Source organism: Saccostrea cucullata, unplaced genomic scaffold (genome assembly GCF_032062105.1).
Source record: "Saccostrea cucullata isolate Sc308-1 unplaced genomic scaffold, CSIRO_AGI_Scuc_v1 ctg1832, whole genome shotgun sequence".
Lineage (NCBI taxonomy): Eukaryota > Metazoa > Mollusca > Bivalvia > Ostreida > Ostreidae > Saccostrea > Saccostrea cuccullata.
Window position 1 is genome coordinate 8,769 of NW_026937652.1, and position 70,180 is coordinate 78,948.

The following is a 70,180-nucleotide window of genomic DNA, read 5'->3' on the forward strand; positions in this document are numbered from 1 at the left end:
CTAAGCTGACCTTAATATTTTTAAAGTAAAATTCAGACAAAGTTTGGTGGTACATTTCTTTATATAGATGAATGAGATTTATCTTATGTCATTTTATAATTTATCTTTTACAAGTACTGAATATTTTGTGTTATGAACTTTGTTAAAAAGAAATAGAAAAAGAAAGAATTAGTTATTATTACATAATACTTACTTGTAATCAGAAAAATGGGTGATTACTGATTCCTTCTGATTACTTGGCAAACTGTAATCGATTACAGCTGATTACGGTTACTGATTATGATAACCCCATCCCTGTTTATAACCGAGGAGCAGAGAGATGATTTTCAAAAAATACATGTTCAGTATATAATCTTTATACTCCCGCCCTGACCATGCGGTCTTGAATTACATAATTCTGTTAGAGGACTCAATGCTTATTACATTCATGCTAACAGTGCAACTTTTGAAATCTAGGAGTAAAAAATCTTTTTAAAGATTTGGAGTAAAAAAGATTTTAAAAAAGATCCTTCATTTTCGTGGTTTTTGCCCCACCCCTAGGGCTCCACGGGAACAGGGACCATGAAATTAACATATTTCTTCACAATCACACATATATACTTTGTGCCAAAATCGGTTTAAATTGGTTGGACGGCTGCAGAGAAGAAGCTGAAAGTGTTCAAATGATTTCACACGTTGCACACCGCATCAAGGATGAAAACAGTTAGCAATTAGTAAACTCACTAGTTTTAAAAATCCAGTATTCTTTAATTACAAAGAAATGATTCTGAGAAGAATCGATTCTCAATTAATAAATGTTCTTTATTGTTACGTATTGTTACAAAAAATTGATTAATCTAGCACATATTAACTTTACCCCCTCCCTTAATACACAAGGGTATCTTAAAAATATTTTTCTTAATTCACACCTGGAAACCTCGGATATTATTTCAAGTGTCCAATGAAATTTTCTTGCAATTTTGTATCCATTGATGATACATCCAAGAGGATATGATAAATCTGCCTTTAAAAGTAAAACAAGAGGACTCTGGTCCACATTGCACACCTATGTAACTTTTTAATGCCTTTCTTGTCCAGATCCCCCCTTGTAATACATATTGTGGACTCATTTTACCCCCGCACCCCACCAACCTCATGTCACAATTTAGGATCTACACTATCCCAGATGCTTCCAGATAAGTATCAATTTTCCTGGCTCATTGGTTTTTGAGGAGAAGATTTTGAAAGATTTCTCCAAAATAATTCTATGTAAAACTTTAATTTCCTATTGTGGCCCCGCCAAACCCGAGGATCATGATTTGAACACTTTAGAATCTAAACTACCCCAAGATGCTCCCATGTTCAGCTTTTCTGGCCCAGTGGTTATTGAGAAGAAGATTTCTCCTATATATATCTATGTAAATATTTTGTTCCCTATTGTGGCCCGCCTAAACTTTGATTCTAATTAGTGGTCCTGCCCTAGGGGGTGGGGTGATTTAAACAATTTAGAATCTACACCTTCCAAAATGCTTCCACATAAGTTTAAGCTTTTCTGGCAGAGTGGTTCTTGAGAAATCGATCTTTAATTTTTTTTCCTATATATTTTTATGCAAAACTTTGATTTCCTATTGTGACCCCACCCAACCTTTGGGGGTCAAGATTCGAACAATTTAGAATATATGCAGGATGCTTCCACATTCAGCTTTTTTGCCCCCTCAGTTCTTGAGAAGAAGATTTTCATTTTTCCTTTAAATATATTTCTATGTTAAACTTATATTCCCTATTGACGACATTTCGGAAGTTATTCCCCTTTTTCGGGGTCAACTGGCGTAAGACGCCATTTTCCCTCTTCATTTTAGAGGTTCCCGGAGACAGATGCCTATTGTCAGAAAACAAATCTGACATGCTACCTCAAAATTTTAACCAAGAAATGACAACTTAATGTGCTTTGATTTTAGGGGTCCCTCACAGCTGACCGAAAGTTAGGGACCTTGCTATGAGAAGAAACGTTAACATTGTCGCCTATGGGAAAGCAATTATTGGAATGTACCCATATGGGATACACCAAATTTTCATGCACTCATTAAGTTCTTCTGTCTGCATGAAAAACATTATTGCCCAACATCACGGCGTCAAGCTGTATAAGGATTGATATTGTAAAATCCGTAACTAATAGATCATACCCAGACAGCTAGATTTTGTGCAAGCTGATTTACATTGGAATTTTTTACCAGCATTTAAAAAGAAAAAAAATTTAAGAAAAAAAAAATATAAATGATGCAAAATACTGTAGTCTTTACTTTCTTGAATCATGTAAATGTACTGCATCGATCAATTATTCCATCTGATTAACCGTTTTAATATATCCATGTATCTTTTTTCTGCATTTCTATCCTACTGGATAGATCAGATCATTTATATTGTACAAAACGGGTGAATCGTTCTCTTCTCTCCAAATGTCACAGTAAGCTATCTTGAAGTTCTTTCCTTGGATTGTTCTATTGTGTGAATGGGTGTGCTAACGTCTATGTAATACAAGCTAATTCAGAAAATTAGCTTACGGAAAATGGTAAAATATGCTCAGTTCGGGGGTCGGGGTTTCGGATCCCTCTGACTGAATTGTAGAATTATTAGATGTAGACAGGTATACTGAAGCAAATAAAATATGCCAATATGGATATAAAGATTTGATTGTTTATTCTTTATTGTGTGTATAGAAGCTTTTTTTATATGTAATATTTATCACACTGTCATGATGATTTTAAGATTTTGTACAAGTCAGACCTCATTAATTTTTCATTTCACAAAAATTATTCCCCCCCCCCACCAAAAAAAAAAGAAAATAGAACTTTCGGGATTCGTGAAGCTAGAGACATACCACTACACCACGGAACCGCTTTAAACTTGCGATAAATCATATGCAAAGATAGACACATGCCAGTACAAGTATAGATTCACGTTCGACATTGTCAAAATTTTACACAAGGCTTGGTGTCAAAGAATGAGTGCACTTAAGCTATGAGAGTTGGATCCCGATGTTTTGCGCAAAATAAAATTACAAAATTCATTAAATTTATGTTTCATAGGTATTAAACAATGTCTTAAGAGCAGGTTTTGGTGTATTATATTACATGAAAGTATTAAATAATGCCGAACGACACTAGCTTTTGAGACGGGGGTCTTACAGTTTTGTATCATTTCTATTGTTATTCATATGCATACCAGTTTTCAACGACTTTGTTTACATCGAGCCGCAACTTGGCCATTTTTCTTGCAAACTTGATTGCATATTTGCACAGAATATGTATTTTAACTTAAACTTATACATATCCAAAGGACAATGTTGGCCAATTAAGTTAATTTCAGCTCATATCTAATTTAAAAAAAAAATGTCCCCAAACTAAGGTCGAAATAGCTACTAAATCAACCGGTCACTGAACAACAACGATTGATATTATAATCACCTTTCTCACGTGACTTTCTGCTGTTCGATACGCTAACGCTTTGATTGAAAATTTCGTTGTGTTTAAGTCTCTATTGTGACATTATCTATCGTACTTCCAACTTAAAACTATGGGAGATTTTTGCGCAAATTTTAATAGGGTTTGAAGATAATATGTCTCTTATTTATCTTTATGCTTTTCATTAGGGGTGTTTTGAAAGAATTCTGGTATTGACTGTGTCATTAGTAAGTACACTGTGTAGGCTTATGTCGCCTCTTTATTATGGTCTGCACAGCGAGACATTTACCCCATCCCCTAACATTAGAATAATTTAAATAATAATTGTGCTCCATGAAATCAACACGATCTCTCTCTCTCTTTTCCATTTCATTCGCAATGCGAAAAAATCATATGTTCCAAAACCATGCGGTTTAAATGTCTCCGCCTACTTGCGGATACCTTAGATTCGAAAGTGGTCCCGTTCAAATTTCCGGAATTTAAGGCTTTAACATGTTCTTTTCAATTACATTTTCTGTAATTATAGAAATATGTATGACAAAAATTTTTAGAAATAAATATCAATAGCATATGCTTGCACATTAATCATAGATTAATTTTGCGATATATTGTAATGTTAAGCTTAAAATGGGTAGCCGAAAAGGTTCCAAATGACGTACTTAAGTGCACTCATTCTTTTATCTTTATTAAACAGTTCTACATGTAATAGATGTAATAAGAATATAAAGTCCACCGAGAACCTGTTTAATACGTAATAACTCTCCTCATGGCCTTGAGCTAATTATAGCGACATGTTATACAATAGGCCCATGGGCCACTTCGCTCAAGTGATAAGCTTTGACCCTGCGATTCTTAACCAGAGTTCCTCCTTGTTATACCTATTATGACACCATCGTACCCCTATGGTCTTAATTTGGAGAATACGTTGTATTTCAATTAGTGTACTCTTCAGAATTAGAGGCGTGTTTGGTCGTCTGACTGGGACAGCATTGCGTTGCGTATAATACAAATAATGCCAGTCTCAATCTACTTTTAAATGTTAAGTCCATTTGTCATTATAACTGAAGAATAGAAGAAAGAAAGGACATATGTAAGAAAGCGAAAAATCTAACATTATCGTCAGTTAATAAAAAACACGACATTTTCGAGGTATGTGTATTGTCTTAAAATGTACCATTACGGTAAATAGATACATACGATCACCAATAGATGTAAATTCATATCCTTGTCATTTTTGCTCTTCATTTAATAAAGTTCACAACAATTAAATACTTCATATGCATTTTGTTAGGATTTGTTCATCGACGTTCAACATGTTGTTTAGATGTTTATGTTACGTATGTCCCAGAAATCCCGCGAGATTTGTACATTCCCTGACTTTTTCACAAAAGAGCGCACTAAGAACAATAACTCTTCACTAGTGGAAATAGAACGTATTCAAATTCCCTATTGTGGCCCCGGGGGTTATGATTTGAACAATTTAGAATCTACACTACCCAAGTATATTTCCATTTAAGTTTCAGCTTTCCTGGTCCAGTGGTTTTTTGAGAAGATTTTTTCTATATATTTCTATGTTAAACTTTGATTTCCCATTCTGGTCCTACCCAATTCCCGGGGGTCATGATTTGAACAATTTAAACTACCCCAGGATGCTTCAATATCAGTTTCAGCTTTTCTGGCCCAGTGGTTCTTGAGAAGATTTTTAAAGATTTTTCATACTTATATTTCTATGTAAAACTTTGATTCCCTATTGTGGCCCCGCCCAATCCCCGGGAGTCATGATATGAACAATTCAGAATCAACACTACCTAAGGATGCTTCCACATAAGTATCGGCTTTCCTGGCCCAGTGGTTCTTAAGAAGAAGGTTTTTAAAGATTTTTCCTTAATATTTCTATGTAAAAGTATGATATCCTTTTTGAAGACTTTAGAATCTACACTGCCCCAGGATGCTTTCACATTAGTTTAAGTTTTCCTGAACCAGTAGTTTTTGAGAAGAAGATTTTGAAAGATTTTTCCTATATATTTCTATGTAAAACTGTGATTCCCTATTGTGCCCCGGCCACCCCCCTGGGTTTATTAGGTACAAGAGGCAAATGGGTCACAACGCTCACCTTACTTACTTGGGTGATGTAGTTCTTTAGCAGATTTCTCCTCTTGCTAGACATATCGTACCCCTACCTCTTAATTATTTGTAAACTTTAGAATCTACAATACACCAGGATGCTTCCACATATGTTTCAGCTTTCCTGGTCCAGAAGTTTTTGAGAAGAGGATTCTAAAAAGATTTTTCCTAAATATATCTTTGTTAAATTGGATTCCCTAATGGGGCCCTGACTACCCCAGGGGTCACGATTTTAACAAAATAATATCTACACTACACAAGGATGCTTCAACATAAGTTTCAGCGTTCCTGGCCCAGTGGTTTTTGAAATGAAGATTTTTAAAGATTTTTTTTCTATACATTTCTAGGTAAAACTTGGAATTCCCTATTGTGGCCCTGTCCTCCCCAAGGGGTTATGAGTTTAACAATTTAATATCTACAATACATCACGATGCTTCCACATATATTTTAGCTTTCCTGGCCCAGTGGTTTTGGAAAAGAAGATTCTTTAAAGATTTTTCCTACAGACCCTGAGACGTGCTACTACCCGAAAAAAGCGTGTGGCTTTCGTGCGCTTTCCGTTTCGTGCAAACCGTGTAGCGTTTCGTGTAAACCGTGCAGCGTTTCGTGCAAACCGTGTAGCGTTTCGTGTAAACCGTGCAGCGTTTCGTGTAAGCTCCAAAGCGTTTCGTGCAAACCGTGTAGCGAGCGTGCGAAAAGCGTGTGAGAAACGTGCGACTTTCGTGTAAGAACCGTGTGAGAAACGTGCGACTTTCGTGCAAGAATCGTGTAAGATTCATTCGGAAGTCATTTCATTTTAAATATGGCTATCCATGGGTCAGGATGTAAAATTCTGTTAGTATTTTATAATTGAATTAGTAATGCTTGTGATATTATAGGAGTAAAAAAAATGGAGCAACAAAATGAAATTAAACGGTAATGTATTATTTATATACGTATTTGTTTGATTTCGTTTCCTTCCATAGAAAATGTGTTCAAATAAATTAGCTATGTACAACAATTTTAAGGGCATTGTATTCAATATACTACATGTATCAACGCGATCGATGCTTCTTAAATATTTTTTCTCAAAGAAAGAAAGAAATACCGGTACATGTAATATTTTTTTTTTTATTTAAATCAAAAATATATCAGGACTACGCTCTTTTCTTTACATTTGAAACGATGTGTCATTTCATATCTTTTAATACATAAAACTTGTTGCTCCTTATTGTAAAAAAAAATGGATTTTATAATTTTAATTCACATGCACTGACGATCATATCTTTATAAACGAAGGGGGGGGGGGGTAAATTAAATTACTAGTACAGTCTTTCATTTTTGTTGTAGCGTTCAATCTAATGTAAGTTTAATTAAATGCTTAGTTCAATCTGATGTTAGTTTAATTAAATGCTTAATTTTCTATTCTTGTTTGAATTCGTTGTTAAATGTATGCGCAGATACACCCCTTAAAAATGTATTGGAATCTTCTTTCCGCCTTTCAACTGTGATCAAGGTCATTTACAACAGCGATCACGGGCTCCGAGTGCATTGCAACTGAAAACCTGTTTTGCTATTTGTACATGTACATGTTGAGTTCACGGCTTAATGACATTTTATTTTTTTTTTTAAATAAAATAGTTCTATAAATATTTGATGGGTACAACTTATAAATCAGCGGATTTCATCTTTTATTTGTAAATCAGAATTTCTAACCGTAAACAGTAAAAAATAAACAGAACTGATTTGGTAGTCTTTTTATGAATATCATGTAAGAAAAGCTTAGGAGTTAATCATGAATAATTGTATATTATTTGTTTTATAATTCACCTACTTTTAATTTCATCTAAGATATTTCAATTTTCTTGTAATATACCTGAATGCCGGTTTTAAGATCGATCTACATTGTATGTACAATGTATAGTCAAATGCTGCGACTACTAGTATTAATAAATGTACACATATAAACATAATACGTTTAGTCCTGTTTTGAAATGAAGGATTTTACAGAATGAGGGTATACTGATTTTATTTGATAAGCTTCATGTAAAAAGAGAAAGAGAATAGAACACATTAATAGATCACATTACCCCCCCCCCCCCTTTACCTGTTTCCCTCCTATTGATAATGCTTGCGTAAAAAAAATCTTTAAAAATGTATCAATAATCGTTAGTAGAGTATATAGCCAAATTTAATCTATAATTTAAAATCAAAATCACAAAAAATAATCTGCCTACGGAAATCAAACACAATGTAAATGTAATCAATATTATTAAAAATCAATGGGTTGATATTCCTGCGGTGAGAAATCGAATTTGTGTTCAATTTATTAAATCGATTTATCAAATTATACTCGTAAAAATATTACATTGAAATGAATAACTAATACCTGTATATAAAAATTGTATTTTATTAAACAGTGCATTCATACGGAAGCCCATTTAGGACCTATCAAAAATATTTTTGAATTCGTTATAACGATTTTTAGAATTCGTTATAACGAATTTAATTTGTTATAACAAATTTTTAGAATTTGTTATAACTAATTTAATTTGTTATTACAGTCTTTTAAAATACGTTATAACGTATTAAATTTGTTATTACAGATTCATTGAATTCGTTTAAACGAATTTAATTTGTTATTACAGATTTATTGAATTCGTTATAACGAATTTAATCTGATATTACAGATTTGTAGAATTCGTTATAACCAATTCAACGAATTTGGTTATAACGATTTCAACAAATCTGTAATAACAAATTAAATTCGTTATAACGAATTCGACAAATCTGTAATAACAGATTAAATTCGTTATAACGAATTCAACAAATCTGTAATAACAGATTAAATTCGTAATAACGAATTCAATGAATCTGTTAAAATAAATTAAATTCGTTATAACGAATTCAATAAATCTGTTATAACAAATTTAATTCGTTATAACGAATTCTAAAAAATTGTTATAACGAATTCAGAAATATTTTTGATAGGTCCTAAATGGGCTTCCGTACATTCACGATATCGGCATTTCGTTTTATAACAGTTGGATAAATAAATAAATAAATTCGAACTAACAATAATTATTTATCAATTAATTACAACTGTCAGAGTATTAAATATTTCTTTCGGTTTCTAAATGTGTACTAAATTTAATTTAAACAGCTGCTTAATGTGGCTTTTTGAGCGATTTTCATTGAATTAATGATAAAGCTGTAAAAATGCCCGAGATATTCCGAGTAGAAAAATCCAAACAGAGGCCAAACCGTGCGAGAATCGTGCACAAAGCGTGTGAGAAACGTGTACAAAGCGTTTCGTGCAGCCTTTCGTGTAAAACGTGCAGCCTTTCGTGCAAAGAGTTTCGTGTAAACCGTGTAGCGTTTCGAGCAAACCGTGTAGCGTTTCGTGTAAACCGTGCAGCGTTTCGTGCAAACCGTGTAGCGTTCGTGTACCGTTCGTGCAGCGAGCGTGTGGGGTAGTAGCACGTCTCAAGGTCTGTATATATGTCTATGTTAACTTGGATTCCCTATTGTGGCCCACCTTACCCCTAGGGGTCATGAATTTTACAAATGAATATCTACACTATCCAAGGATGCTTCCACATAAGTTTTAGTTTTCCTGGCCCAGTGGTTCTTGAGAAGATTTTTTGATGGCCCCTACTTTTTTTGTCTTTTTTTATTTTCTCCCCTCACAAGTGGCCCTTTATTTTAACATTTCAATCTCCTTTTCAGCTGAGGATGCATTTTACCTAGTCTGTTTAAAATTGGCCCAATGGTTCTTGAGAAGAAGTTGAAAATGTGAAACTTTGACAGACGGAGGAACGACGGACAAAATATTATCCGAAAAGCTCATTGAGCCTTTGGCTTAGTTGAGCTTGAAATTGATGCATGGATTGATATTTTTTTTTTACTGATTCTGGTTTGAAATGACATAAATCATAAATCTTTAAAATGTAAAGAAATCGTAGGTTTTCCTCGGTACTTAGATATGAGACTTTATTTTGCTTTCTATATAATTTTATAGAAAGTTTTGCAAAAATGTTTAATCTTATGACAAAATCTTATAAAATTTTTCCACCATACTTGGTACACATTATTCAGGTTTCCAAATGAAATTTAAATTCATGAGAAAATATTGCTGATTTCTGAAAAAAGTTTGTGTTATTTATCCTTAATTGATATACAAATTTATCAACACAACGATCCTGTTCATCATTCACAATCGATTTCAAAAATACAATTTTCAGTGAGTTCTTCACAAATTTTAAATCCCATGATGCTCAATACAAGAGTGTAACAAGAAGCTCCAATCAGTTCCAATCGTTGACTGTTCGTCTAACAGAGGTAGAAAAACATTTAATATGAATTTGAATGTTAATTGATATACAAATTTATCAACAAGGTGACCCTGTTCTTCATTCACGATCGATTTCAAAAATACAATTTTCAGTGAGTTCACCAATTTTAAGTCCCACGCTGCTCGGTAGAAGCATGTAAAAAGTGTATAGTTATATTGTCAAAAATTTTAAATATATTGATTATCATAAAACATTCCTTAAACTAATGATGCATGTTGACTAAAGAGTACACAGTACATTACAGGTAAAATAAACATATCACAAGCAACAGAGAAGGATTGCAAATATCTGTACTCATAAGCAAATATTTACATTTGCAAATGTCTTTCCTTATATGACAATACTAAAAAATTGAAATTCAATTTTCAATGATATGCAGTCGGTCACATGATCAAACTTCCTTGTATATGGAAAGCAAACTGCACGAGACATTTGGAAAGTCTTGACTGTCAGATCATATGACGTCGTTTTCAAACAAAATGTTGCATTCAATAACAAAGTCAAAATAGAGCATTGAATGTCTTTGCAATGTGAATAGAAATAAAAATATAAATATAAGAAATAAAATATCATTTTTAGATTGTCATTGGGATATGACATGAAGTCAGTACGTGATCAAATTTATTATAACGCCCTTCGGGAGTTATAGAATTTGATCCTGTGACCAACTTCATGTCATTTTCCAATGACACTCGAAAATTGATACTTTATTTCTTAAATAAAATATGCGACGTATATTTATATAAACAAGTGACATTTTGTAAATATTTTGATCCCACTGGATATTAAGTTTATAATACACAAGCAAAATGAAATGAACATATCAATACAACCAACAAAGTTACATCGCAAATCTGTGTTTTTAAAAATTTGCAATCATGAATGAAAAATTATAAAAAAAAAAATTCCCTTCTCGTCCAACACTTCCATACAAACGTGAACTCTGTGCAGCTACTCTAAAATAGGTACAAACAGTATAGGATGCACATTTACAACAAAATGAACTCTCCAGCATTTTCCATTCTCATAAAACTATGTAAAACATGCAATTCTTTAATTCTACACAATATTAACGAGCTCCTAATCTGTACCTCCTTCCTAACGGTTGATTATGTTTCTATTTCTTGGACTCTATATTTGATTGACTCTTAACAGTCTTGAATTTGAAAAGTTCTATAATATTATACTTTCATCTTAATTAGTTGATTCTGATTTAAGGATGACGTTGACTCAGGTTTCAGAAATCAGAAAGGAAATTTTATGATGTATGATTATGAAGTATGATGTGTCAAATCGAAAATTGTAGTAAATAGATGCAATTACAAAGTTTTAACTCAATTTCAATTTTAAAATTTCATATTTTATTTTTCGACAGAGGAAATTCGGACTGTAATAATTATCTTCTTTTTGTCCCAAACTCAAATCCTTTCTTTATATGAAGCAACACTGTACAATTTCTATAATATTTCATTTTTCAAAGAGTTTTGTTGCTTGTAATATTTTGTGAGTGAAGAAAATATTTGTCGTAGCTAGAGTGAAAAATTGAGGTATTTCCTGAATATACTCAGAGGCCACTAGCATGAGAACGACGTCATTGACCTAGTTATTTGAAATTGAAATTTAACACAAGAAATATGTGTACAATGTGAAATAGGTGGTTTTTCATTCTTATCAGTGGAATTTTTAGTCATCTGAGTTAAGTTATACCTTAATGCTATACATTTTTTAAAGCTCTATTATCCAATTAATGAAGTCATTATCTCCAATGTAGCACAGTAACATTGCTTGACTACGGGCGTTATTCCATAAAAATAGCGACTGCACAAAAGTAATATACACACGGCCCACTGTCATTGAATTTTGTCCGTGAGTTGGACGCTGAACTCATATTTTCGTTAAAAATATAAAAATTTGTTAAATAGATCTGTTCTTTACTTTGGTAGGCCTACTTCCACATTTTCTGGGTATATTTGCAAAGCTTCCATTCTATTTCTTTAATATCTAGTAATAGCTGAATAAGAAAGACATAAGATGTCTAGCTCCTTACATATTTGTAATTTTTTAAGCACCATGTTCTATGATTATTGTAATCCCAGTGGATTTCTTTTTTTGGTAAGTCAATCCTTGTACATCCTTATCAAGCATATCATATAGGTTATCCAGGTACTTCTTTCCAGTGAAGGTTTCTAATCTTGGCAGATATCAAACATCATTGACCAAATGTCATTGAATATTGTCTGAGAAATGGAGGCCAAATTCATGTTTAGTTAAACTGCAATAATTCTGTTCTTCATTCTGGTTATCTTTCTCTTCATGTTCTGGGTATATCCACATAGCTTCCATTCAGTGTATTTCATTTCTTGTAATAACTGGATAAGAAGCACGTTAAAAAACGTTAAGCTTTTCACATATTTTAAAAATTTTTTGAGCACCATATTCTATGATTATTGAAATCCAAGAAGAATTTTTTTGGTAAGTCAGTCCTTGTCCATCATTATCAAACAGTTCCACATCCGGAACAAATTTAACCATCAATTTTAGAAATTGGTGCCATCCAACTTCGTCATTTGAAGTCAGAAGGCAAGTAAATCCTGTTTAATTCTTAAAATACCTTAGTGTGCGATTCTGAAGGCTGTTAAGTAGGAGTATTTTTTAAATGATTGCATGTACTGCTCGCCCATCTCCTCTCACGTGGTCTCTGACACTTTATAAAGTTGTGATTTTTCATGGATAAAAATCATGATTGCTGTATTGCTTCACAATTAAGGCTGGTTTCCAACTGTTTAAAGTTGAAGTCACTCTGCATATGTTGGATTCATAAAAAAATTAACTTGGGCAGCACTGTCTGTCAGCATCAATTTTGCTTTAAATTGTTCACGTCTGGTAACTTCTTGCCTATCTGGCATTTATTTTTGTATATTTGACATAACTTTCTTCAACATCTCATGTTGTTCCTTCTTAACTTTTCTCTAATAGCTGAAATAGCATTTTCGTCTTTTGAATTCTGTTTATAAATGCTTTTAAGGTTATCCAAGTTTTTTTTTTCCAAGTGAAAGTTTCCAATCTTTTGCAGATATCCAACATTGTTGACCACGTTGTTATTGAATTCTGTCTGAGAAGTTGAGGCTGAGCTCACGTATATATGCAGTCAACTTTTTTCGTATTAACTCTTTCGATACCATCACCCACTATCATCTCTCTCCTGCTGCCTGCTCCTCTTCCCCACCTTTCTTTTCTTGGCTAAGGGATCTTTGAACAAATGTTTCTTAACAACTTGTAAGTAATTGAAATATTGAATTCCTCATTTTCAGTTTTTGATATAATATAAATCTTATCAAGAGGCTTTTCACCAATGAAACTTGCGAATGCATTGCCGATTTCCGATACCTTCAACCAAGTGTTACGGAATTCATTATTCAGTAGTCCTGCAAATATTCTACGAGTAAATATTATTACATTGTATTTCTAAAAGGCTGCCTTTAGTCTTCAATTTCGTTTTAATGTCATTATTTGAGACTTTAATTCTTGAACATCTGACACGACTGTCTTCAACAGTTCATGTTGTTCGTGTTGATCCTTGGCAAACTTTTCTATGATAGCTTTTATTGTATCTTCCCCCTCCTCTTTTAGAGCCAGTTTATGAATGTCTTTGAGGCTATCCAAGTACTTTTTTCCAGTTAAGGTTTCCAGTCTTTGGCAGATATCCGACATCATCGTCCAAGTGTAAGTGAATTCTGTCTGAGGTGTGGAGGCTGAACTCACATGTGCAGTCAAACTGTTTCGGATGGACCTTATTCTTTCGATATCATCACCCACTGTAAACTCTCCTGCTGCAGGCTCTTCTCCCCATTTTCCTTTTGTTGGTTTAGGGATCGTTGAACAAATGTTTCGGATTAACGTGTATGTTAATGAAATGTCAAAGTTTTTATATCCTGAATGCTTAGCATCTAGCAAGAGATGTTCTTGCTCTGTGCGCAATCTTTTGTAAATTGCTGATGCTTTAGCTTTCTTTTCAATATCGGATGGAGATACTTCCATCTCCAGTATATCTCTGTATGCCTGATTTAACACATCATTTGTTGCCATTCCAAGTTTTGCGAATCTCGATCGTCCCTCATGGTCATGTCCACCGGAGGCCACTGGAGTTTTAGGAACGCTCATTTTTGCCTGAAGTAGAATGAACCCTTATTTATGAAATTGGATAAATTTACTTACTAGAGACAAACAGAAGTTTTCAAAATTATGTACATACTTTGTTTATGTTAAATCAGAGTTTGTCCAAAATATGATACTGTTAACGTATTACATTTGGCTGTGTTTTCTTTTTAGCACTTTTGGCGGAAAGAAACTTTCGCTAATTCAAGTACAATGCTGTTATTTAAGTTAGGGATACATTGCAGTTAAAAAACAATGTTTACCTTTTCCCAAAAACTCAATGTCGTCTGTACATCTATCATATGTTTCTCCTGAAGTTGACACTTACACTGCGTTTTCTCAGTCTTAATTTTGGAAAGCTCACTTGCAAGTGTAAAAGAACGATCTTTCTCATTACAGATAATGCTCTGACATTTGTATCCTCTATGGAATATTTTTGTGTCAATAAATGTTTCAGTCAGTTTTTTTATTGCCTTTTCAATGGAATCTCCAATTTCATTTGATACTTCCTTGTCTACAGGCAAGTCTTTGATTCTAAGCACTTGCAACTGAATATCATCACTGCATATGCCAACAACAACAGTGTGTTCCTTGTGATCAAACACTGCTGCTGTTTGATAAAGACATAGACTTCTTTCATTGTCTTCATCTTTTGCAACAGTCCATTTTAGAAGACTTATGCAGTATGCTACCAGTCTGTAGAACACAAACATGGCAAAGGAAGTAAAGCGATAGCACAAAATGGATGAGCATTCCCATTTATTATGAAACAAGTCAGCTTTAAACTGCTTTTTGTTCATACATGGGACATACCATGACATGCCACCTTCTGATACAGCCTCAAGTACATTCAAAGGGACCAGCATTTGAAGTTTCTCCATGTATGGCATAATTTCATTTTTATGTTTCGAGAAAGAGGGTTCATCTTTCCACAGTGCATTTATCAGTTTATCTTTAAGTTCCCCTGTTTTGTTGAAGGATTTCCAATCTTTAATTAATTTCCTTTTACAATCTTTATTGATATGGTTTTCATCAGCAATTACTTTGCTGAAAGCATTAGCAAGCCACTGAATATCTAGTATAACATGTTCCCTTAATTCTGCTTCTCCAAAATTCAAAAGAAGACCATTATCATGGAAACATTTTAAAAATTTGGTCTTTTCTTCATCATTTTTGATTTGGTATTCATAAGGAAGAGATGAGTTGAGCTTCGAGATTTCACTCAGAGACAAATCCTTCCAGCCTCCTTCATACAATAACTGCTCCATTAGAGCCCACGAAGAAGGCAATTTAATTTTTGTAGCATTCTCATCCGTAAATAATTCCACTATGGAGTTTTTCATTGACTCTAGCATTGCTTTAGTGTTATCATTAAGTTCCTTTAGACCCACAGCATATTCCCGATCATTCAGAGACTCACTTAACCAATCTCTGTCCTCGTCTGGAACAGCATTCCAGAACTCCCCAAAGAATGTTTCTATTTCCTGAAGAAGTAAATAAAGCATGTATAAAATATTAATTTATATATGTAAACTAAACCACTTAATTAAAAATGTGCAGTAACAGGTATTTCAGTATTAAATGTGGTGCACAGTTCAAACTGACTTCAACTGCACTGTAGATCTATTTATATGAAACTTGGGATGCAATACAAATTACTGTAAACGTATTACATTTGGCTGTGTATTCTTTTAAGCACTTTTGGCAGAAAGCAATCTCCCCTAATTCAAGAACAACACTATATGCCTCGCACATATAAGAAAAGCATTATGATATGCGCCAAATAAAATCCACGCTAATTTGTTCAAAATCCAATTTCCGCCATATATTGTACTTCTAAATATAATACATTTACAGTATATAATATGTGATACAATTCACTGTCAGTTAAATTTTGGTTCTTTTGTATTTTTGAAGTTAAACTGTAATAGTGCATTCTCAAAATATGTTGGTTTCAGTTATTTTTTGTAATTCACATTTCTGTTAGCCTGGTTACTTACATCTGTAGATTTTGTTTCTGTGTGTGTGGCAACAAGAAACAGTGGTGCCTTTTTGCCTCCAAATGTCTTGATTGAGGTAATCCAAAACTTCAAGTAATCTAAAAAAAACAAAATTTGGTAAACTAAAAGAACAACTTAGCACCCTAATAAAAACAAACAGGTCTGTGTCTCTGGTAAGTGTGTATCTCTACTGCTTTATATTAAAAACATGGAAAGTAAAAGACCTTCAATCAATACCTTTATTTTTAGTTTTACAATAGTCTAGCAGAATTACATGAATATGACCTCATATTTTGTAAACACATCATTAATTATTAAATAGAATATAAATTATGAAATGTGCAATATTTAAATTTTTGAAAAATAAATATTTACATATCTTCTTCCTTCCGTTTTGAATGACAAATTTTGTGTTGAAAACAAGAGGCCCAAGAATCGCTCTTCTGATAAATTGTACAATCTATCACTTCTATTAGAAGCCTAAAACTCTATTAGTATCATAAGACCCAAAATGCATCAACTTACAAAGTTTGATAATATTTAGCCATTTTTTAATATAATTATAAAATACCATAAGTAGGTCACAGTGATCTACCTTTTGATTGAAATTTTCTGAGTACTCAAGATACATTAATTGACAAATACTGATGATTCTAATTAAATAAGTACCTGAGATTTTCAAAAGTAGGTCACCATGACCTTCTTTTTGGTCAACATTCTCTGAAAACTCAAGATGCATCATCTGATAAAGATTGACAATTCTAAGCCAATTAGTTCCAGAGATAATTAAATAAAGCCATCATATGTCAAAAGTAGGTCACAGTGACCTACTTTTTGGTCGACGTAATCCAAACACCCAAGAAGACTAAATTGAGAAAATTTACTTATTCTAAGCCAATAAGTACCTGAGATATTCAAAAGTAGGTCACTGTGACCTTCTTCTTGTTGGACATTCAATGAAACCAAAAGATGCCTCAACTGACAAAGTTTGAGGATTCCGAGCCAATAAACACCAGACAATTAAATATAGCCATATAATGTCAAAAGTAGGTCACAGTGACCTACTTTTTGGTCGACGTACTCCGAAAATCCAAAGTGCCTAAACTGACAAAGTTTGATGATTCTAAACTAATACGTACCTGAGATATTCAAAAAGTAGGTCATTGTGACCTACTTTTTGGTCGACATTCTCCAAAAAACCAAGATGCATCAACTGACAAAGTTTGATGATTTCAGGTCAATAAGCACCAGAGTCTGAGATACTTTATTATAGCCACAAAATGTCAAAAGAAGGTCACCGTGACTTACTTTTTGATCGTCACTCTCCGAAAACCCAAGATGCATAAACTCACAAAGTTTGATGATTCTAAGCCAATAAATACCTAAGATACTTAAATATAGACACAAAATGTCGAAAGTAGGTCATCGTGACCTACATTTTGGTTGACATTTTTCAAAGACCCAAGATGCATCTACTGACCAAGTTTGATGATCGTAGGTCTAATGGTAATCAAAATATGCATTTTAAACAATTTGAAAACAAATGTTAGCATTCAAAAAGTAGGTCACAGTGACCTACTTTTTCATAATTATGTTTTAAGGTCTCAAAGTACAAGATTTGATGATTCTAAACCTCTCAGTGTCTGAAATAATGGGATTTAATGTTTTTAAAAAGATAAGTCATAAAGTTCAAAAAGTAGGTCACGATGACCTAATTTTAAGTTGGCATTGTTTGAGGAACCAAGATGCATCAACTGACAAAGTTTGATGATCATAGGCCTTAAAGTGTCCAAAATATGCCTTCAAATCAATTTGAAAACAAATCCCCGCAAAATTTAAAAAGTAGGTCACGGTGACCTACTTTTGAGTTAAAATGATGTGAAATTGTAAGATGCATCAACTTACAAGATTTGATGATCCTAGTCCTTATAGTAAGAAAAATATACACGTTTTTATTAAATGTACATTTAGGTCAACTTTGAAGTGACCTTGAGACCACGCCCTTTGCCCTAGGGTCATGCCTTGAAGAAAGAATATTTAATCTTCAACATATCCTGATCCTTGTATGTAAGTTTGGTGAAAATCTGCCTGGTGGTTCTGTATCAAAGTGCAGTGTACTTCTAAAGGCAAATACACTGTAGCAAATGAAGACAAGTTAAGTCCATTTCAATGGTTATACCCTCTGAAAACAGATTCATCAATCGCAGCTAGGTTAAGGCCGCTCATAGGAAATATGCCTTAAAATATTCCAAGAAAATCAATATAATATTGATATCTTTTCTCTAAGCATGAGCTTCCATTTAATGGGAATTGTACTAAAACATATGCATATATGGGGTCTCAATCTAGTTCGGCAAAAGTGATTTTTCACTATGAAATTGATAGCATTTCCTTTAAGACAAATTCCTTAACCTGAAAAGTGCTGGGAGCAACTTCCCCATGCCCGGGAATTATTTTAAATGAAGCTGTCTTTTGAAAAACTGCGTAAATTTACATTATACGCATTAAAATAATGTAAAATTACGAAAAAACCAACAGTGCACAACTTACTCCAAGCACTTTTGAAAATGGTAGGGTTAATAATAAATTATGATATTTTATACACATGTAGCTACTTAAGAAATAAACAACGTTATTTAGTGAACATGGCGTGATGAATAGCAATTGCTCTGCTGGCATATTCCATGATGCGCGCTAGCGCATCATGGAAAATATGCCAGCACAGCTATTGCTATTCATCACGCCATGTTCACTAAATAATCGTTGTTTATTACTTATATTTGCATTCTTTGATGTTGTCAAGAATATCAGAGGAAATCCTGACTTACATAAGGACGTAGCTTCTTCTGTCTTCAGTAAAGAAAACACATACGGCTTTAAAATCAGTACACCTGATCAATACTCCTTTTCTCTAATAAATCACAATTTAAAAAGTATTTCCAACTCTAACACAGTGATCCGGATACAAGCAGCGCCGTCATTACATTCTCTTAATTTTTGTTTTGATGCAGTCGTGACGTCATCGATCAACGTTATTGAAATCCTCTGACAAAAATCAATTATTTAACAGTATTGTGGTGATAACCGATGTATTTATCATCGGGATCGGAATACTTTTAATGTCTATTAATAGCATATAAACAGTTTTTATTAGTTACCCTCCAGACCTTACAGCAGATAGACGTTCGTCGGCTTGTAAGATCCGGTAACTCATTTATGGTGAGTTATTCATAACTCACTATTGTTTATTTATTATTCCTTCACTGCATTATTTATATTTCTACCAATTAACACAACATTGGTGTCAGAAGTGGTAGTTATACGAAAAACCCCGCACAGAAGATCGTGCATTTTTTGGCGCCGTTTTTTAAAATTCTCTTTGTCTCAAAAAGACAATATTTTTTTTTGAGAAACCCTTTTTATTTATTTTGTAGAATTTTGTTTAACTTTCTCTTTGTCTCTTAAAGACAATATTTATTTTGAGAAACATTTTTTTGTTTATTTTGTCAAGTTGTAGTATTCTCTTTGTCTCTTACAGACAATATTTATTTTGAGAAACTCTGTTTATTTCACAAGACATTTTTTCAGATTTCTCTTTATCTCTTATAGATAATATTTTTTTTTAGAAAAAGTATTTATTTATTTTGTGCTAGTCTATTTGAAATTTCTCTTTGTCTCTTCTAGACAATATTTTGTTTGAGAAAAGTATTTGTTTATCTTTTGTAGATTTTTTGGTGGGAAAGCAACTTATTTCTCTTTGTCTTCTAGCTTTGAAGACAATATTTTTTTTGGAGAAATAGTTTATTAATTTTTTTTCTTTCCCTTATATTTGTTTATTTTTCATTTTTTTTTTTTCAGATTTATTTATTTATTTTTTTTATTCATTTTTCCTAGAATACACCTACATGTTTTTCAAAGCAAAACAAGACAACTAATTCGTCGGATTGTCTGATGACTTAGTTAAAACATCATGTAGGATCAAACAAAAAAGGTGTATTTAGGTATAGGAGCATTTAGACCATGACTACTCCTATAAATATTAACATGGCCTTACTCGAAACCTTGAAAACAATCCGAAATATTGGCGATAAAAGGGCAAAAGCAATATTAGAGGTCAGAGATCAAAAGGGAGAGGTCACATTAGAAGATCTAAAATTAATCCCCAATGTCCCAAGTACAATCTGGGATCCTTTGGTAGAAGAAGGATTAATCACTGTACCATCCATTCTTAGACATTCTGACACTACAGAACAAACTTCAGATCAAAATATACCACACGTTCAAACAACCAAGCCCTCAGAAGACCCCCAAAAGAAATTAATAGAGAAAATTCAGGCGTTAGAGAGAGAAATATGGGAAAAAGATGTAAAGATCAGGGAAAGTGAGATTCTGATAAGAGAGAAAGAGGATGAAATTAAAGAGAAAGAAGAAGAACTAACTTTGTTACATAAGAGCTCCATTTCTAGTCAAGAGAAAGCAGATCAAATATTTGAAGAGATGCAGAATAAGTTTGAAATGAAAGAGAAAGAAATGTATGAAAGATTTGCTATGAGAGAAAGTGAGTTAGATTACCGAATGCAAAGATTTGTAGATCAGAAAGAGAAAGTAAAAAGATTGGACGAAAAAGAAAGAGCAGAAAGAGAGGAACATTTCAGGATAAGAATGAGAGAATTAGATCAGAGAGAAAAAGATATTGTAAAGAGAGAAAGAGATTTGAGACAAATAAAATCAGAGAGAGAGCAGGAAGATTACATTCCACACATAAATAGGTTGGCTCCCCAAAATGTTTACCATAGCAGGGAGAAAACAGAAGACAACAGAAGTTACACAAAAACACCATGCAGTCCAGCTACTCCAAAATTATCAAACTATGATGGAAAATCAGAGTGGAAACCCTATTTTATACAGTTTAATCACATTGCAAAGAAATATATGTGGAATGAAAAAGAAAAGTTAGACAAATTGATAGAATGTTTAAGAGAGAAAGCTTTAAAATTCTTCAGTTCTAGACCAGGAAATGTACAGAAAGATTATAAGATCTTATGCCAGAAAATGAAAGAGAGGTTCGACAAGAAAGATCAGCCTCACATCATCAGAAGACAATTACAGGAAATAAAACAGAACACAGATGAGACCTTAGAGGAATTCGCTGAGAGAATTGAAGACCTTACAAATGATGGTTACCCAGACAGCCCGGAATACTACAGGAGCATCATTACCATCGATGCTTTCCTAAGGGACTGTAGAGAGAAAAGAGCCACACTGGTCACATTAGACAAAGATGCAAAAACATTGGATGAGGCAGTCCAACATATGAAAAGTGTCATTACCAACCAGAAGTTAATAATGGGGCCTAAAAGAGAAGTCAGAAAGGTTATCTTTGAAGAGAGGTCAGATGAAATTGGATCTATAACTGTACACGAAGAAGATGCGAGCATCAGGGTTATCAACAGAACCACACCTACAACTGTACCTTCATTAGAAACAAGAATGACAGCTCTAGAAAATGACAATAGAGAGTCCAAGAGATTGCTAAAGGAAATTTTACAAAGATTGAAGGAGACACAGAGAGAATCAAGACCAAGATACGAATCACCATCACAATCTCCTACAAGAGATGATCAATCAAGATCATATAGTCCTGAAAGAGCCAGACCGGTGGAATGTTTCCAGTGTGGTGAGATGGGTCACTACGCAAGAGACTGTTTACATCAGGCGTATTCAAAATCAAGATCACCTTCACAAAACAGATCATCCTCACAATCTTTAAACTTTCAAGAGCTGAGGAAGTAGGCCATTCTTCAGCTCACATCAATACACCAAGGCCACAGCCCCATACTAGATTTAAACTATAACCCCATATTCTATTTCAGTCAAGCCTATCAAACCCGCAGATTCAAACAATTGGAAATTTTATTTCTTGAAATTTTTAATTAATAAATGCATTTTTTATTTACGTCAAGAATTATTAGAGAATTTTCCATCACTGATGTCGGATAGTCTGATGTTTTTGTTGGAGGAGTTTCTAATAATTCATTAATAAATAAACACGATAAAACCTTTCAAAATATACTTTTAAAATCTAAAAAATATTTTATCAAGATATTTTACTCTAAAATCTGTTTATTTTATTTTAAGGAATGTTTTAAGTGTAGATTAGGGAACATTGATACAGATGATGTACTGTCAGATTGTCTGATTGTTCTCATTTAGCATCATGCTAGTTTAAGTCAGTATTTTTTTTTTAATTAAAAGACTATAAGTAAATAGAATTTTAACAATTTTAATAATGTAGTAAAATAATGTTGGATTCAAGATCCCCAAAACTCTAACTTTTACTGTAAACAGTTCTCAATATAAACAACAATATTTAGTAATTTTTCAGAACTATTAACAAGACTTACTTGGAGGGGTTTAATTTGGAAAGAGGGAGGAAAGGAAAGGTCTATGATTAACAAAGTATTTAGTGATTTTATTGGAAAAGAAAATATTATTACACTTGGTAAAATTGAACCAAGAAAAAGATATCTATTTAGAAGAGATGGCGTCCATCTCTCAGATTTGGGAAATGATTTCTTACTGGACAATTTCAAGATTAAAATTCAACAAAGTATTATTTATAAAGTTTAACAGTATCTTTTATCATTATTTATTGCATATGGACAGTGCTGATAAATAGTCGGATCGTCTGATTGTTGTCAATTTCATTGTCCGTGTGTAATAAATATTCAGAAGTTTTTATTTTGACACGTCCATGTTCCTTTTAAGTTTTTATTGGCCTTATATGTATTGATATATTAAAAGATGTAAATATTCTTATGATCATATGTATAAGACCTTTCAAATATGATGGGGAGGAATGTGGTGATAACCGATGTATTTATCATCGGGATCGGAATACTTTTAATGTCTATTAATAGCATATAAACAGTTTTTATTAGTTACCCTCCAGACCTTACAGCAGATAGACGTTCGTCGGCTTGTGAGATCCGGTAACTCATTTATGGTGAGTTATTCATAACTCACTATTGTTTATTTATTATTCCTTCACTGCATTATTTATATTTCTACCAACTAACACAACAGTATGATAAAAATTAGAATGATTTTATAATGATTATTACTCCAGTATGCTTTACTGTGATTTTTTTTGGTACTTTTTCTATTTATTTTTTCTTGAAATAGATATAGATCTGTATGTTATTACCCAGGTGTGAAGAGTTATCGTTCTTTGTACAAGTATGCTTGATACGAAAAAATAAAAATATGGAGTTCTATTCAATTTTTAAAAAGTTTTAAATTACAATTAAATACATTGACCAAAATTAAATTTTTAAAGATATCAAACAGCAATTTTAAATTGTTCTGAATTCCTTTTTTGCAAAAAATATTATTAAAAACTTATTTTTAGTCCTTTTACGAAACATTTCATATATATACTTCTCAACACGGTTTTATAAGTGTAGTAGAGCTTGTTCTACAAGATTGAGATAGAGCAATTGCACTCATGGCAGAAGCAATTGCGTTCATAGTCCTATGAACGCAGATAATGGCTACATGTTCATAGTGAGAGAGAGCAGTTGAAATGCAAATATATGTGTATAAAATATCATAATTAATAGTTAAGCGGATATGGTTGAACTCTTGAGATTTTCGAGGGGTTGTGCCTGTGATTGTAGTATGTTGAATTGCATGACTGCGGCTTTATAAGAGACCTATTCATTATAAATTCAATAACTGTTAAAAATTGAGTAATGTATTCAAAATATGACTCAATTTAGTCAGATCACGCTTAATTTGTTTTTTCATTTTTACAAATTGCAATAATAGCCGGATCTGCGTCTCAAGTAAAGAGAAACTGCATGTCAAACTAGTCTATGATGTCATCACTGTCAGTATAGCGAGATCAAGTTGGCTTTGATTTTACATTTTAATAGAGTTATAATGACAAGATAAGTTAAACAGCAATTTATGTTTTCAATAATTATGAGAAATCACAGTATACAAGAGTGTAAGAAAAAGAATATTATTTGTACGGTTTCACCATGATGTCATTATCGTTTGCCGGAAGATCTGCATAGACTGATATACATTTGCATTTGGGAGTCCTTAACCTAGCCGCGTTCTTGGCTACTGACGGACAGTTTATGGGTCACATCCAAAGAAATGAACCTATACCCACCACAACTGACATGAAATGATACCCATCACAAATGATAACCCAATGGGAACATCATCTCATACAAAATAACCCCATTTGATTGTTGAACCCCATTTAGCATTAACTGATTAATTTTAATATCAGAAAGAAAAAATTCATTGGTTGTTATTTTTTAAATAAAACATAACATTACATGAAACTCGCCACCATTTATGATTTCGCTTAGGAGTACGTTCTGAGATTCAAATTATGTAAATAATGGCCCAGGTAATGCGACCACAGAAAGAGGTCAAAGGTTTACATAGATATAAAAATCAATTTTGAACTTAAGGTGATGTTTGAAAGTTCACAAAAAATTATCCCCATACAATCTTTTTAAAAGTTTCTATTTAAATTTTGAATAATTGACCTTGAAATTAAAAAAAAACCTTTGCTAAAACAAACACAGTCTGGTACTCTGTAGGTAAAATACAGAAATGAAAAATTTATCCTTTAGAAAATCATAGACCTTTTGTGAATCTTAAATTTTTTTTACCAGTGATCTTGAATTTGTTTTATTAACCTTGGGTCAAGCACATGAACATCCATGGATAGTTAATAGTCTGTGTATCAAAAATGATCTTCCAATGAAATTTCATTACAAAGTTTTAACCTGGACAAGCTTGATAAACCGTTTTTTGCCGGTGAAATTAAACTCGCTGAAAAAGACCAAGTTCAAGGTCAGAACACACCCGCAGATCATGACAAACAAATTAAAGTTTGTATCAAGTATGAGCTCCCAGTTATTCTCCATTACAAAGATATGGCCTGGACAAGGATTTAAACATTTTCTGCTAGTGACCTTGAACTTGTGAGAATCATCTAGGGTCATGGTCAGTTTTTCTGATAAAAAAATTGTCCGTTGTTTGTCATTGTTGTTGTTGTAATAGCTTTCACAATTTCATCTTCTACTCAAGAACCACTAGACCAATTTCAATGAAACATGCTACTAAACAAAATGATAAATGAATGTGTATTTTCGATGAACAAAAGTACAAATGGATGCGTAAACTTAATACCGGTAACTACCTTAAAACATCTGACATTTTATAAGTGTCTTACCTCTGTAAGTCCAAACGGAAAAGATTGATCCTTCTTGGTTATCTTTCTCTTTATCCACAACATCTTCAAACCTCTTAGTCATGTCCAGCACAAGAATAAAGAAGGCCTTTGGTGTTACGTAAATTTGGTGACAAGCATAATAAGCTAACTGCCCAGCAAAATCCAGCAAGCTTACAGTTGGAAATTTTTCTTTTTCAGACAAGATTTTTTGGAAAATTTCATCCTTCAACATTACTTGTGCTTCTGAGGAGAGAACACTGGCCATTGTCTCAACTGTATCCTGTACTTCTTTGCCTTCAGTTGGAGAAATTGACCTCTCAACCTTCTCTTCTTTCTTTTCTTCTCGGCTATATAAAACTACTTCAGAGTTTTTATCAGTACTTCCTTGCTCCAAATTGTCTTCTTGTTCATTTGTGTCGGAGATGTCAGTTGCACTGCCCGGGTCTGGTTTCAAATCTGCAGCATTTATCCTGATAAATGACTTCAATGGTGAGTCATCATCAGCCACTGTAAAAAAAGAAATTATTATTAAGTAAAAATTCCTTTGCATTATACTGGTTTTTCCGAAATCTTACAGGAATGGAAACGAATGCACAATATAAAATTGACACTTGTCTATTGTGTGTAAGGTTTTCAATTTTTACAAATACGTTTTGTCATTTGCCCGGTGCTGCAATTCAGATCACGCAGACTTTGGTATACAACGTGGCTTTTGGCCACTTGTCACTTATGACAACTAGAAAACTGACCAGTCAGAAAGGGCCCCGCCATGGGGTAGAATTAAAAGGGTGCAGCTTACGGAATGATTAAAAAATGTACAAAGAATAAGCAACAGCAACTGTATTCTTAAAATTTCAAAATAATTCCTGAATATTCGAAAATCTGAAAATAATATCCATGTATTTACATTAGACAGTGAATAACAGCTTAACATTGAATGTATTAAACAATTATATGAAGCTTGTGTTATATAGAATGCCAGCCTTCAATGAATGCAAATATCATGAAGGCTTGACCTTAACTTCAAACAAACAGCAGTTGCAGACAAAGGTTTTCATTAATCTTAAAGATAAAGAAAAGCCTATTAAATTTTCTGCAGCAGGCTAGATAATTGATCCCAAAGGATTAATTGTACCTCTCTCATCATTTTCTTCCAAAGATACAATATCTAAGGAATTTTTTCAGTATTAATGATAGAATGGGGTTTTTATAAAACTACCTTAAAAATTAATTAACATTAAGTTAAAAGAAGTAAATAAAAAAATCTTCTTTTAATCTATTTCTTGTTTTTAGAATTCAATGAGATCATAACTATTTAACAAAAATAAATTATAAAAATTTATATCTAAATCCACATTTCACAGTGTTCATAGCATTGCAAATTGACTTAAGGAATTTCCACCCTCACAATATTATAGGTTCAAAGTACAAAAACTGCATTTTTTTTCATTCAATGTACTTTAAACTTTCCATTTATTGCAAAAATGTATAGGTCACCTTATTATTTAAGATGCTGAACATAAATAAATAGAAGTGTATGTCAACATAAAAAAATTGTACATTTTTTATAAACAGTATTGAGAAAAATATGTAAAAACTGGTTAAAATGCATAATTCTGATGCTGAGTGTTCCTAAATACTTCCTACTTTAAAGATACTTTTGAATTGTGAATATCAGGTAAACTATTTTACAGAAAAGCAAATGCCTGAATGAAGAGACTTTAGAAGGAGTTATTGCCCTTGTAATTATTTTTTATAGATTGAAAAATTGATTAAATATAGAACTTTTTAAACACTAATTTAATAAAACTGAGGTCAAGGTCCATCCCTAGATGCATCATTCTTGCAAGTTTGGTTCGGGTAGGACTTATAGTTACTTGGGAATGAAAATATAGGTCAAATCCAGCATCCAAAGCAAGACTTGTAGTGTCCATCCCTAGATGCAACATCCATGCAAGTTTGGTTCAGGCAGGGCTTATAGTTACTTGGGAATGAAAATATACGTCAGATCCAGCATCCGAAACAAGTCTGGTAGTGTCCATCCCTAGATGCATCATTCATGCAAGTTTGGTCCAAGTACGGCTAATAATTCCTTAGGAATGGACCTGCTCCAAAAACTTAAATATGGTCACTCATTTGGAAAATGTAGATCAGATCCAGCATCCGAAGCAAGTCTGGTAGTGTTCATCCTGAGATGCATCATCCATGCAAGTTTGTATTGATCAACATGTGAAGTTTGATAAATCCATCTTGAATGATATGTTTAAAACTGAGCTAAACATTAATTTAACAAAAGTGAGGTCAAGGTCCTTCCCAAGATGCATCATCTATGCAAATTTGGTAGGGTAGGACTTATAGTAACTTGGGAATGAAAATATAGGTAAAATCCAGCATCCAAAGCAAGTCTTGTAGTGTCCATCTCTAGATGCATCATCCATGCAAGGTTGGTTTAGGCAGGGCTTATAGTTACTTGGGAATGAAAATATACGTCAGATCCAGCATCCGAAGCAAGTCTGGTAGTGTCCATCCCTAGATTCATCATCATCCATGTAAGTTTGGTCCAGGTAGGGCTTATAATTCCTTTGGAATGGACCTGCTCCAAAAACTTAAATATGGTCACTCATTTGGAAAATGTAGATCAGATCCAGCATCCGAAGCAAGGCTGGTAGTGTTCATCCTGAGATACATCATCCATGCAAGTTTATATTGATCAACATGTGAAGTTTGATAAATCCATCTTGAATGATATGTTTAAAACTGAGCTAAACACTAATTTAACAAAAGTGAGGTCAAGGTCAAAGGAAAGGTCAAGGTCAAAAAATGTTGATGCAGTTGCATAGCTCTCATCAATACCTATCGGGTGGTTTCTTTGAAACTTAGCTTTGAGCAGAGCTTAATGCAAAGTGTGACGGAAGGACAGAAGGACGGAAAGACAAAAGGATGGAAGACGGACATGACAAACACTATATGCCCTGGCCATATTCATAGCAGAGTATAACAAATATTTAGTGACCAAACATACCAAGAGGCTCAGGGGCCATAACGCTCAACTGAGCACATCAACTAGGAAAAAGTACATGCTAATTTACATCAACACTACTGAGGATGATTCCACATGGATTTCATCTTTCCTGACATTAGTGGTTCTTGAGAAGAAGATTTTTAAAGATTTGTCCTATATATTTCTATGGAAAACTTTGTTCAGCCATTTTGGCCCCGCCTGACCCCCGGGGGGGGGGGGGGTCATGATTTGAACAAATTTGAATCTACACTACCTGAGGATGTTTTCCCATAACTTTCATCTTTCCTGGCACAGTGGTTCTTGAGTAGAAGATTTTTAAAGCATGTCATCAAATTTTCATCAATTCCTAGTAATCTCCCTTTGAATGAGGGTGTGGCCCTTCCTTTGAACAAACTTGAACCCCCTTCACCCAATGATACTTTGTGGCAAGTTTGGTTAAAATTGGCCTAGCGGTTCTTGAGAAGAAGTCGAAAATGTGAAAAGTTTAAAGACAGACAGACAGATGGACAGACGGACGGACAGACAGACAGACGCCGAAAAAAATGTCACTTAATGCTTGAGCTTTAGGCTAAGGTGAGCTAATTAAAATCAAGAAATATGTGGGGCTCCTCACTCTTTCTTAGAGGATGTTAACCCCCCCCCCCCTCTCCCCAATAAGAAACCTCCCTATAGATCCATCATTACATTTCTTCTCTTTCAGTCATTAAGATATGGCGAGAAAGTGCTAGGCAGATTGTAAAACTTGGTAGTTTCCTAATTTTTTTGACCAAAACCTCATATTCACTATGATTCTGTGCTTTTAAAATCAGAAGCAGAAATCAATATTTCATTCTATTTTTGAAATTTTTCCATAGGCAATGTTTAAATATACAGGTCATTTTAAAATAAATACAACAAAGAAAAAGTAAAATTGTTGACTACAATGTATATATAATGCAGTTTTTGTTTTAGATTTTGCCTATCACTCATGCTAATTTTCTCTGCACTTAGTCTTTTCAGAGTGTGTCAATCTGGATTGGATGAATATTAACCCCATCATTGATAAAATTTGAATTTCATGATAATTGTGTTTTTTTGGTTAAGCATTTAGATGAACTTTGTTTTACATTCTATTTCTTTCGGGCCAATTTGGGTCCGAAATTCGGCCCCATTCCCAATTGAAACTAGAACTGTCCAAACAGGACAAAATACCCCCTGCTTGATTTTTCAGAAGTAAGTTTTTCCATAATAAAGATATGTAACAAATACAAATTATGAAATTTTTATTCAAGTGACCTTGAACTTCTGAAATAACCTTGGGTCAAAGTCATGACACATCCTTGGGTCATGGGCAATCTTTCAGTGAAATGAGAACCTACCAAGTTTATCCATAAGAAAGATATAGATTGGACACGAATTACGAAATTTTTCTTCCAGTGACCTTGAATTTCTCCAAATGACATCAAGTCAAGGTCATGACACACCATTGGGTCATGGGTAATCTTTGTGTGAAATAAAAACCTACCAAGTTTACCCATAAGAAAGATATGGCTGGACACGAATTATGAAATTTTTCTACCAGTGACCTTTAACTTCCCAAAATGACCTTGGGTTAAGGTCATGTCACATTCTTAGGACATGGAAAATTGTTGTGTGAAATGAGAACCTACCAAGTTTATGCATAAGAAAGATATGGACTTAACACAAATTATGAAATTTTTCTACCAGTGACATTGAACTTCCCAAAATGACTTTGGGTCAGGGTCATTACACACTCTTGGGTCATGGGTAATCTTTGTGTGATATGAGAACCTACCAAATTTATCCATAAGTAAGATATGGACCGGACACAAATTATCAAATTTTTCTTCCAGTGACCTTGAACTTCTTCAAATAACCTTGGGTTAAGGTCATGACACACTCTTAGGTCATGAGCAATCTCAGTGTGAAGTAGTAGATTCTAATGTCCCTCTGTAAGAAAGATATGGACCGGACACGAATGCACAGACAGACAGACGGACAGACAGACAGACGTACAAGATGATTCTTATATACTCCCCAAACTTCGTTTGCGGGGGTATAAATATGCCTGTATTTTCCCAAATTGTAGTGGAAGTTTTCCAAAGAAAAATCTACAAAATATGTGATTAAATTCAGTTTATTACATGTTTTTCAGTGGAGTTGAAGCAGATTTGGTTGTTCAGCCATGTTGTATTCTCTTCATTACTAGATAATTCATACCAGTATTGTTCTTGATGCAAGTAATAAGATAATTTATACCAAGAATAGTCTTGATTTGTTATAAGAATTATTTGTTAAAGTAATACAAAGACAAAAATTAAGCTTTTTGGCAATGCATTTTAATTGGTTTTCTTGGAAATTCCCAATTTAGCCTAACGGACACTGAAATTCACAATTCAAAGGGCCCAAGCCCCCAGTCCCAAAGTACTGAAAAAAAAAAACACTGCGACCACCTCCTGGCGGCCAGTAAAAATAAAGCACCTTGGATTTTCATGCTGGCAACCCGAGTTCAATCCCCTTTTTATCCCAAAGTTTTTATCACTTTTTCAGCTGGATTTTATCTGTGTTTTTTCGCAGAATCTTGCAACGGGTTCTAGTACAGTTTTAAGGTAATGTTTATTATGTTATCATTTCCTCCTTAAATTCAGTTAATATTACCTATGTTTACATGCAATTTATCGTTCTTTTACCAACAACAAATGGGGCCAGCTCACTATATTGGATTACTTTATATTGCGCTCATTACTAAACTTAGGGAAATTGTTTCACAATGGAGATAGGAAACCTCTGTTGGATGGGGCAAATATGTTATTGAATACAATGCAAGATCGTTCATTGTAGAATTCATAAGGACAGACAAGTAAAAAATCATAGTGGAATACCTTGCTAAACAATCGCTGAACCAGCTTATTTAATTTTTGACTGCATCAGCTCATCCTAAAAACGTTACATTTTTTATGGATATTTTCTTCTCAATAAATATTTATTAAAAATCATCACATTGTAAAGCTGATTTTTTTTTTCTAAATTTTCGTTATTTGACAATCCACTGGGGTTCATTGGAGTTCATTCTTGGCAATACATTGTACTTTAGACGCAAAATTGTTTGAATCATTCGATTGTCACTCCTGTAAACAATGCCATGTGCCCCAGTAATCTTACGAGATGTAGAGCTTTCTCGACTCCCCTGCAAAACAGTGGCAGTATGTTAGATAAGGAGGTACTAGCAATACTACAATCTTACTGCTTTTAACTTTTTGTAGCCAGTAATATTAGTTGATTTGAGAAAGGTTTATCAAATATCTAAATTTTCATTCATAGAAAAATTTTACATGTCCGGCCAGGCGTCTATACATGGAAATCTGTTTGCACGTGACAAAATGTATGTGTCTAGGGCCATCGGGCGCACGGTTATTCAAACACTGCTAGAAAAAAAAGCAAAAATCAGTTTAGTACTAAAAAATTTTAAAGGCACAAGTGGTTCCGACCTACCCCTAAAAGGCAGAAGGAGTAAAAGGGGGGAGGTATGATTTGAACAAACTTTAATCCACATGATCTGAGGATGCTTCCAAATAAATTTAACAAACCATGGCTTTGTAGTTCTTGAGAAGAAGATTCTTCCTATACGCTATGTTAAAATTTGATCCTCCATTTGGCTTTGTATCTCTGGGGGTCCTGATTTGTACAAATTTGAATCAACACTACCTGCAGATGCTTCCATATAACAAGAGGCCCAACGGCCTTGAATCGCTCTATTGATAAATTGTACAATCTATCACTTCTATTTGAAACCTCTAACCCTAAGTATCTTAAGACCCAAGTTGAATCAACTGACAAAGTTGAATGATTCTTGGTTAATTAGGACTGAAAATCTTTCTAACTAAGCTATAAAAGACCATATTAAGTACATCACAGTGACCTATATTAAGATTGAAGTTTTCTGAGGACTTAAGATACAATTATAAACAAAGATTGAAGATTTTAAGCCAATTAGTATTTGAGATATTTAAAAGTAGATCATCCTGACCTACTTTTCTGTCTATATTCTTTGAAAACCCAAAATACATCAACTGACAAAATTTAATGATTCTAAGCCAATAAGTCCTTGAGATATTCAAAAGTAGGTCATTATGTCCTATTTTGGTCAACATTCGCTAACAAGAGGCTCATGGGCCTTATCGGTCACCTGAGCATTATGTAAAAACTTTCCAGTGGTTGAATTTGACTCATGTTTTAATCCAAATGCTATGGCATACATAATTCTGAAAGAGGCACATTGATCATCATAACAATACACTTAGCAGTTGCTAAGTTTGTTTACTTAATACCCATATGCAGGGTAGGGGAACAAAAAATACATTTCAAGTTATCAGTAATATTCAGCATGATCAGTAATGCCCCAATCAAACATGAACCCTGACCCTTAGGCCCAGATCCACACATTGCACAATTTTTAATAAAGGCACCCTTGCTTTTCAAAAATATTTGATTAATACCAAGGAGCAGATTTCAAACAATTCATCCAGTTTCAGTATATAAGTACAGCCGCCCCTCCTTTATGGTATCTCTGGCCCTGAGGCCTTGAAATTCACAATTCTGAAAGATTAAGGCCCTTGCTCATCATAACTATATAGGTAGTTCATCTGCTTAATACGGAGCAGAGAAAAAAACTTTCAAAAATTTAATGTATTTTCACTATATAATATTTACATTTCCAATGTCTTTGTCCAAGATAAAATTACCAATTGTAAATGTTGTTTATTTCCTCATGAATGTTTTGGCGCGGTTAAAAAAAAAAAACACGTGCAGGGCGGAACAACACCTAGAGAGAAGCACGCTTGGAGCACGTGTATTGGCGGAAACAAAGCATGTAAATATAAGGAATAACTGTCTTATTTTTCGAATTCATGAACATGATCAATGGATCAGCTTGTGTGATAATTTTATGCATAAATGCCTTCGGCGTTTATGCAAATTATCAAACAAGCCAATCCATTGATCACTTCATGAATTGGAAAAATAAGACAGTTATTCCTTGAATCAATTTAGCCCCACCCTATCTCTAGAACCACTGACCCTAGGGCCATAAAATTCACAAATTTGGAATGGTATTCTTGCATATCATAACTGTGTAATTAGTTTACTTCATTCCTTGAAGAAGAAAAGCATTTTTTCAAAGAATTCATGTATTTTCAATATATAATCAATACAGCCCTGCCCTAACACTAGAACCCCAGACCCTGGGGCTATAAAATTCATAATTTTGGTAGAGGCACTCTTGCTCATCATAACTATGCACTTATTTAGTTTATTTAATACCCAGGAGCAGAGAAGAAGATTTTCAAAGAATTTATGTACTTCACTACTGTACAGAGGATTAATTTCACGGGTTGTAATTTTCACGTTTTTCTCTCATCAGACACGATCGTGGTTTCTTAAATTTGTGGAATTTGGTATGTTATAAAAGTTACTTCCCTTGTCTCCATTTAATTCATACCATAGCTACAAGAAAACAACATTTATCAGCGTTATGTCTTTATTTCACGAACAACAGCGTGAGTTAATTAATTAACACAAGTGCAGTTATTAATAGTCCCTAAACGTTAAATAACCTTCCTATGCTATTAATACGGAAATAAAACTTTGATGTAGTTCTACAAAATAATATCCTTCCATACTTCCTTTGTCAATAAGTTTGATATATATTTGATTGATTTTTGAAATCCAAAATGTCGATAGAAACTACATGAACAAATATGCATAAGAATGCAAGTAACAAATACACTTGGTAACATTTAAGTTACGCACGGCTAATCACGGCCCACGTGTTTTGATTGATGAAACATGTAGCGTGGCTATTAAAGCAGCTTTTGAGCAAACACAAATTATTATCTGCGGATTTGAATTAAAGTATAGCGTGATAATTAAAATTAATTGAATGACAGTACTACTTGCAATTACAGAAATGACCATGGACTGCACAAACACCTATATAAATTTATGGTAGTCTATTCTCAATTTTCTAGATAAAACATGGAGATTATTGAAAATTTATTCAATGTTTCTTGAATTCACGGATTTATTAACACTGTGAATATAGCGAATATTAACACTGCAAGTTAATTTCCCCTATACATTATATAATCTAGAGCCTCCCCTTACACCAGAACCCTTGACCCTGGGGCCATTTAATTCACAATTTTGGTAGAGGCACTCTTGCTCATCATAACTACTGTATACAGGGTTATTTTCGCCCCGTGTTATTGTCGCCCTTTCCAACTTGCAAACAATTTTGTCTCGTTTTAAATTCGTCCAGTTACAATTTTCTCTTAGAAATCATACTGTTTTATGTGAATTCGCCCCGTTTTAAATTCGCCCAAATGACGGTAGGGCGAAAGGGGTGAAAATAAAATGGGGGCGAAAATTTCCCTGTATACAGTATGCACTTATTTAGTTTATTAAATACCCAGGAGCAGAGGAGAAGAATTTCAAAGAATTCATTTATTTTCACTATATAATCTATAGAGCCCCACCCTAACAACAGAACTCCTGACCCTGGGGCCATAACATTCACAATTTTGGTAGAGGCACTCTTGCTCATCATAACTATGCACTTAGTTAGTTTATCTATTTTACCCAGGAGCAGAGAAGAAGATTTTCATAGAATTCATGTATTTTCACGATATAATTTATAACCCCCCTTACACCAGAACCCCTGACCCTGGGGCCATAAAATTCACAATGTTGATAGAGGCACTCTTGTTTATCATAACTATGCACTTATTTAGTTTATTTAATACCCAGGAGCAGAGAAGAAGATTTTCAAAGATTTCATGTTACATGTATGTCACTATTATAATCTATAGAGCCCCACCCTTAAACACCAGAACCCCTAACCTTGGGGTAATGAATTTCACAGTTCTGGTAGAGGACTCAATGCTGATTACAATCATGCACACAGTTTGACTGCTTGATGTCCAGGAGTAAGGAAGGATATGGAAATAATGAACAGTATTCAATCTCAACGTCAATAAAACAAATATACAAAACAAGAGCAGAGCAAACAGGGACCTCCGAAACATCAGAGGTGGGATCAGGTGCGATGGAGGAGTGAGCATCCCCTGCCGACCGGTAACATCCGCCGTGTGCTGGTTGTCATGATCAGGAAATAACGGAAAAAATCCGTGGTCGATTCAATGTATAAATAATGGACTAACAATTGGTATGAAAAACGTCAGTCAGCATTTCATTCAATGATAAATTGTATTTGCTGACAAGGACATTGTATCGACCATAGATTTAGGAAATGATGACTTTAAACAAGACTGTTGATATTCTTGTTTCATCAACTTGCTTGTCAAAAATTTACCTCGTTTAAGAAATTGTTCATACGTAGAGCATGCTCTTGCGTATCGAATCAACTCAGATATAAATACTCCATATGCAGTTGATGAAGGTATATTGCTGCATAAGTAAGGGAAGTTGACGATAGAAAAGTTAAAGTCATCACGTTTATCATATAGCTTGGTTGTTAGATTACCATTAGTGTCTTTTTCAAGTAAAATATCCAAGTATGAAGCAGAAGTTGCGGACTATGTGGTATCTTTTATCTCAAGCTCACCAGGATATATCGTGTCGACGTAGGAATGGAAATTATCATTATTTATTGACAATACGTCGATCTGATAGTTTGAAATAGACCTACATAAAAAATTTAAACTAGTTCTTCATGAAAATGTAATCAAAATCCGGCATCTGAAGCAAATTTGAGAATTTTCATCTCTTGATGAAAACTTTAACCTGTTCACTCAGCCGGAAAAAGTAGGTCAGATTCAGCATCCGAAGCAAGCCAGGAAGTGTGCATCCTCAAATGTATCATCTATGCAAGTTTGGTCAACATAAGCCTTATAGTTACTTGCAAATGAAACCTGCACCAAAAACTTTAACCTGTTCACTCAACCGGAAAATGTAGGTCAGATTCAGCATCCAAAGCAAGCCCAGTAGTATACATGCATCCTTAGATGTATCATCAATGCAAGTTTGGTCAACATAATCCTTTTAGTTACTTCGAAATGAAACCTGCATCAAAAACTTTATCCTGTTCACTCAACCAGAAAATGTACGTCAGATTCAGCATCCGAAGCAAGCCTGGTAGAATGCATCATTTGATGTATCATCCATGCAAGTTTGGTCGACATAGGGATTATAGTTACTTGGAAATGAAACCTATACCAAAAACTTTAGCCTGTTCAATCAACCGGAAAATGTAGGTCAGATTCAGCATCCAAAGCAAGCCCAGTATTATCCATCCTTAGATGTATCATCCATGCAAGTTTGGTCAACATAGGGATTATAGTTACTTGGAAATGAAATCTACACCAAAACATAGGTAATCAAAGATTACGAAGCTCACCTCGACGAATGTTATCAGTTTAAGTAATGAAAATCCTACATCATATTTTCTTAATATTAAGTATTCATCCCAACAACAATATTCTTGCAAGTTGTGTTTAACCCTCTACATGGCATATATACATTTCTATGCGTTTTGTGTGAAAAAACATGTATTGTGTAAACAAATATTCATAACTGTTTAAACTGCAGATATAAAAAAATTCAAGTTCATTCGGATTGATCTGTTCCCAAAACTTTAACCTGGTCTCTTGTATGGAAAATGTAGGTCAGATCCAGCATCCGAAGAACGTCTAATTATGTCCATCCTAAGATGCATCATCCATGCAAGTTTGGTTTAGCTAGGGCTTATAGTTACTTGGGAATGAAAATGTAGGTCAGATCCAGCATCCGAAGCAAGTCTGGTAGTGTCCATCCCTAGATGCATCATCCATGCAAGTTTGGTTTAGCTTGGGCTTATAGTTACTTGGGAATGAAAATAAAGGTCAGATCCAGCATCCGAAGCAAGTCTAATAGTGTCCATCCCTAGATGCATCATCTATGCAAGTTTGGTCCAAATAGGGCTCATAGTTACTTGGGAATGAAAATGTAGGTCAGATCCAGCATCTGAAGCAAGTCTGGTAGTGTCCATCCCTAGATACATCATCCATGCAAGTTTGGTTCAGGTAGGGCTTATAGTTACTTGGGAATGAAAATGTAGGTCAGATCCAGCATCCGAAACAAGTCTGGTAGTGTCCATCCCTAGATGCATCATTCATGCTAGTTTGCTTCAGGTAGGGCTTATAGTAACTTGGGAATGAAAATGTAGGTCAGATCCAGCATCCAAAGCAAGTCTGGTAGTGTCCATCCCTAGATGCATCATTTATGCAAGTTTGCTTCAAGTAGGGCTTATAGTTACTTTGGAATGAAATGTAGGTCAGATCCAGCATCCGAAGCAAGTCTGGTAGTGTCCATCCCTAGATGCATCATCCATGCAAGTTTGGTCCAAATAGGGCTTATAGTTCCTGTGGAATGGACCTGCTCCAAAAACTTTAACCTGCTCACTCATCTGGAAAATGTAGGTCAGATCCAGCATCCGAAGCAAGTCTGGTAGTGTACATCCCTAGATGCATCATCCATGCAAGTTTGGTTCAGGAAGGGCTAATAGTTCCTTGGGAATAGACCTGCTCCAAAAACTTTAACCTGGTCACTCATCTGGAAAATGTAGGTCAGATCCAGCATCCGAAGCAAGTCTGGTAGTGTACATTTCTAGATGCATCATCCATGCAAGTTTGGTCTGGGTAGGGCTTATAATTCCTTGGGAATGGACCTGCTCCAAAAACTTTAACCTGCTCCAAAAACATTAACCTGGTCACTCATCTAGAAAATGCAGGTCAGATCCAGCATCCGAAGCAAGTCTGGTAGTGTACATCCCTAGATGCATCATCCATGCAAGTTTGGTTCAGATAGGGCTTATAGTTGGGAATGGACTTGCTCCTAAAACTTTAACCTGGGACGCCGACGCCAACACCAACACTTCGTCGAGGTGAGCTAAAAATGCACCAAAAATGTTAACCTGCTCCAAAAACATTAACCTGGTCGTTCCTTTGCTGAAATTGCAGCATCTGAAACTTTGACTGGTACAATGAGTCAATGAAACACACTAGAACCATCTTCAATGCATGTCTAATCAATATAGGACATAAAAGTACTTAAAAAGACAAGAGGCCCATGGGCCACATCGCTCACCTGAGAAGCTTTGGCCATTCTGTTCTTTACCAGATTTCCACCTTGTAATACATATTTTGACCCAACCCTACCCCAATGATCATAATTTAAACAATTTGAATTCGACACTACCCCAGTATGCTTCCACATAAGTTTCAGCTTTTCTGGCCCTGTGGTTCTTAGGAAAAAGAATTTCAAAGATTTTTCCTATATATTTCTATGTAAAACTTTGATTCCCCATTGTGGCCCCGCCCAACCCCAGGGGTAATAATTTGAACAATTCAGAATCACTTACCCATAATGCTTCCTCATAAGTTTCAGCTTTTCTAACCCAGTAGTTCTTTAGAAGGAGATTTTTAAAGATTCATTCTGTATATATTCAATGTAAAACTTGGATTCCCTATTGTGGCCCCTCCCAACCCCTGGGGGTCATGATTTGAACAAATTAGAATTTACACTAAAACAGCATGCTTCCACATAAGTTACAGCTTTTCTGGCTCAGAAGTTCTTGAGAAGAAGATTTTCAAAGATTTTTCCTATATATTTCTATGTAAAATATTGATTCTCCATTGTGGCCCCGCCCTACCCCAGGAGGTCATGATTTGCACAAATTAGAATCTACACTACCCAAGGATGCTTCAACATAAGTGTCAGCTTTTCTGGCCCAGTGGTTATTGAGAAGAAGATTTTTAAAGATTTTTTCCTATATATATTTCTATGTAAACTTTGATTCCTGAATGTGGCCCCGCCCAACCCCGGGGGGTCATGATTTGCACAATTTAGAATCTACACTATCTTAGATTGCTTCAAAATAAGTTTCAGCTTTTCTGGCCCAGTGGTTCTTGAGAGGAAGATTTTCAAAGATTTTTCCTTTTTATTTCTATGTAAAAGTTTGATTCCCCATTGTGGCCCCGCCAAACCCCCGGGGGTCATGATTTGAAAAATTTAGAATCTACACTATCTTAGGTTGCTTCAAAATAAGTTTCTTTTTTTTTATAATTTATTGTATTTTTGAAAACATTTTTTACAAAAAGACAAACATTGAAAGAGAGAGAGAGGGGATAGAGAGAGAGAGAGGGGGATAGAGAGAGAGAGAGGAAACACACAAACAGAGAGAGAGAGAGAGATTATTAAGAAAATAAATCAGTTAATGGTCTCCAGCTTTCATCAAAAGATTCTTTTTCATTATTTTTATAAGATATATATTTTTGTAAATCATACATTGTCTTAATAGAGGATATCAAACCGCTTAAGGAAATGTTTCTGTTTGTACATTTGTACAGATAGATATAATGTTTTATTTGTAAGGCAATAATATTTTTAAGCTTATCAGTTTTCTTCACAGAGCCCAATAAAAAATCTTTTTTTGAAAAAGATATAGAGGTGTGGATTTTATTAAAGCAGTAGTTTGCAAAATTTTCTAAAAGAGACTGAACATGTTCACATTCCCACAACAGATGTTCTATGGTTTCAGTTTCTTTTTTACAGAAGGTACATTTTTTATCATCAGTTTTATTTATTTTGTGTAGGAAGGAGTTTGTCGCTAGTATTTTATGGTTTATTCTAAATTGAAACCACTGAAGTTTGGTGTTTTTTGTACATTTGAATGGAAGTAAATAGATTATCTCCCATTCATCATTGTTCAAATCAAATATTCTATTCCAAGAGATTTTTCCCAATGGTTCAATTTTTTGTCGAATAAGTATTTCATATAAATCATGTGATTTCTTTGCATTTAGGAGCAAATAAACATTATCTGGAATATATGGGTGAGGTTTCTTTGATAAGTTATTTTGATCTTTGTTAATCTTTCTTAGCCATTCTAATATAGATGCCTTAATGCCCCTATATTCTAGAAAATGTGTTTTTATCCCATAATTCATATGTAGATCATTCAAACTCATAAATGTTCCATCTTCATTGAGTAAGTCATTTATACATAAAATGTTACAAGAGACCCATTTTTTATAGAAGAAAGGCTTTTTATTAATGATTAATTTTTTATTATGGAATAATGGTTCTAAGGAAGTCAGTGTATCATTTTGTAATGATTTGTCACAAAAGCTTAGCCAAGCATGTAACACGTCCTTCCAAAACTTATTTTTTAAATTATTGATTTTTTTGACAACATACTCTTGCCCACAACATACAATTTTTTTAATGTCAATATCTAAAAAGGAGTCTAATCCATTGTCCTGCAGTAATAATTTTTTCATCCAAACTAGTTTTAAGGACATAATGAACTCTCTTACACTAATCATCTTAAAGCCCCCTTCTTTGTAATTCATTACACAAATTTTTCTTTTTAGTCTTGAAATATTAGTTCCCATTACAAAAGTATAAAATAGATTTTCTAATTCTTTCATTTGAATTTCAGAGGGACTTGGGAGAGATGCAAAAACATGATTTAAGGTTGGCAATAAAAGAGTTTTTAGAACTGTTAGACGACCCAGAGGAGTTAAAATTCTCTTGTTCCAGTGTTGCATTAATTTTTTTATATTACTTATTTTTGATGCATAATTAAGCAAAAATATATTTTTCATATCTGTGTCAAAATCAATGCCTAATAGTTTAAAAGTTACTTTTCCCCACTCTAACATATGATCTGTACTTAAGGTATCCATGCTGCCTTTTTTGGACCCAATCCAGACTACTTGAGTTTTACTGTAATTTATATGCAGGCCTGACATATTCGCAAATCTTTTAAGAGTAGTGAGACTTGTTTGGAGTGATCTTTCACTTCCATCTAATATTAAAGATGTATCATCTGCCAACATGCTTAACTTTTTTTCAGTATTCATAAACTTTATCCCCTTTATATTCTTATTGTTACGAATGCTAATTGCAAGGATCTCTGCACAAATGAGAAATAGATATGGAGACAATGGGTCTCCTTGACGACAGCCTCTGTGAAGGTTAAAAGATTGTGATAAATTTCCTCCTTGATTAATAGAAGCTGTAATATTTGTGTAAAAAAAACATCAACCCATTTTCTAATAGAATTGCTAAAATTAAAGAATTTAAGAGATTTCTGTATAAAAGACCAAGACAAGGAATCAAAAGCTTTTTCAAAGTCCACCAGAAGCAAAAGTCCTGGTATACTTTCTTCTTCTGTATATTGCATGATATCATATATAAGTCTTATATTTTCAGAAATATTTCTTCCTTGTATAAAGCCAGTTTGATCTGGATGGATAATTTTATCAAGATATTTTTTCATTCTATTAGCAATTGAGCCTGATGCAATTTTATAAACAGTATTAAGCAGCGAAATAGGTCTCCAGTTTTTTAGATATTGTCTGGGTTTGTCACCTTTTGGTATACAGGTTATTATACCATGTCTTTGTGTAATACTTAGCGTCTTATTTTCATAGGCATAATTAATGGATCTTACTACAAAAATACCAATGGACTTCCAAAACACCTTAAAAACTCTGATGTAAATCCATCTGAACCTGGGGATTTATTTGATTTCATATTGCGGAGCGTTTCTGAAGCTTCATTTGATGTTATTTTACCTTCTGTCTCCAAGGACTCTAATTTTGAAAGTTTAGCAATGTTTGGAAAATTTAATTCAACATCAAGATCATAGATATCATTTATAGAATTGTCTATGTCTCTGTATAAGTATTCATAGTATTTTTTAGCTTCATTCAAAATCTCGGCCTGCTTATAAATTATGTTACCATTTTCTAATTCTATTTTTGGAATGATCTTGCTTGTGAAATTTCTATTCTCTAAATTACAAAAATATTGTGACGGTTTTTCCCCTTCTTCTACCCATCTTGCCCTAGATCTTATTAAAACACCCCTCATCTTTTGTTTTCTTATATCTTCTAATTCCTTATTTTTTTCATCTAAGAGTTCAACATTGTCAGCAATAGTATGTATTGTTTCTTCAAGATATTTTATTTCTTCTACAAGTTTTTCTTCTTTTTGTTTTGTTAGTTTCTTTTTGTATGAGGAATAGGAAATACATTTTCCTCTTATTTCCATGAGAAGGGTTTCTAAAAACAATTGATCATTTATCGTAAAGACTAATTCTTCATCATTAACTTGTTGTAAGTTTTCCATTAATTATATAGGTACAGCATACTGTTTCTTAACATTATTAATGACTTCATTTATAGTATTAAGAAATATCTCATCACTAAGAAGGGAATTATTAAATTTCCAAAGACCTTTACCTTTTTTAAAATCATTAAAAGCTAAAGATAAACTAATCATGGAATGATCAGACCTATAACATGTTTCAATTGTACATCCTACTGCACTTGGCAATAAATTTTCTGAGATCAGAAAGAAATCAAGCCTGCTTTGTTTTAATGGGTTTTTTTTCCTCCATGTGTATCTTGGAGTGTCTGGATGAAATTGTCTATATATATCGATATAACCCCCATCTTCCATAAAGTCAAGGACCTTTTGCCTTGCGTTTGGATTATTTATATGTTTGTAATTATAATAATCAATATCTGGGTTCAATACAAGGTTAAAATCACCACATACAATGACATCATCACAGTTAAAATCATCTATACAAGTTTGTATGTTTTCATAGAAGTCTGGATTATCATTATTTGGGCCATAAATATTACAAAGAAGCAGCTTTTTTTCCTCTGTTTTAAATTCTAGAAAAAGATAATTTCCGTCAGCATCCCCTTTTTGTTTTAAAGTCTGTATATCAAAGTTATTATTAATAAGAATAGATACTCCCCTCGAATTTGAGGAAAATGAGCTGAAATAGCAATCAAAACCCCATAAATTTTTAACATCATTCTCAGAGTTGGGAGTAAAATGAGTGTCTTGTAAACAGTACATATTATAATTCAATCCTTTTAAAAAATTAAAAACATCTCTACGTTTGTTGATATCCCCTAAACCCTGACAATTAACCGATAGAATTTTTAAGTTCATCATTAAGTTTAACTGTTATCAAGTTAACATTACCTTTGAGAGAGTGGAGCCATTGTACTTCGAAAGAAGGTGATAGAGAAAGGAGAGAAAGAGAGAGGAAAGCATAGGAAAGTAGAAAGAGAAAAGAAACGTATAAAAAACACATTTTCAGTTCAAAAATGGTTGGTTAAGTCCCTAAAGCCTTTCACATTATCCATGTTCTGCGTTGTAATTTGTAGTCAAACGATACCGGAACAGTGTCTACGAATACTAGTATGGAGAGTTCTGAACGTGGCAAAGAGAAATCCGGAATAGTTTTCTGTTCATTTTTCACTTTCTGCTATCCTTTCATCGATATCGTCTAGGATGTCAAATCTAACCCTCTGTTTATTGTTCGTTAATTCACCATAGACGCTGCCGTTGAAATACCATGCGTTATTAATCCTGCGATGTTTTTTCAGGCGTTCGATTAGAATAGCATTCTGCCTGGTAACGTCGTCTGAGAGCCAGAGTTCTCCGTTAGTCTTGGTCTTAATGACAGATCTTTTACACATTACTGCACTCTTCGCGCCGTTGTTTTTCAGTTTAACTAGAATCGGTTTAGGTGTATTTGGCTTACCCGGGATTCTATGGATTGCAATGACATCGCTTTCTAGGATCCGCACCCCACATTCTCTTTGAATCACCTGATTAACAACTTCAATTACATTTTCCCCCTGTGTCTGAGGAACACCATTGAGCTTGAAGGAGTTTTTCCTAGAATACTGTTCGTTGCGATTTGCAGTAACATAGGCATCACGGGCAAAGTAATTTGTATCTTCCGATTCTAATTCAAGCTGTGTTATCCTTTGATTCAATTTTTCGATCGTATCATTTTGTTTATCGATAACCTTCTGCATTGTCTCTTTGTTTAATTTAATTACTTCGTTGATTTCTTCCATTTTCTTTTCAATGATGTCAGTAACAACATTTTTAACAGTATTTTCGACAATTAATGCTAGGTCTTTTCTTGTCACAAGGTCACTCTTCAGTCGACGAATTTCGTCCATAATTGACTGTAACTCATAACTTAGGGTCTCTGATGAATTGATACTGCTTTCAGATACACTACCCTCAGATTTATTATTTGCTTTTCTAGGTGGCATTTTCAGTCTCTGGATATGAACATAAACATAAAATAGCACAGTCACTACCCGACGTTTAAATGGCACAAGAATAGAAGTTAAACACTACTCACGAACACCTCACGAAACACACGTGTATACGGTACAGGATACTGTTGGATCTTGATAGAATCCAAGTTTTCTGCATGAATTTGATCACAAAAAGGCAGAAAAATAACACCAAGGTGGTTATACAGCAGTCATACAATAATCACATATTAAATAATCCACTATGGACTGACTTATAGGCCTTAGAACACGGACCCCCTGTTCAAGCGGCCACCTCCACTGACGCCATTTTTAAAAAGCCAAAATAAGTTTCAGCTTTTCTGGCCCAGTGGTTCTTGAGAAGAAGATTTTCAAAGATTTTTCCTATATATTTCTATGTTAAACTTTGATTCCCCATTGTGGCCCCGCCCTACCCCTGGGGGTCATGATTTTAACAATTTAAAATCTACACTACCCCAGGATGCGCTCCGTTATTAGCAGACTTATTTTTATATTCATATGAAGCAGAATTTATGCAAAATCTTTTGCGTGAAAAGAAAAAAACACTTGCTGTGGCCTTCAACTCGACATTTAGATATATCGACGACGTATTGTCAATTAATAATGATAACTTCCATTCCTACGTCGACACGATATATCCTGGTGAGCTTGAGATAAAAGATACCACAGAGTCCAACACATCTGCTTCATACTTGGATATTTTACTTGAAAAAGACACAAATGGTAATCTAACAACCAAGCTATATGATAAACGTGATGACTTTAACTTTTCTATCGTCAACTTCCCTTACTTATGCAGCAATATACCTTCATCACCTGCATACGGAGTATTTATATCTCAGTTGATTCGATACGCAAGAACATGCTCTACGTATGAACAATTTCTTAAACGAGGTAAATTATTGACAAGCAAGTTGATGAAACAAGAATATCAACAGTCTCGTTTAAAGTCATCATTTCGTAAATTCTATGGTCGATACAATGACCTTGTCAGCAAATACAATTTATCATTGAATGAAATGCTGACTGACGTTTTTCATACCAATTGTTAGTCCATTATTTATACACTGAATTGACTACGGATTTTTTCCGTAATTTCCTGATTATGACAATGAGCACACGGCGGGTGTGACCGGTCAAGCAGGGGATGCTCACTCCTCCATGGCACCTGATCCCACCTCTGATGTTTCGGAGGTCCGTGTTTGCTCTGCTCTTGTTTTGTATATTTGTTTAATGGACGTTGAGATTGAATACTGTTCGTTATTTCCATATCCTTATTTCACATAAGTTTCAGCTTTACTGGCCCAGTGGTTCTTGAGAAGAAGTTTTTTTAATGACCCAACCCTATTTTTGTCTTTTCTTGATTATCTCCCCTTGCGAGGGGATATGTCCCTTAATTTTAGCAATTTAAAATTCCCTTAACCCAAGGATGCTTTGTACCAAGTTTGGTTAAAATTGACCCGGTGGTTCTTGAGAAGAAGTCGAAAATGTGAAAAGTTTACAGACGGACGGACAGACAGACAGACAGACAGACGGACAGACAGACAGACGACGGACAAAATGGGATCAGAAAGCTCACTTGAGCCTTCGGCTCAGGTGAGCTAAAAACTGCTCCAAAAAACTTAACCTTAACCTGGGACGCCGACGTCGACGCCAAGGGTATTACATAAGCTACCCAAACTGCTTTGAGGTGAGCTAAAAATGACGAATACTGTAGATTCCTAAATATATGCGAGGAATTAATTATCGCGTAATTTCGCGATAAGAATCAATAACAAAATAAATTACTTGCTTTTATTCATATGGTGATGAAATACCTGTAAATTCTCTTGATCAACCCTCCAACCGCGAATTATAATTCTCGCGATTTGTAGTCCAATAGCCATTCCTCTATAAAAAGTACTCGCGAAAAATAAGGAATCTACAGAAATGGCTTCACTGTTCTTGAGAAGAAGACTTTTCAAGATTTTACTTGTAAATTCCAATGTTAAGTTTTTATTTACCATTGTGGTCCCACCCTACCCCCAGGAGGCATGTTTTGAACAAACTTGAATCTACACCACCTGCAAATGCCTCCATATAAATATTACCAATCGTGGCTTCATTGTTCTTGAGATACAGATTTTTTCTAAATTCCTATGCTAAACTTTGATTATCAATCATGACCCCATCCCATCCCGGGGGGTCATGTTTTGAACAAAATTGAATCTACACTACCTGCATGTGCAGATGCTTCCATATAAATATGACTAAAAATGGCTTCACTGTTCTTGAGAAGAAGATTTTTCATTTTACCTGTAAATTCCAAAGTAAAATTTTCATCAACCATTTTTGCCCCACCCTACCACAAGGGGTCATGATTTGAACAAACTTAAATCTTCACTGCCTGGGGATGCTTCCATTTTAATAAAACCAACAATGGCTTCACTTTTTTTGAGAAAAAGATTTTTCAAGATTTTTCCATTATATTTCTTTGTCATGATTTGAGCAAAATTTTAACTAAATCTACACTACCAGCATGTGCAGATGCTTCCACATAAATATGACTAAAAATGGCTTCACTGTTCTTGAGAAGAGGATTGTACCTGTAAATTCCAAAGTAAAATTTTCATCAAACATTTTTGTCCCGCCCTACCCCAAGGGGTCATGATTTGAACAAACTTGAATCTACACTGCTTAGGGATGCTTCCATATAAATATGACCAATGATGGCTTCACTCTTCTTGAGAAAAAGATTTTTCAAGATTTTTCCTATATATTTCTTTGTAAAATTTTGATCAGTCACTGTGGCCCCGCCCTACCCAAAGGGTCATGATTTGAAGAAAATGTAATCTGCAATACCTGAGAAATGAGAATGCTTCCACATGAGTTTCATCTTCCCTGGCCCAGTTGTTCTTTGGAAGATTTGTAAAAGATGAAAATAATATTTCGCTAATTCATTATTATTTCCCCCTGGAAGAGGGTGTGGACCTTCAATTGTACAAAAAAAAAAACTTGAATCCCCTTCACCTAAGGATACTTTGTGGCAATGGTTGAATTCGGCCAAGTGGCTCTTGAGAAGAAGATGAAAATGTGAAAAGTTTATGACAACAACGATAGACAATGAAGAAATTTTGATCAGAAAAGCTCAAGTGAGCTAAAAAAAAATTAGTATGCTGAAAATTGTTACGGATCTCTTAAAATCATACATAGAGGTTTTGATTCTATGAAAAATACGGTTGAGTATTGCAGAAATGTAATAGGGTGACATGTAAATGTCTATAGATGTAAAACCATTCAAGAAATGAGATTTTGACAACAGAAATCCTGTGCATTCTTAATGGCTAAATGTAGAAATTATTTACCTTCTAACTTTCTGTCTTTAACAATGAAAAGATGTTGATGGACTTCCAGTCCCCTGGTGGACTCTGTAACTTCACCGACATTCTGACTTTGCCCTCTTAATCTTTTCAGTAGCGTTGTTTTTCCAGCCTCAGCACATCCAACAAGTATTCCTCTGGCATGGGAAACACGTGTCTTCTCCTTTCTCAAGAACGTCTTTAACTCATCCACTTTATCTAAAACATAAAAGAATAATTAGAATTATTCTCAGAACACACAGATGATATTTTTTCTTTCATTTGATGAACACAGAAAAAAATCCAAAAGGTCCGAGGGCCTTAACAGTTACCTGAGTATAGTATAGCACTGTAAAGATAAAAAAAAATATAATCAATCAAAATAAAAAAATCAAACAAACATGAATCCATGTTGCTAAATGAATAGCAACGGGAAATAACTCACATATTAATTCAGCCCTAGAACCAAATTTTTTTTAAACAAAATGGGTCAAGAATTTCACAGGTCTGTAAAATATAGCCCTGCTTTATTACACTGTACTTTTTAGCAGAGTAAAATATTTTCAAGGAAATAAAACATAATAAAACATTTTCACTGTAGATTCGAAACATCTTAACCCTCAACACTAGAATTCCATTTACAGAGGTCTTGAAATACACAATTTCGAAAGAAGAACTCCACCCTTTATCATTACTAAACTCTTAATTTATTTCCTTACTATCTAAGAGCAGAGAAGAGATTTATTTTTTTCTAAGAAATAATGTTTTCTGTATTTAAACATGTTAAAATGTTTAATCCATAGAGCCCCTCCCCCTATTTCATCAAAAGAACACTAAACTCACTATTTTTATGTAGTTCATCAGTTAAATTTCTAAAAGGAGATTGGAAAATTTTCAATTCGTTTTCGAATTTATGTATTCTTACAATATGACCTTTAGAGAAGTGCCCTTAGACACGAGAGAAGGCCACGTGGAGGATGAAAATTAACAATTTTTCGGTTTCCCTTTACTAGTAACTGCTATATGTCAGAGTCGGTTGAAACTGGTCCTTTAGTTCCAAAGAAGAAGCTTAAAATATAAGATGTTACCCTCTGCTCATGTAAGGGAGAGGTCCACTGGTAATAAGTATTGTCTCCTTAGTTACACATTCATACACACCTGGTCTCAACACAGTTACCTTTTGACCTTGTTAATTTCATCAGAAAGAACCTTTTAATTTACAACTAAGGTTTTGTTTTAAGAAGATCAACTACAAAAACTTATTTTCAAATCCCTATAGCCCACACTCACCCACTCTACACACATTTTACATATAGATTTTAATTAGCCTGGTCCCCTGTTTCACCCTACATGATTTTCTACATTAAAATTTAAATACAAAAACAATTCATAACCATACTTTTTTCATAACCCCTATATTTTATATGATGAATAAATTATATTATATGTACACATTTTTCTTATTTTTTTTAAATCCATTAGCATTTTAAACAATATGCATTGTCAATTTATGTCAAAAAACACGGTGTTGTTTATTTAGAGTTATCTCTCTTTGTCCAGTCTTCTTATTATTCAACAAAGAGTAAACAGTAAAACTACAGAGACATTTAGTCAATTGTTTATATGTTTCAGTAATATCTATACACTTGATTAAGTTCTACACACGTGAGAAATTAATTAATTCCAGAGAATGTTTTACAAGTTGATAAACATTTACATGTATTAACATGATTCAAACATTTTTGTCTTTCTAGAAATAACTGCTTTGCCAAACTCTTTAAAAACATGTAAAAGTATTCTATCATAAAGATCTCGAGGTGACCAGATATGTTTTACAATGCTCCTCCTTATCAGTAATTACCTGTGCTTCTGAATATGATTAGTAATGGAGTCAATCAATTTGAACGAAAATACAAGTTTATTTAAATCTATTCTGGATACCCTTGGACTTTCATTTTCACAAGGAAATTCAAATTCTATACCTGATGATGAAGACCCATTCCTTGATGTTCATGTGCCAGATTTCATACAAGTAAGATTCAACAAACAGAGTGTAACACTGAACTATGAGGAAGATAAATTCGACAACATTGTTACCATTCTTAACAATGATCTACTGTTTGCCAAAACTGGATTTAAAAATGGAAACATCTACAAATCATGTAATGGTAATGCTACAGCTACGCTGTATAAATCTACCCAAACAATCCACATTCAAGGGAGTGAAAGACTCAGTTGGCTTACAGATTTCCTAAATCAAATTAGTTATCTACCAATAACTGAAGTCAGTAAAATCGAAGGAATAGGAATGCCAGAGCCACAAAATATGTCTACACCTAAACATTGCAAATCGCAAGAAATGGAAGCTCGGCCATGTCTCAACTGCAATAGTTTTGATGTAATTCAAAAACTTACAAAGACTGTGTCTGATCTTTCCGAAGAAGTTGCTAGACTTAAGCTAGAGCTGCAATCTCTACAGGCTAAAAATACAAATTCTGTGGACGCAACCACCCAAACAAGGGAGCCATTTACAAAAACTAAGGCGATCGACACAAGGGACCTAAAGGATTCCAAATCACAAGGTGTAACCAGACACACACAGTGTTCTAGAGTGGAGACAACAGATTCGTCAACATCCCCAGAAACTGATCAGAAAAGCCAAAAAAATCACAATAAACCCAGTAAGAACCAGCAACTGGAGTCAGACGTTCCATCTGGAAAGTCAGTACTGATAATTGGTGATTCTATCCTCCAACGAATAAGTACCCGTGGATTATTGAGGCATGTTGCTGTCCGAACAAACAGAGGGGCTCGGCTGTCAGACATCAGGAGAATTCTCCAGAAAACCGACCTATCGTCCTTTCGGTCAATAATCGTACTTGCCGGGGGAAATAATGCTGCCAACGACAGGGAATTGGAGACCAGTGAATGTCATCTCACTGAAATTGTGCTCGAAATCCAGAGGAGGTCCCCAAATACCGAAATATTCATATCGGAAATACCACCACGACGAGATGCTGATGTTACCCACATGAATGAAATGATAAGATTTGTATGTGAGGAATATAGTGTCAACATGATCTCTCTACAAGATAAGTTCAAGTCATCAGGTATGTTCTGGAAGGATGGGATTCACTTATCCGACAAGGGAACATCTACACTATTGAATTCCTATAATGCGCACATTCCAGTCATCAAGGCCCGCCATCAGAATAGTACACAAAATGGAAATGTGAATGTGTGTTATTATTGCAGTGAAAATGGTCATTCCTCACGTAATTGTAGGCATGGATGTAAAATTGTTTGCTGGATCTGCAACTCTTCAGGACATAAGGCAAAACACTGTTCCTATTAGGAATTCGGCAAAGAGGAAATTGCCGAAAAACCATTTCTCTTGAACCCCTTTAGTGTTTTAGATAATCTTTGTGGTGAATGTGGTGAAATATCATGTAAATGCTCATATCTCTGTAATTCACACAATACTAATATATTACTTACAAGTCAAGATTCTAAATCCTATACACGTTATAATAATGAAAATGATGTAAATTGTTCTATAAAAAATGTATCTCCTAGGAAAATTCATAAATGTACATCCCAAACTACCAGTTCATCAAAGGAAAATTCAAACTTACTAAATCCTGAAATCAATGAGAAACCACAGAAGAAAAATTCAAGTTCATTTAATTTTGGACTCGTCAAAAAAGGTCTTAGATTTGGGAATCTAAATATATGTCACATCTTGCCTAAAATTGACCAGCTTAAGCTTCTTTTATCAGGCTATCATTCCATTGATGTATTTGGTATCTGTGAAACTTTTCTTAATGAACAGACAGATAATTGTGAGTTGGATATCGATGGATTTAATTTTGAGAGAAGAGATAGATTAGGGAAATCAGGAGGAGGAATAATTGTATATATCTCAAATAATTTGCATTACAAACGTCGCAATGATTTTGAAATAGGTGACATAGAAACAATATGGCTTGAAATTAACATCCCAAATTCAAAACCAATTTTTTATTGTACCGTATATAGGCCCCCATCTGCCACCACCTGCTGGGTAGAAAGTCTGACACGGGAGATAAATTGTGCATCCCGCTGTGACGATGCTGAAATTATTTTAACAGGTGATTTTAATATTGATCTGATGAAAGACCCCCCAAGATACTGGACCTCTGCTTTTGAAGAATATGACTTTTCACAGATAATTAATGTACCCACGAGAATAACAAATGTCTCCTCAACTCTAATTGATCATGTATATACTAACCTACCTGAGAACATATGTGAATCTATAGTACCACCAATTGCAATTTCTGACCACTATCCTATTTGTTTTACAAGAAAACTACATGATTATGTTAAGAAGTATAAGCACACGGAGATAACATACAGAGACTTCAAAAAGTTTAATGAAATAAACTTTCTCTCAGACCTGGAAAAAGTTAATTTTCAATCCTTAGATTCACTCTCTAATCCTAATGATGCCTTAAATAAATTTTATTCACTTTTTAATGCTGTACTAGACAAACATGCAAAAATAAAATCTAAAAGAGTGAAGTATGATGCAAGACCAAAATGGTTAACCCAAGAAATTCTTGAAGCACAGCACAAACGCAATAACTTTCATAAAAGTAAGGAATTTGAAAACTACAGATTATGGCGAAATAAAGTAACATCACTGATTGAAAATGCAAAAATTAATTATTATAAATCAACTGTAGAGCAAAACAAAAATCCACGTCAGATGTGGGATGCATTAAACAAATTAGCTTCTACTCCCAAAAATTATAGTCCGACAGCACTTGAACAAAATAATAATGTAACAGAGGATACACAAGAAATTGCAGAGATATTTAATTCTCATTTCTCAAATGTTTCTGCTAAACTCCTTGAAGGAGTAAATAAAGAAGAGTGTGATTTCGATGGCCTTTTAAATTTTGTACAGTCTAAATTGGGATCAGAAATGTTTTTTATCCCGCTTATAAGCCCTGACGAAGTGCTTTCCTTACTAAACAAACTAGATGTTAATAAATCATCAGGTGTAGATACCATCGGTCCACGTTTATTAAAACTTACTGCACAAATAATACATAAACCTGTAACCCATAAAATAAATACTAGTATTACTACAGGTATTTTCCCGAAATGCTTTAAACTTGCCAAAGTTACACCTATTCATAAAAAGGGAAACAAGCTAGATCCAAATAACTACAGGCCCATTTCTATTTTACCCACATTATCAAAAATTATAGAAAAACATGTGGCAAAATATGTACGCTTACTATTGTCAGACTTTGATCTTTTAATAGAATCTCAATCAGGTTTCAGAGAATTGCATTCATGTCAAACAGCCCTTACAAAAATTACAGATAAATGGTTATATGAAATGGACCAAGGCAAACTTGTTGGTACTGTCTTTCTTGACTTCAGTAAGGCATTTGACTTAGTAAATCATGAAATTCTTCTTAAAAAGCTACAATGTTATAATTTCGATGAAATTACTTTACATTGGTTTCGATCGTATTTAAGTGACAGACTTCAAAGTGTCCATCTGTCTAACAAAGAATCATCTTATCAGCAAGTCACAGCGGGAGTTCCACAGGGGTCTATACTAGGTCCTCTTCTGTTTTTAATGTACATTAATGATCTTCCACTTTATATCAAAAATTCAAACATAGATTTGTTTGCCGATGATGCCACTTTACATGCTTCCGGCAAAGATTCCCAATCTATAGTAAATTCATAATCAATGGATATATTTTTTGTATAGAAAAATGGTGCACTCAAAATCAAATGATACTTAATGCCTCAAAAACTAAATGCATGTTAATAGGGACACATCAAAAGAGATCAAAATTCTTAGACCATGATTTTCCTTTATACGTTTCGAACCAGAAATTAGACAATGTAACATATGAAAAAATTCTTGGAGTATATCTAGATAATTCTCTACAATACAATGTACATATCGACCATGTGTGTAAAACTCTGTCACGTAAAATTTCTGTACTCCGTAGAATTAAAAAATATCTGCCTCTCGAAACACGTAAATTGTTTTATAATGCATATATTATGCCTACCATTGATTACTGCCTAACAATTTGGGGAAATACGTCCAGATCAAATCTTGACCGAGTTCATAAACTTCAAAAACGTGCTGCAAGGTATATTTTAGATGCTCCCCCTGATGCACCCTCTAGACCCCTTTTTGATAAACTTGATTGGCTTACTGTATATGAACAGCTTACTATAAATAAATATGTATTGTTATATAAATCCGTCTTTAATTATTGTCCTACTTATTTACATAAAATGATTAAATTTCAAAGTAATAACCAATATACTCTTCGATCTGAATCCAATGTTGATTTGTGTGTGCCAATTCATAAATGTAAACTTTTTGAAAATTCATTCCAGTACTCTGGCGCCATATTATGGAATGCTTTACCAGTGCACATAAAAATGTCACCAACTCTTAATGCTTTCAAGAGACAAGTTAAACAATATGTTAAACAATGTCAGAATAATTTGTGATTCCTGTTTAATTGTATTTGTATATTCATGTATATATTTATAATATGTCTGTATGTGTATAACTATGTATCTTTAAATTGTTAATTGTCAGAAGGCCCTGGGGAAGAATAGTGCTTGCACTAATCAGGTTACCTTCTTTAAATAAAGTATTATTATTATTATTATTATTATTATTAGTTAAACTACAATTTATAATTTATATTATCCTCATCTTAAAAAATATTTCTTGCTATCTATTGTGACAAATTATAATTCAATGAAAGATGTAATGTAACTAGACTTATCATTTTAAATGTTTTGTTTAATCATGTTAATATATAACACATACAAGTTGATACAACATTGAATGTGTCTTCCTATATAATTAAATTATTGTAGATAATGGTAGATGTAGCATTGTACACAAAACATGTTACCTAATACCTATACATGTAAAAAAAACGCACAATATGATACAATAATGCATGTTACTCACCAGTCAGATGGTCCCCTTCATTGATAAGTCTGTAAATGTTTACTGTGTTGTTGTTGTATGATCCAACCCAGAGAAGCTGTGTATCCCAATCATAACTCAGGCCGTACGGTGTGTCTATCCCGTGTTGTTTGGTCTCTATCTGTGTCAGAAAGAAACCATCCTGGTCAATGATATGTACTGTGTAGGTGTTATCATCACACACAAGGATGTGTGACAACGCGTCAGTACAGATTCCATATGGTGATAGCACTGATCCTGATGGAGGACCTGTGTAGGAGAAGCGATGTCTACCTCCTCTGTCTGTCACCACTACAGCCTCACGGCCTAAGTCAGACACAATTACATCTCCATTACGGTTCTCCGTGATGTAGATAGGTACACGATACAGTTCCTGACCTGTGTTGTCGTGCTGTATGGTCTGTTTGTGACGTCCTGTGTCAGTGTAACAGTTTACCTTGCCTGTCCATGTATAATTCCTCATCGCGACCAGCAGGTCTCCAGTGGAGGGGGAGCTGTAGACACTCTCTGGTCTCCATGGTGGTGTGTATGATATCACCGTGGTCTTTACTTTATCTGTAGACAGTTTAATGATGTTACGGTGACTGTCTATATAAATCACAGCACTATCCCGAGTCACTGTATGTAATCCACCACTATATTTAGCTAAACCTGTCACTTTATCTAGTGTGTCTCCTGTCGTGTTAGTTAAGATGAGATTGCCTTCATCATCACTATTCCAGACCCGGTCTGTTGACACGTGGGTAATGTGTTTACACCCAATATCACCAGACACTGTGAAAGATTTCTGTAACACCATTCTATACATCACTGACATCAGACTTTTATTTCTTTTTCCTGTGACTTTATAATTCTGTGTTAATTTCCTTCAGTCAGGGAGATCTCTCTGTAAATTACAACATTGTTCTAGAATTTTCTACATCAATAACAGGGTGTTTACAGATATTGTATGCATCTTGCCCAATCTGTTCAGTAGTTTGAATATATACATGTATTATATAAAGTGAAATAATTATTTCATATAAATTTATTACTACTTATTATATGAATACGCCTCTCTTTAAAAGTTTATTATTACTTATTATTCAGATCAGTCCATCCTTACAAAATATGTTTGTTTGCCCTCTCCTGACTGAGGATAAAAAACAGGGTAGGCAGATAAGGACCAAATTCTTTTCTTTATTCAAAAACACCTGCAAATGTGAAATCAAAAAAAGTTTTTATTTGGGCTGTTTTAGTTACTAAATCGTTGAGACAAGGCAACCAAACAGTTTTTAAAGATGGCCTTGTGTATCAATATTCTTGATTTAAGAAACTGAAAAACTTAAAAGTATCAAAATACACATAACACATTAAATACCTTTCTATTGGGAACAAAGTCATTTTGATGTCTCAGTAGACAGCAGCCTCGAAGTGTTCACAATATAACCTGTCTAACAATTCAATATTTACAAATTATTCAATGGAATAAAAATATATATTTAGGTATGTATAAATATAAATTATACATTTTCTGAAATGATTAGCCCTACAGATAGCACAGCTCACCTGAGTACATTGTCTAGGAATAAGCAGAAATCAGTTCTTACATGGGCTGGCGGACTTGATTTTTTCACTTTCTGAATATTCTTCCATTGTACATTGTACAACATTGTAATGGCTTTGCTGTTCTTGAGAAGAAATTAAAAAAAAATTCTTATATTTACCTTTGTAAAATTTTGATCCCCTTTTGGGGCCCTCCTCACCCCAGGGGTTATGATTTACACAAAAATAATTTTCACTTTCTGAGCATCCTTCAATATAAATATGACTATAAACAACACTCTGTTGATCATGAGTAGATTTTTTCCTATATTCTCCTGTGTAAAAATTTGATACTCCAAAGTGGCCTCACCCTACCCCCCAGAAGTCATCATTTGATTGATTGATTGTATACTGTTTAATGTCCCTCTCCAGAATATTTCACTGATATGTAGACGTCACCATTGCCGGTGAAGGGTTGCAAATTTAGGCCTTTGCTCGGCACTTATGGCCTTTGAGCAGGGAGGGATCTTTATCGTGCCACACCTGCTGTGACATGGGGCCTCGGTCTCATTCGAAGGACCGCCCCATTTAGTCGCCTTTTACGACAAGCAAGGGGGTACTGAAGACCTATTCTAACCCAGATCCCAACAGGGGTCGCCTTTTACAACAAGCAAGGGGGTAATGAGGACTTATTTTTTCAAGAAGAAATCTGAATCTACACTTCCTGAGGATGTTCTAATATCAATATGAGTAAACATGGCTTTGCTTTTTACTTGAGAAGAAGTTTGTGAAAGTTTTTGTTTTTGATATGTATGTCTAGCCCTATGTAGGACTTTGATCTCCCACTGTGGCCTCATCCTACCCCTGGGAGTCTTAATTTGAATAAACGTGAACTTACACTATCTGAGAAATAAATGCTTCTGTATCAATATGCAATACAACTAGAAGAGGCTTTATTGTTCTTGAGAAGATTTTGAAAGTTTTTTTCCTATATTATGCCATGTAATCTTTGATCCACTACTGTGGCCCCAAACTTGAACTCCATAAACAATAATTTGAACAAATCTGATTCTACACTACTTGAGGATACTTCCATATCAATATGGCTGGTTAATCGTTTCTTTGTTGTTCTTAAGAATAAGATTATGAAACATTTTTTCTTGCATATTCTTATGCCAATTTTTACCCCAATTTTGGCCCAGCCCTCTTCCTGGTATTGATCTGAACAAAATTGAATCTACATCACTTAAAGAAGGTTTCTTACAAGTTTATATTTTTATGCCCAGTTGCTCTTGCGAAGAGGATTTTTAAAACATGCTACCAAATTTTCACTGTTTTTCTAAATTATCTCCCCTTCACTTGAATAAAAGCGGATCTCCTTCACCTAAGAATGCTTTGTAGATAGTTTGGTTGAAATTGGTCCATGGGTTCTAGAGAAGTTGAAAATCTGAAAACCTTACAGATGGACAGACAGACAGCTAGACAGACAGACTACAGACAAAATAAATTTGATCAGCATTCAACTTAGGTGAGCAAAAAAGAACAGAAAAAAGCACATACCACACAGATTTCTTGTATCTGGTAAAACAAGGAAAAACTACACGGTTTCCATTGATCTTATTTCTTTTTCTTGGCTGAGAAAACAAAGGACAATTACTTATTATTTATTATTCTAACGAAAGTACATATGTAAACATATAGTAGGTTTTATTTACCAAATTTTATTTAATCGATAAAATATTTTAATTCAAATGAAAGTTTTTACCCGTGTCAAAAGAAAATGTGAATCAACAAAGGATTTTAGATCTAAATAAATTTACTATGATTTTTTTAGCCTGATTATTGATGAAGATTTGCACGCTGAAGAAACATCAAAACCAGTGAGGTAGCCATATTTTCATCCTTGTAACAGCTGCACAGCACATCCCTTCATATCTGTAAAACAAAGCCAGAACATTTTAAGCCTGATATTTTTTAAAACTTCCGTCATTTTCACTATTTTTGTGTAAATGGATAGAAATATTTGAATAAAAGTCAAGAAAATTAGAAAATGTGTAATTTAATGCGATTAACCCGATTAACCAGTTAATCAGCCGGAACGTCTTGCGATTAACTGATCAGTTAGGGGCATAACTTAAACAATTAAGTTATTTGCAAAAATAACTCAAATGAGTTATTTTTTTGGTCTCAATGAGTTACTTCTCTTTGCTATGACATACTTTCTCCTAGCCTTTGTAACTTAAACACATTACTTTCCTAAAATAGCTTCAATAAATTAATCACTTTTTTAAGTTATTTTGTGGCATTCCTCCCTAACTTCACACCCCGTGCACCAAACAATTTTGCTCGGGCACCAAGACAAAAACAAATGTTTGACTTAATTTAAACCTTGCTCAATGCAGGAAAAGTGTTAAAAGTCTTGGGAAAAGTGGGGTTTTTTTTTTATTTAATGATAAAAATTGGACATATACACCATGTGGATAAAACCACAAAATAATGTGTAAATGTTTTTTATCTCAACCTCCTCAAAAAATTCTCCATTGGAGTCGGTGAACTCCATCTAGTATTACATAATGCAATCCCAAAATGCAATCCATATTGGCAGGAAACACAAAATTTCCAAGAAATCAATGTCCAAGTAGGACATAAAAATAACTTAAGTTATTTTAAAAAAAAATTCGTGTGTGTAAAATAACTTATTTAAGTTATTTTTTTAACTTGTTTGAGTTATGCCCCTGACTGCTGATTAGCAATTCTGCATTCGATTGCCATCCCTAGTTATAAGTACACTGTATGAGCTTCCAGTAAATATTACATAATTATAGCTGATCAGGGCATGTGTACAAGGGCAGACAGACAGACAGACAAAGTGATTCAGGTGTGTAAGAAACAACAGACAATTTTTCACAATTTCACAAGTTTTAAACTATTTTCTTAAGAAACAAACCTAATTTTTATTTGTCAAATTTCATTCCATTATTATCCAATGATGCTTTTTGGCAACACTGCTTGAAATTGTTGTCTCTATAGAGTGATTCTGTGGGAGAAAAAGAGGAAAACTTAAGGATATATGTTTCACATCATTGGATGAAAATAGATGATGGCACTATAGCACATAAGTAGCTTGGAAGATTTTAATAACAAACTAAACTCATTATTCAGTGTTCATTTCTTCAAAATATTTATTCAAATTTCGATAGGTATGATGATATTAATTTTGAAAAATCATAAACATTACAAAATTAGAAAATATGTAGTACTGTATGATAATTTTTTTTAATGGTAAATTATTTATATCATATATATATTCAGCTTGCTTTATTATTTACACATTCACATGAATCAGTTTAAAGCCTGTACACGAAGGGAATTTTTCATCCTCCCCCCCCCCCACCACCACCCCACACACATATTTGAGCAGTATATCTGGAAACATTAACACCCACATTTATTTTGGCGTTTCTCCTTTCTCTGTCGGGTTTCTCCCCCCAAAAAGGGTTTCTTGAAAACCCTAACACCCCTTCCCACCCCTCTAACTACATGTAGTAAGATCCGCGGATGAATAATATTTCCTGTGACCTAGTTATCACTTATGCTGAAGCCACTACATGCACTGAACTGTTATTTTTCTCTGGAGGTACACAAAAAAATTTAATCAGTCAACACAAAATTTTCACAAAAATTTAGGCCAACCATATGCCATGCCTAAACAAAGGTCCTAGTATCCTGAATATTGAGATGGGACAATAACATTCCACAAGTATGTATTCAAATTTACTATTTACTTGACATAGTCTATCGTCCTTAAAGGTTCATCATTTAACAAAATAGGACAAATTTAATCATTGTGACAAATTGTTTGACTCAACTGACTCAACTTAACAAGAGACCTATTGGCCAAACCCTCAACTTGGAAAAGTTAAATTGGCCCTGCTGTTCTTTATGAGCCCCCCTTCCCAGTTTGTAATACTTTTTGTGGCCCTAGGCTTCCTTTGAAGTTATAATTTGAACAATTTAGAATATGCACTACATAAGAAGCTCTCATATAAATTTCAGCTTTTCTGGCACAGTATTGAATAGTAGTTCTTGGAAAGACGATGATTCTTAATATTTCAGTGTTTATGTTGATTTCAACTGTGATTCCCTATATGGTCCCATCCTACCCAGGGGGGGGGGGTACATGTATGCTCTGAACAATTATTTAGAATCTACACTACTTCAGGAGGCTTCCACCCAAGAATCATCTTTTCTGGCCTAGTAGTTCTTCAGGAGAAGATTTTAAAAGATTTTTTTGTATACGAGTGCCGTTCAAAAATTACTCGGACTTTGATATTATTTACTATAATAGACATCATATAGTAATGAAATTTGACAGAATATGTATCTTAAAGATTAAAAAAATTTTGGGCACAATTTCTGTATTTAAAAAAATCTACTGAAATTATCGGTATATTGATATTGCTAATGGAGAGGTACAGACCACGAAAAAAATGAAGCAAAAACATGCGGAATATAAAATTTAACTCACTACATGTAATTTTCTATAATTCGCGAAGTTTTTGACATTTTTTTTCAAATGTATCTTTACATTGTTCTATTATTATGTATTTAAATTTCTGACGTGATATTTTAAGTACTGACAGAAATATAGAAATTTTTCTCTGATGCGATTCCTGTGAAAACGACTGTGAAAATGACGTCTCCTGAATTGATGGATACCACACAATTATGTGTAATGCTCAAGATATCGCCAACATAGATAAAAAATATACATAATGAAACATGAAGTAAACTTGGGTATTCCTGACATTCGTCCCCAAATAGCAAATTGAAATTTAAGACTGTTAGACCTCGGTAAAAACGCTATATGGGAGGACAGGAAGAAGATTATCGACGAAAACTTTATCCGGACTGCAAAGACTTTAATAGATTTTAAGCTTGACAAAAAATGGTGTTTGGATGTTAAGAAGATAAGGCAATTTAAACTGCACAGGTACTCCTGCGAAAATGTTGTGAAAATGAAAGCTCAATAACATATTCTTTATAATGCCTGTGACGTCAAAGATTTCGCTGCTCCGTGACTTAATGATATGTCCTAAAATCACTAAAAATTGATACTCATTCACAACATTTTAATATGAAATTTTGAGGACTATATAAGTAAAGATTCTTTTACATTATGTGTCACATTTTGCCCGATTATGTCGTCAAATATATTTTCTGTGCAATAAGTCCGCGTAATTTTTGAACGGCCCTCGTACATGGTTATAGTTCTATGTAAAACGAGCCATAGCGCATTTGATAGTCACTTTCGCCTTCACTAGTAGTGATATTTTAGATACATTGTTTAACCAAAATTTTGCCCTATAATGTTAGTTTATACATGCCTTAAAGCAAATCACAGAAAAATAATATTCAAATATGAATAGTTCCCTCATATGATATACATAAAATCTTTCGGTTTATATGGAGAATATATAATAAATACTGAGGTATCTCCCTAAACAATGACAAACTGTAGCAAAAGACCACCCTTAACCAAAAAAAACAACAACTTCCGAATAATTTTATTTGGATATGACTGCATTTCATTACATTTCCATAATTTTGGTTAAAGATGGTCTTCATATTGAAAATGTAAAATATATGACTGTATTTTTTTTTCTTGTCAATTATTTTAAAATTCAACAACTTGTTTTAAATTTGTCCACTCGATTACAGTGACTTCGTGGCGATGAGGAATGATTGCTGGATAGTAGACATAATTATAGTGAGTCATTGGTCATTTGAAAAATTATTTTGTTAAAACAGATTCTGATTGCACACATAAGTACTCTGAAGTTGACATCAAGAAGATGCTTGTGTTTCTGATTGACAATATCTATGTGGTTTTTGGAGACCAGGTATTCCAACAATCTATTGGAATTCCCATGGGTACAAATTGCGCCCCGTTATTAGCAGACTTATTTTTATATTCATATGAAGCAGAATTTATGCAAAATCTTTTACGTGAAAAGAAGATTGATTGATTGATTGTATATTGTTTAACGTCCATCTTGAGAATTTTTCACTCATATGGAGACGTCACCGTATGCCGGTGAAGGGCTTCAAATTTAGACCTATACTCAGCACTCAGGGCCATTGAGCAGTGAGGGTTCTTTATCGTTCCATCGCCTACCGTGACACGGGACCTACGTTTTTAAGGTCATATCCGAAAGACCCGTGACTTTCACTTCTAGTGCCGAGCGCTTGGCGAAGGAACAGTCACTACCTTTGTTCACGTCTTAGGTATGACACGGCGCCGGGAACGAGAATCGAACCCGGGCCTCCTACGTCGACACGATATATCCTGGTGAGCTTGAAATAAAAGATACCACAGAGTCCGACACTTCTGCTTCATACTTGAATATTTTACTCGAAAAAGACACTAATGGTAATCTAACAACCAAGCTATATGATAAACGTGATGACTTTAACTTTTCTATCGTCAACTTCCCTTACTTATGCAGCAATATACCTTCATCACCTGCATACGGAGTATTTATATCTCAGTTGATTCGATACGCAAGAGCATGCTCTACGTATGAACAATTTCTTAAACGAGGTAAATTATTGACAAGCAAGTTTATGAAACAAGAATATCAACAGTCTCGTTTAAAGTCATCATTTCGTAAATTCTATGGTCGATACAATGACCATGTCAGCAAATACAATTTATCATTGAATGAAATGCTGACTGACGTTTTTCATACCAATTGTTAGTCTATTGTTTATACACTGAATTGACCATGGATTTTTTCCGTAATTTCCTGATTATGACAATGAGCACACGGCGGATGTGACCGGTCAGCAGTGGATGCTCACTCCTCCATGGCACCTGATCCCACCTCTGATGTTTCGAAGGTCCGTGTTTGCTCTGCTCTTATTTTGTATATTTGTTTAATGGATGTTGAGATTGAACACTGTTCGTTATTTCCATATCCTTCTTCGAGTCTCATGGTGTGTGTTTCTTTTTCTTTCTTTCTTTTTTTGCTTTTTTTTTCTCTCTGCATTTTTCCTATGTTTTCTTTTATTATTCTATAATAAATGTATAATGTATACATATATACAACACAGCACCTTGTAAGTATCTCGGGAAAAAAACAGTCCTAAACTATTTTAATGACCTAAATGCGTAGCTGCTAGCTTGTTTTAATTTTTAAAAAATTCTAAAAATCTTGTTTTGAATAACATTATTGAACAAGTAAAATACCTGACATGTAACAAACGTGCAGCTTTGAAAATATAACACTTGTCCACAAATGATTACATGTAGATTGATCTTGAATTGAGAAGGTTCATGTATCTATAAATATAAACAGGTGATTTCCTTTTAAATACTTGAGTCGGCCGTATCGTCGTTAAGGCAGTATGGCTCTTTAATTTCCCTTTGTGGCCCCACTCAATCCTAATAAGGTCCTGAATTAATAATTTGGAGTTTCTACTTCCTAAGAAGTCCACATAACTTTAAGATTTTCTGGCCCAGTAGTTCTGGAGAAGATGATTTAAAAACTCTTTCCTATACATTTCGATGTAAATTTTTGAGTCCCTTTTCTGTCTCCAAATTAGTTTGCAGGACATGATTTGAACAATTTATAACTAACAATACATTACATACGTTTCAGCATTTCTGACACTTGATCTTGAAAAAAATAATGATTCCCACCTTTTTTATTTTTTTTCATATGAAATTGAGCTCAGAAATATGTTAACAATTAGATAATTTTCCCTTTGTCTCACGATGCTTTGTACAATCTTTGATTGAAATTGACGATGTATTCCATGAGTAGTCATTGAAAAATTTTCAGGTGAACGGAAAATAGAAAACTGGTGAACAACACGGCTCGTTTGAGATCAGGTAAGCCGAAAAGCTAGATTATTCTAGAACTCTTAGACTCACTTTATTGAGATTCAAAAACCAAGTCAGTGATACCTACGGTTTACATGGCCGTGTGACCAAAGATGCACAAAATGATAAAAAAAAAAAACACGTTTGTATTCTAAATATCAAACTAAAATATATTTTAAAAGTTAGTCTTAGTTACATACTTCTTGATTTCTCTTATCAAGAACCAAAGATGCATCAATATACATAGACTTTTATTATTCAAAATGTTTATAGCCCCGTGGGGATCCAGGTTAGAATAAGTCCTCAGTACCCCCTTGCTTTACGTAAAAGGCGACTAAATGGGGCGGTCCTTCGGATGAGACCGTATAAACTGAGCAGAGCCGCGCAAAGGCCTAAATTTGCAGCCCTTCACCCGCGATGGTGACGTCTCCATATCAGTGAAATATTCTGGAGAGGGACGTTAAACACTATACAATCAATCAGTCAAAATATTTATATAATTCTTCACAGTAAACATTTCCTGAATGAAGTACTGTTATCTAATACAATTGACATACATTTTGAGATTTAGAAGCAATACTTAAGTAATGTTAAATTCCTCGTATATATTTTTAAATGTTTTTCTACAAATAAATTACTTCATTTACTCAGTAATTGTCACATGAACATTATAATAAGAAACAAAATTCATAAAATACGTTAAAGATTTACACTAATTTGTGCGGCGATATTTCTATTAATTAAAGAGGTTCACTCCGGTTATCAAAAGTATTGAGCACTTTTTGTCAGGCACAAAAAAAATCAAAAAACAAAGAGTGAGTCAGAAATGACATCACCTGTCACCCCCATCACATCATCGGCGTTGAAAGGAGAAAGGGTCCTTTATAATACAGGTAATGTCTCTAACATATTCATGTCTAAAAGTAGCAATTATAATGTACGAAGTATAATTTTATAAAGCATAAACTGTTCCAAATTGTTCCAACCCAGTTTATTCCATATAGAATGGATAGCTATCAAATTAATTGCTTTTAATTTAATTTTCATTCATTTGATGTAATAAAAAAGATTATTCTTCTAACAAAATGACTTCCATTTTTACAAAATTTGAATGTAACGTCAGGCGGATTGATACGTTTTTGACGCAAGTCATTGTGACGTAGGCAACCCATTTTATACGATATCAAGCATTATTTAATCCAATCAAATACAGCGTTACAACCAAAATTAAATTATTTAGGAATACTACAAAAGAATTGAAAAGGTCAAGATAAGGAACAATAATTAAATTATTAAGGTTTACTTTTGAGAAGGTCGAGATTGTGGGTACTCTTCAAACATTCAAAACTCAATCATTCAATCACCATACCAATCCTTTTTTAGCTCATTCATAATGTAAACTTGTCGCCCTCTGACACAGTGGTTTGAGCATGTGTCACAAATTCACGGAATAAGTAGGTGATTCTAACGTTTGCAAGTTCGAATCCCGCTGCGGGATATAGGGAACAGGATTTGACTTTTTGAACTGGGTTCCCCTGTCGCAATATATGTTACCATAAAAGACATTTCTCAATGGTCTATAACCTGAATGCCTAGTATTAGTGAACATTAGTTCTTACTCGTAATCATAAACTTTGTTTTTGTTAAGTTCACATTAATATAATTTGTACATTATATTTTTTTCATGTAAAGTGATATATTTAGATCTGTCTTCTTGTGAAACACATTTATTCAATGATGAATAAGTAGATCTTGATTTTTTCCTTCAGTGTTTTACGGAAAATTGAAATAAGACTACGTTCAATGAAATTGAATATTTCAATACATCTTAAATATAAAACTTATTGGGGGCTCTGTACGTATCTTCTTAAGGTTCAAGGACTTTCTCTGAATTCCTTTTACCTTTCTTTCCAAATGAATTGAGAATAAAGCAGTAGGTTCCAGGCATACTTATGTAAATTATAATTTAACCTCAAAATATTACAAATGAAATATTGCTAAAATTGTGATCTAAAATTTGTAGTGTTTTCTTTGGCTACATAAATGTACTTGGATGGACAAGGCTGCTTATTAAGGTGAACCTTGTGTTTCTATGACACTTGTTCTTATGTTGGACATGTTAGAAACAAAGCATTGATCTTTTGTTTTCAATTATCAAATCAATTGATATGTTTGGCACCATAGTGTGTACGTCCTTGTGAATGTACATTTGCAGATTGAGACGTTGAGAGTTTATATGTACCACTTTTATCATTGGTAATGAAATAAGTAAAAAGGATATGCAAGTTGTTTAATTATGAAAACGACTATAGGTCAACATTATAATAAACTAATACTAAAATTTGAAAAAAAAAATACAGAAAAGCACGAAAGATCTTATATCCTTATAAAACTTCATTAAATCTAAAGATGAGCACTCAGAGCTCACCAAATGATATCTCATTATATGATTGCAATAGCAAAATCCATGTTTTGCACTTTGAGACCAGAAAGAAGTGTAAGATAAAAATGAAGAATTAAAGATGCACAATTAATGACATTATGTAGTAAAAATTATGAAAGTATCATTAAATTTTGACCAGTGATTAAGGAGGAGTTGTGGATATCAGATGGGTTCCCTTTAATTTTCTTTAAAATGGTAGCAGTGTCAGTGTTTTGTAACCCAAATGAGTTTCCGATCAAAAATGGAAATAAAAGCTGTACAATGACACTTCGTAAAAAAGTTTCTGTGATTGTATCATTTAATTTAATTCTGTGGTAAAAGAGAATTTGCAGGTAAGAGATTGGTACCCCAAAGCGTAACAGATGGACGGAGGGACTTACAGACGGACGTACAAACATCCCTTCGTGATAGTATCATTAAATTTAATTCTGATGTAAAAGAGAATTAGCAGGAAAGAGATTGGTACCCCAAAGCGTAACAGATGGACAGACGCACTTACAGATGGACGGACGGACATCCCTATCACTATATACTCTCCTACTTTTTAAGCGGGGGTATAAAAACATAAACAAGGAAACATTTGCACTATATGCATGCAGTCTCCATTGATTTCAATTTTGAAACCATTAAAAACATGTCAAAAAGTCAAAAAGTATTTCTTCTCGGTTCTTGTTTTTTAAGAAATCTATTAATATCTGGCATTTAAGAAAATTATACTTAGTACATAATGATGGCTATCGTAGTCTACTAATATATGGCATTAAAGTAAATGATACTTCGTACATTATGATAGCTAACATAGTCTACTTTCAGACATGAATATGTTAGAGACATTAACTGAATTATAAAGAACTATTTCTCCTTCCTCTCTTGTTTCGTTTCTGTATTTATTTAAAGTGAAGTGTTACACAAACAATACCGGGGGTTATTAGCGGATGTGATGGGTTGAAAGATGATGTCGTGTCTGACTCAATCTTTGTAGTAAATAAATAAATTTTGTAAGAGGGGACGGTGCAATAAAAATATACAGGCAGGGCAAAACAAAATTGATAGCCTCGGAGACAGGCGTCTCAGAGGATTTTGAGGGAAATGTTAATAAACCGAAAAACTTTTACATGTACTTTTAATTATAGAAAACGGTACATTTTATTTTCATTTATTGATAATGGACCGTTTAATCCTATACATTTTTATTATTCTCCATTATTTTTCTGCTAAAAATATCTTATACGGTGATATGACGATTTTTAGTCTATATGTAAGGGGTCTCCATCACTTATAATGACAAGATTGGCTAAAATCCTTTTTACAACGCAATCACTAATAACAAAGCAAACACAACAAAATTGTAATAAACATGGTCAAAATGTGATAACGCAAAATGTAACAACAAACTTTTTAAAATTAATACATTCTGCAATATTTTACTATGCAAAGAGATCAAGGAAAAATGAAATAATGCAAAATGTTATAAAATGATATTTGAATTATTACATTTGACGTTGTTACATTTTGCGTCGAGATTAAGTTAAGGGGAAGAAAGCAAAATGTTATAACCTTTTTTTATCAGCCAGTTTGAGTACATGTATAATTATCAATTTAGTACATGTAGTTGACGAAGGAAAAAATAAGACAAAATCACGATAATTCTTTACATTGATATATTAGAACTAAGTTTATTATTCAAATCATATGTGTTGCAAATTACGTGCTCGTGGGAGGAGGGGGTATTATTGTTGTTGATGGTTGGGCGCGGGGTGTCGATTTTGTTGTCTAGTGAGTTTTTGCCTTTTTATTGACTAATACAATCAATCTAAATAAAACCTATCAAGTTGTAGGTGTAGATGTAAAGAGAGGACGGGTTTATTGACAATTACCAACCCATACTGTTTTGAAACTCTCTCTCTCTTTCTTTATCTTTCTCTCTCCAATAATGAAATGGATTGCTTCTTCATGTCCATAGTAATACAGTGATAACATAGGAAGTAAACACCTGACCCCATAACTGCCCCTCATCGCTAGACACACGCATTCACTTCTTTTATGCTAAGCAATGTGCACATGCCGAACATGCATATCAAGAGCTTTTAATGGAACTATGGTCAATCATTGGAAATTAAAAATGTTATTGGTTAGATATTTGAAAAAAAAAACTAATTTATAAAAGGGATATCAATCAAAGTTACATTATTAACTTTATATGTCCAATGTATCCAATAAAAATATCTAAAACAGAATCAAAGTTAGAAAAAAAGACACATTTAGATTAAGTAATGTATGTAGAATTCGTAACGTTAGCCTCATTGTCATAATTCTAACTATTTTGTAAAATGCGTTTTCCTTAGTTATATTTAAATCATTCAAAAAAGATTCCACCTGACTAACTCAAATAATTAGGTATGACTTGATAAACAGTCATTATTTGGTAAACAATGAGCACACAAGAATATATGTCATGTTGACTTCAAATACCAAGAGTACATGTACCTCGTAGACAGTGTATAAAAAAGATATGTCACATGGATGTCGACGGCACTCAATGTATTTTATAATTTCATTTGATTTTGATAAGATTACAGTTGATGACGACTAATATAAAATGTAATTAAATCCATACAAAAGTAATTAGTAATTAGTAGGTATGTCAGCGAATAGTCAACTATTCAACGGTCAGTCGAATAGACCGACGATCGAATAATGAAATTGCATTCGAATATGAAATAATGCAAGAAAAATTAAAGGAGTGATAATGAAATTTCATTTCAAAATTGAAATAGGGACATTCCTCAAACTAAACACAGTCAAGTAGCATCTTTTGAAAGTGGGAGGGGCATCCAGAAAAAAAAAATTATGAACATTTCTATTAGTAAAAGTAATGTTTGGGAAAAAATGTGGAGGGGGTAGGTCCCCCTGCCCCTCCCCTGTTGCTACGTACCTGATACAGCTAGTCAAAGTATATAAATAATTTTCCACATCGTTTATATGGAAAATACAGTAATTACATACCGCAATAATTATTTCTCAATCACTGACTTTTTTGTTATGGTACGTAGTACATGTAAATTATTCAACAGTCAACACTATAATTGTCTATGAAAATTATTTAATTGACTTGTACAAAATATATTTATAAGCTCTAGGAATCTCAAATGCTTAGAAACACAATATATGCATAGCCGTGAAGTGTTAAGTTCGATAACTTAAAAGAATAATCAAGCAACCACAAGTCAAATTTTAAATTTAGTATATACCACTTGTGTTATATATCAAATCAAAGCTTATAAAAAATTATTTCAGAAAAATATAATTTCGAAATTTTCTGGTCAAGCATTGTTGCTAAAAATAGATTGCAAAATGTAAAGGTATTGTTCTAGTGTGTGACCACTTTTCTGAAGAAAATACCTAGTAGCATTGAGGTCAAAACTTAAGGTAA

At 33.8% G+C, this 70,180-nt stretch overlaps 2 protein-coding genes and 1 long non-coding RNA gene across 3 annotated transcripts; all 3 read right to left on the reverse strand.

Annotated features, from left to right (window-relative positions):
* Window positions 1–13,384: 13,384 nt before the first annotated feature.
* Window positions 13,385–15,078, reverse strand: LOC134248596 (uncharacterized). Its single transcript, XM_062731010.1, has 2 exons — window positions 14,317–15,078; window positions 13,385–14,065 (listed from the first exon to the last, which is right to left on the reverse strand). Exons 1-2 carry the CDS (start codon window positions 14,941–14,943, stop codon window positions 13,385–13,387), a joined length of 1,308 nt encoding a protein of 435 aa, XP_062586994.1. The 5' UTR covers window positions 14,944–15,078.
* A 14-nt stretch (window positions 15,079–15,092) lies between these two features.
* Window positions 15,093–55,733, reverse strand: LOC134248597 (uncharacterized). Its single transcript, XM_062731011.1, has 6 exons — window positions 54,875–55,733; window positions 47,866–48,078; window positions 25,316–25,822; window positions 16,054–16,151; window positions 15,276–15,537; window positions 15,093–15,100 (listed from the first exon to the last, which is right to left on the reverse strand). The coding sequence occupies exons 1-6, from the start codon at window positions 55,707–55,709 to the stop codon at window positions 15,093–15,095; spliced, it is 1,923 nt and encodes a 640-aa protein (XP_062586995.1). The 5' UTR covers window positions 55,710–55,733.
* Window positions 55,734–56,252: 519 nt separating this feature from the next.
* LOC134248595 (uncharacterized) lies at window positions 56,253–59,459 on the reverse strand. The gene is made up of 4 exons (XR_009988080.1): window positions 59,364–59,459; window positions 58,237–58,351; window positions 57,977–58,050; window positions 56,253–56,325 (listed from the first exon to the last, which is right to left on the reverse strand). It is a non-coding gene; the product is annotated as an uncharacterized LOC134248595 (long non-coding RNA).
* Window positions 59,460–70,180: the final 10,721 nt, after the last annotated feature.

Coding starts and splice junctions, on each gene's coding strand:
- LOC134248596 (XM_062731010.1), bottom strand. CDS start 14,943: ATGCCATACATGGAGAAACTTCAAATGCTGGTCCCTTTGAATGTACTT. Junction 14,066..14,316: donor CATTGAGTTTTTGGGAAAAG/GTAAACATTGTT, acceptor ATTCTACTTCAG/GCAAAAATGAGCGTTCCTAA.
- LOC134248597 (XM_062731011.1), bottom strand. CDS start 55,709: ATGTCAGTGATGTATAGAATGGTGTTACAGAAATCTTTCACAGTGTCT. Junction 48,079..54,874: donor TGAAGGGGACCATCTGACTG/GTGAGTAACATG, acceptor TTTATGTTTTAG/ATAAAGTGGATGAGTTAAAG. Junction 15,538..16,053: donor CAGAAACAAAATCTACAGAT/GTAAGTAACCAG, acceptor TTACTTCTTCAG/GAAATAGAAACATTCTTTGG.